Below are 72,089 nucleotides of genomic sequence, written 5' to 3'. Positions count from 1 at the left end.
GCAAATGGTGTCTATCGCTGAACATTTATTCATCGGAGATCGAAGCAATTAACATCTGCTGACACAGGAGGTTTCCTGCAGCGGAAAATGAAGAGACGCCACATGATGGAACATTGGGCGGAGGCTTCTTATTCGTCTTCGCCATTATATGAAGGTTGTTTCCCATTTTTGTTCTCATTCCCACTTGATTTCGGGTGCAAATGTAGTCTTTTTCAATTTGTAACATGAGGACACGTGATCAAAGTGGTTTGTCGTTATTAGATTTGTCAAAAAATCTACAGCCCACTTCCATACTCTCTTACTTGCTCATATCCTGCTTCGCACAGTAATCTTAGTTTACTTCGCGTGCCCCCTATACTTATTTTCCAAAATGGCTTTTTGTTCAGCTTCATAATCATTTCTGGATGGCGCAATGGGTGTCAACGCCCTGAAATCTGTTGTTGAGGCTATGTCTTTACCCTTTAAAGACCCACAAGCAGGCCATCATGGCGGCGTTTTTTTTTTCTTTCTCTGAAAAGGTGTATAGGCAATGGACACAGCAAGAAGGGTTTGCATACATGTACCACGTATCTTTTCCCGGTCATTGTCATTTTTCCAGTACGCTCTTTCTGAAACAAGAAAACCTATTACAAAAAAACAAGTTGTCGCGCAGAAACGACACGTGAGCCTGTTTGAAATACTTATAGCCAAAGTCAGTGAGTGACTGCCTGTGAAAACTTGCAATTTGTGTTGCCATTCAGCGTACTCATCTTATAAAGACATGCCCAAAATGTCGGCTCATGCTGGTCTTCACACAGTACCTCACTGCCGCTTTTTTTTTGACAGATTCATTGCCATTGTTACGTGGAACCTTGCACGAAAACAAAAACTTGCCCATAGATACACTAGAAGCAAATTCTACGCTAGCGTCTGTGAGAGCTGCAATACACGCCGCTTCTGCCAGCATGGCAATGATGGGTAGTTTACGCATCTGTCTAATCTCCGTTCTTCTGGCTCCATTTAGCTTTGCGTGGCCTGGAACTTGTTCAACCGTAAATGTTCAACAGTTACGCTGTCCCCGTAAAGTTTATGACAGAGAACGTCGAGAAGTTGTCAAATGAAAAATAATAAAGATTTCTGGGTCCAAGTAAGGACCGAACAAAGGCCTCTCTCATGACAATCAGATGTTCTACCACAAAGCTAAGCGCCTGCTTGGGAACATACTTAAGGTATCTTCCTCTGCTCGGAAATTCTGTGAGAATTTACTAGCCATTCAACAGAATGAAGCCACATGCAAAAGTTTCACTGACACAAGCTGCTTAGTAATTTAGCAGTTACATTGTTGTAACCCGTAATTCAGTGTACTCAATTACCATCATACAATCAAAAGTATGCGCTAAGCGTTATGAAGTATGCACTAGGCACACAATAATGCAATCATGTTAAGCTCTCAACTGTGAAGCTTATGAGTCTTCGGATTTATTTCTCGTACACAGAGAAGTTATACCACATCAGATTAGCTAAACCATGAAGCCTCGCCCCGAGACGAGGCTTGGTAAACGTAAAGCAAGAAAAACAAACCACAGCATGTCCACCGACTTGTAATGATGGGTGGGGCAGAGAGCCTGTGCATCCATCTGTTTGGCTGTCACACTAGAAAGCGCATCCTAAACGGATGGATGGATATGGCTGTACCCTTTAGATCGGGCGGTGGCTAGCGCCACCAAGCCGGAATACTTAATGAACCAAAAACTAGATTTATTTTTTTTAAGTGAGTTTGAGGATTCGTACTTTGTAGTGAGAGTTTAATTTTCACTCGTGCCATGACTTTAGCCACCAATCAGATAACCTCCTTCTAGTTAAGTCTACCCGCTTAAAGTCTATTTTGCCCTTCCGGTCCCTAAACCCTAGTGCTTAACCCAAACGCAGAGGGCGCGCCCGCGCCATCTAGTGGCGGAATCTTGTACTAGTAATTTGATCTCCATCTAGTGAACACATCGCGTTCTAGTAGTGGCTACGATAGACACCACAGTGGTCACGGAGGAAGCAAAGCTAGGAGAGGCCTGACGTCACTCGTTGTGAAGCCGCGATGAAGCCGGAAGTCAGCCATATTGACCGGCCAAATTCTCCTCTCTTGTTTACATCCGAAAGTAAAGCAGAAGGCGCGACTCTCTCTCTGGCTCGAAAAGCACGTGGGCTGCGCAGCGCGTGTGTCGGGACGATCCGAAACTAAGGGAACGGGGCTCATCACTCTGAGCTAGCGGGACACCTTCGGCGAATTCATTTCGTCCGAGTAATAACAGGGAGTAACGGCTCGCCGACAACGAAGCAACTACAAGAGAACGCGCGCTAGATGCACTGACAATGGCGAGTGTTTTCACGTCATTAATTCAGCAACTGTACAGACACACGATTGGTCGTGCGCCTTCTACGGTTACATTCCGCCACGCGGCCGACGCAGCGTCCGGCCACTGTGTCCGTGTTCCACGTGAAAATCACCGGCGTCAGCATTCCGCGACCATAGTAACTTTGAGCACGGTGCAATTGGCACTTAAACGCGGTTGCTGTTACGTTGAGACTACATGCAATGCTGGTGGAGAGTGTACGAAGCGGAACAGAAAAGGTGTTTTAATACGCACATGCAAGTTGTTACTGCACACACACACACAAAACTACGTATGTGCGCATGGTCCTCATGACGTCTTGCTGGGCTCAACAGCGTCGTCTGTTGTCGCAAGCAGGAGTAGTGCTCAACCGTCACTGACCTGCAAGGCGTTCGTCGTCGTTCAGGTTCGTCATGGTGCCCAACGCGATTTCGCTGAACACTAACTGCTTCATCCGCGTCATCCGCCGCACGACACATGAATATGCACTCGTTCTACGCACTGTTGAAACTCCGTGATGGACAAAGAGTTTGTAAACGTTGCTAAGAGTACAGTAACTGCGAGGAGAACACTGCGTAACCAATAACTGGCGCAGAGTACGGATATTGTCCACCACTGCTCAGAACGAAACCTGAAGAGGCACACACGCCGCCGCCAGCCGTGGCCGCTCACTGCTAGACCAGCTCCACTGCGCAACACGTAACCATAGCAACGCCGCCATTGTGCCCAGTGAATATGGGCGCCGTGATGTCAATTCCGCCACACTTTGCACGCCGCGCGCCGGCTGCGCATGCCCTCTTCTACCTTTCCTTCCTCCGTGACAGTGGTAGACAAGCTTGTGCCTTAAAGAGCTTCGTCCTTAAAAAACAAGCCATTGTTGAAGTCACCTATTACGTCACCTCGCCATGACGTAATAGACATTAGGGCTCTCTCGAGGCCTACATAATTATTGGATGGTGAAAATGAAGCTTATTTATCCTCTTCTTTGAATAGACACTGCCGAGATTAAAGAAATCTTGTGGGGCTGTAGTTCGGATCAGTCGTTCTCAGCCATGGATGTGTCGGGGACCCCTTATCGACTGGTGAAAGTGATGGGGGACACCTTGCAGCAGAGAAGTGGAAGGAGGGTAGGTAGGTAAATTAACACACCTGGAGCGTAAACAGGTACCTTCTATGCTTTCAAAAACATAAATGAAATGTGCCACATCACTTCATTTTCGGCAGTTCAGTACGTGATTCAGTCGGCGTTAAACAAAGTTTAAGCACGAGTTTAAAAAAAAAAAGCGGGTGAGGATTTCACGTAAGCTCTATAGTCAGCGGACCCTCAACAGAATTACCGGTCAGGAAAAACCACAAAAAAACTCTTCTAATTGAAAAATTCACTGTAAGCCCTCCATTTGTCTTTCGCAAAGACCCTATAGTTGTAAAATTAACGAGAATAAAGCGCTCAAGAACAATGTATCACTCAAAAGCAGGGGTCGACAACTTTCGCAGCCAGAGGTCCACTTCGCATAAAAGCCGATTTAGCGGAGGCGGGACGGAAAAGCGGGCGGTGTTGGAGGTGCGGTCGCCTCTAAGGACGAAAAAAGTATTGTCAGCAGTCCACGGACTCGGCATAAAAGTTATGTTGATTTTCTCACGCATTTAACAAGATTGCAATGTACAAACATAGGTTAAACGTGCAAACCTCATTTCTGATGAAACATTTGTTTGGGGCAGTGATGAGGCGGGTGTGGTGCAGGTGTCCTGGCGCGGTGGGGGGGGGGGGGGGGAGGTGAATATATACCGCATTTATACACATTCTGCGGCACCTTTTTTTTTTCTTGGGGGGGGGGGGTTGGGGGTGTCATCTCAGCAAGTACTCGCGTTATAGTCAGGGGCGCGTTGGAATTGGGTAAATACAGTAATACCATAGGCTGTGACCCCTGCTATATGGTGTTTCATTGATTAGCCACTGTTTCAAGCTCACTCTACGCCGGTGGCCAAAGAGCGTGCTCCACGTTATAATTGCGAAGCATACTTCTTAGCGAGCTTCGGCCACTATGAGCGTATCTATCTATCTATCTATATATCTATCTATCTATCTGTCTATCTATCTATCTATCTATCTATCTATCTATCTATCTATCTATCTATCTATTTAGCCGCGTACGGTTGGGTGCTCTCTTGGTCACCCCCATAAGTTGGCGTTACACGTTAGGGGGCTACCAATTTTTACTTCGGCGAACTCTTCTTGACATGCTGTTCAGACTAGGAAAAGCGCCATTGTGATGTTTTCATCAGCTTTCCTATTTTTATTCACTATCATTTGAAAGAGATAGTGAAGAATGTTTCGCCCACCGTGATTTCCAGCCAAAACGAAAGATTGAGTGCCGCATTCACTGGACGTATACAAAGCCTTCTTTTCAGGCCTACGCTATACAGGAAAATGAAGAGAGCAGACTGCTGCGCCGTGTGCTATTGCGGGGATGACTAAAGTTCCTAGATATTTCCCTGTTGTTTCTTAAGTATCCACAGCCATTCAAGCTCCATTGTCGAATCTCATTAGATTTCGCTCGTTTTCAGCAGCCGTGTTCTTCTTAACGATTGGCCAGCACCCGATGAAACTAGATCGCTCACTAACGAGAGTGCTCTGACCGGAGGAGAAAGGCACGTCACGTCTGCTGAAAGATGTGTGGATAATGTGCTTAGACATGCGTGGCGTTGTTTCTTTTTCAATTTGAAAAAAAAAAAAAACAGTGGCACATGCAATTCACTTCTCAAAGAGGGCCGGGGAAAAGGCCGTCGCTGGTACATAGGAAAAAAGAAAAAAAAATCTAGAGGCTTTAGGGTGACATTTGGCCGAATTCCAGGGTTCTGCACAGAAGCATCCCCGAAAGAAATGTTTCCAGAAATTACGCGCCCTTCATAAATGTACACAAAAATTGTCCCCATTCGCGTTCTCAAAAAAGAAAACGTCTTCTTAAAAAAGCCTTGCAACAGTTTTTGAGCATAGTCAGAAAACGCTGCCTATCGGTAGTAGAGGCTCCCGACAACACGCGATCCAAATATTATACCACAGACCGCGGCCTGGAATTCACAATAAATTATCAAAATCAGCTAAAAATTGCTTTGTCTTTTCTCGACAAATGGCGGAATATGGCGAAAAATCATAAGTGAATTACCCATTTATGAGCCATTGCCTGATTTGAACATGGCGCGCTCGCTCATTAGAGAGATCACCGCGGGAGGCCGTGACTTGTTCACGCGTTCGCGCGTGATCACTCGGACACTGCGGCGCATTTGAAAAAAAAAAGAAAAAAAAGTGCTCAAGGCCACGAGGCGCGTGTGAAGTTTTTCTGTGGTCTTGCCGTCCCTCCCTGCTTAGCCTCCAGCGCTTTCGTCGGGACGAGAGAAGACAGAATGCAGTTGCAGCATGCGACAAACCATTGTAACTCTACTCGCACTGAACGGATACTTAAATTTTTTTCGGTGTTGAATTCATGAGGCAATAAATTTTTTCATGAATTCATTCCGTTGTTAATTGAAAAACCGTTTCAGGGCCCCTTTAACACGGGGCACCACCTCACGTAGCACCTCCAAGTCACTAATTCTTTATATCTGAATTAAAAAAAAAGATGTTCGCAAAGAAAGTGGTTTACTGAAAGGTTCTAGACGAAGCGCCACAATGAAATACCAACTTTCCCTACTAATCTGTACAAGTGTAAATTCAGATGCAATATCACATACAATGCGCATGTCAAATACATGTCATCCAGCTATGCACACGCCTGAAAAAGACACAAAGGGGGCGGAAGTTCCGCGCCCATACATTCCATCTGAAGGCAGCAGCTTGGTCACTCCAGCACTCTGCAGTTAGGTGGACGCTTTCGGGAGCTCAGTCGATGCTTGCCGTGCGGTCAAGTGAACGGTACTTGTTTGCGGAACTGAGATAATGCATGAAATCGAGTAAAGGAGGCAAAATCTGTGCCTGGGTGGTCATGTAAAAACAAAAATGTACTGCCTCGGGTATCTGCTGGCATTGTGCTAAACGTAAAGAATGCAAAGCCCTTTTGAGTACGGAGATGTTCTCAAGCCACGGACTGCCACTTAAACATTCACCCCAAGCATCCTGCAGGTAATTTGATTATTATCGTAAGAGCGAGGCAGAAAATTGAAGAGACTGCACTTGTCTCGAGAGAAAAAATCCGCTACTATTGTCACAGTTGCTGTCAGAAACTGCAATAGCGAAAAAAAAAAGAAATGCCGCATAGGCAGCGAGCAGATCTAGCCTCAAGCGCTGCACTTGCCAGAAGCGGAGCAGGAGCACCCACCGAGTCCAGTCAGCCTCGGGGACCTTGTTAATTCTGCACCTCGAACTATCACTGTGGGCGACCGTCCAGAGCGCTTCCTGTGCTGCCGTACTGACCCAAAAACACTAAAAAAGACTACTTCTATTTGCCAGCGCAACGTCATTAAAGTTATTATCAGAGAGCAGCACTTGGTTTATGGACAGAAGCTTCTACCTCGCTGAAGGCTGTTGGACACACGATCTTATTTTAACTTCTTTCGTTTTCCAGCGCACTTTGAAAGTTCGCGAAGTGTCGAATAAAGGCAGCATGTTTATTCCTCTCGCAGCTAAATTTCACCTGGCGACCTTTGCATCTAGGCAGCCATGCCAAAGGGTCCGTTTTTTCCGGGGACGTTCTTTTCTGCACCCGTTTTGAATTACGGTAATTTAATAGATCGGCATTTGGTTTCCGGCATTTTTAATGCCACCCAGGCACCACAGTACTCATTATAAGGTTCTCGGAACCCGTGTTTCTGTTTCGGGCAACAATCCAAAATACTGTAAAAGTGTGTCAGTACTTCTTGAAATCATGTCTGGAGAACAGGGATATATCAGTGAGGACGTTTCAATCTAGCAAGCACGTGTAATGGATGTGATGTACCATACCATAATATTAGGCCGGGTTTCACGTCACAAAATCATCATATGATTATGAGAGATGCCGTGGCGGAAAGCTCCGGAAATTCGGATCATCTTGTGTTCTTCGACGTACACTGGCATCGCACAGTACACGGGCCTCTACCATTTCACCTCCATCGAAATTTGACTGAAACGACCGGAATCGAATTGACCGAGGCGGACGAGCGTGGGTGTTCTGTGTTCAGTTTGTGTTTTCTAGGGTGTGAGCACCTGCTCTGTGGCTCAGATCTGCTGACAGGTTATCACGGAACGCTCGATTGTGCATAATGCTCTGGAATAAACAGGACGTCTTTTTGTCGAGAAACCTGTTTTGTGCACTGGAAGGCAAACAAAAGCCTCCCCCCCCCCACCCGTTTCGAGGGTGCGTGTTGGCAGGGCCCGCACAATAGGCACTTGTATCTGTATTGACCGAGCTACGCTACCATGTGCGGACGCTGCATGGAATGTGGAGATGTGCGCCCAGCTGCACCTTTGGGCCTGAGCATACATTAGGCTTTGAGTTTTAGGGAGAACTACGAAAGGAAAAAAACACGCCTGGGAAAAAAAAGGAATGATAACAGTATCCGTGGCAAAAAAAATCCTAGAGAGAAATGACAAAGATAGTGCGAAAAATAAGCGCAGAACGCCTTGAGTGCCAATAAACTAACCCTGAACTGACATTTTTTAAATATATAGCAAGAGTAATTTATTTGACGTGGACAGGGCATTAGGCCGACTTAAAAAAAAGAACAAGAGTTTTTTTTTTCTCCAGCACGTCATCGAGCCATTATGAAGGAATGTTTGCTGGTGATGGCATCGATAGATCCTCTGCAAATAATAAACCTCAAAAGTGGTGCACACTTCTACCGCTAAAGAGGAAGTGCTTCCTTTCTGTACCCTTCCGTGTAAAACCACGAGGGAAGCAGCTGTGCAGTGCTGTCTATGGAAGTCCGGGAAAGAGGGGGAGTGCGCAGGAAATCTTCAGTAGTTTTTCCCCTTTGAATTAGCACGATGCCTTTCAAACACGTTTAACGGCCGGCCAGCCATGGAGACGACTAAGCGAGCATTCCTTCATCGCATTACAATTTACAGCATTCTGACATGCGCCCGGTTATCTATTGTAACCGGATTAGGAAGCGCGTTTCGTCTTGGAGATCAATTCGTTGCGGTTAGCACCTTGTGCCTTGGATAGCCACTGCAGCTTCACCTTTCATAGTTCCCCTCGCTCTGCAGAGAAAAGAACCTTTCTCTCTTTAGCGTCTTGTCCCACTCATCGAAGAAGGGAAAAAGACACCAGATATACCGCAGTCTGCTGAAGCCCTACGTCAGTTAATCTTGTGCGTGAACTCACATTCGTCGTTGGCAACGGCGTCCGAGGTGTCAACCCTGAAAGCCCCGAACAAACCTGCGACGACGCGACGTGGTATTTGACAGAGGTTTTCTTTGCCGGTGTGTCACCGCTTCCCGAACATGAACCGTGGTCCAAGACGAGACTTCAACTGGGACTATATGGATCAGCTCTTCCCTCCCCTTCTGAGGTGAGGTTTTTCATTTATTGCAATCGCCCATGCTATGTCAGTTCACGAACTGTAACAGGTTTTCAAAGTAATAACGTCGGCCGGCGGTTAATTATCGATCTTATTGGCAACGCATTTCAACTATTCTAAGGTAAATGGTGCTTTTCAGATTTCTTCCAGAAAGAGGTAATGAACGTGTTATTTTCTCGATGGCCACTTCTATTGGCGCTGTTATTGCCACGCTGCTCACTCAGACACTGCCACGTACGTTAACTCTTGCTACGAGTTTTTTTTTTTTTGTAACGATGGTGCGAGCCATGAGGGCTGGCCTCTTCAGGTTGGCACACCCAGAAACAAGGTGCCGAAATTAACTGTAACGTTTGATGTTTAACTTGTGAAAACCACGATATAATTACGACAGACACGGTGGCTGGACTCTATCAATTTGCACATTCTGGCGTTCTTTAACGTGCACTGTAATCGCACTGGCTTCTGAATATTCTCCTCCATTAAAATGCGACCGCCGCGGCGGCGATCGAACCCGCGACCTTCAAGTAGCGGCCAAGCACCATTATCACTGCTCCATAATGGCTGACGAGTAACTGCGCCGCACAATGGTTCACGGCGTGAGTTCCTCGACTCGCATCTTCGTGAAATGTCGGCCTAACGCAGTCCTTGCGCAAGGTCCGTGTATCAAAACTCGATGCTGCATCTTATCGTTCTGTAGGTTTTCGTCTCTTGCTTTTGAACGCGCATGTACTATAGAGTTTACCCTTGAAAAAAAAACTAGACAATTTCTCTGGTTTTACATGACAAAAATGGGATTACATCGTGCGGCCCGCCGTACGGGGGCTTCGGATTCAAGTCGGCGACGGCCTCACTCTGGTGGCACGAACAGACAGTTTTTGATACCTTTACAACTGATGGGTCAGCTGTTGTCCTTGTTCTACATAGTTAACTTATATTGGCCTCGAGGACATGCCGTGGCGCTTCCTACGTGATGACGGCTCTCATAGAATACCGGGTTGATTTGTCCGCTAGAACTGTGCATTTCCTGCGCTTTTGCTGTGGGCACCATGCGTGCTTCTCTGTGTTTTGAAGCTCAGTGCCTCAAACAACGTTAAGACCTGATATTACGGGCGAGCAAATTATGAATCAGTGCTCCCGGTGCCTCTCCCTTGTCTAACTTGTATCGTAAAATGGCACCCTTAACCACTGCAACCCTGGGGGATGGTCTAAGTGGTGTCGCCAAAGCAAAGCTGCATGCCGTATTCCACAACTACGAATACTATCTGTGACGCCAAAAGGATTGCAGCGCTGGCCTCTCAAGGGAGGCCCTCGCGACCAATATAAGCTTGATCTTAAAGCATTATCTCTGTACATTTGAAATATGTCTAATAAAAAAACTCAGCCATAGCTATTTTGGGATGGACAGGTTAGAATAGGTGCTAGTTACACGGTTTACGCTGACTGTGCCTCAGCTGTGACCATTTTCTTCAAAATCTGCCGCATTTACAACTGTTTTTCTGACAGCACATTACACATATTTGATTTTTGCTAAACGTAGCAACTAGGACTTTTACTTATTGTAGCTCATCTTTCAGAAAACAGCCAACTTCAGCTATTTTATTTGTATACTGTGCTCTTACTAATCCAACGAGCCAGTTCAGTTTCGGAGACCATATAGAAGATGACCCCTTCGGAGTGCTTCATTTCATCAATTCTATGCGTCGTGCTGATTTTATATGGTGGTTGCAATTGGCCGATGTCCTGAATAATGGATCCACAGTGGTCCATTTTTGTGGAAAACTGCTCAAATTCTGGGGCTGGCTTTGCACAGTGTCGAGCTACAGCGTCCGATATATTTTCTCATCGTAACGATTTTTTAATAAAGCGAGACAAAGTGCGATACGAAGCTCGCAAATGGTGTTGACTTATCGTGCTCCAAACACTAAAGAAACTACTGTAGTCTTCAAACTGCGTGGATATGTCAGCATGCATAACTCGATATAGAATAGTTGCGGTGTGCTGATATAACTTACACATCACCCACCAATTCTGCAGGACCATAGAGAATTTTACATTACAAACTAACAAAACTAATGCGGTGAGGGGGAGAGCTCTTATTCTCCCAGAAGGTGGCGGGGAAAAAATTACCTTAAAGTTACTGTATGTGCTACGTTTAGGTAGCGTATCGACTATTTTATAGACGGGATTCAGTTCCCCTTTAGAGAGTGGTTGAGTTTTGTGTGTTGCAACAACTAAACAAAGAGTGTTACGGCCGGCACACGCGCTTGAAAATTGTTGCATTGCGGCGTACCATACTTCACGAATTTTTTCGTTGACTTAACAGTCCAACACGGCGGCACCCAGAGGTCTTGCTCAAAACAGTTTATACAGTACATTTACTACAGCAATATAGTGAGCGCCCTTATGCGTAGAGTGGCCCAGATTTCATGTGTGCGCTTTAAAAACACGTTTGAATGTCTTTCCTTAGTAAATCTTTTCAAACCAGAACACTTGTTCCCAGAATGCTTTTCCAGTTGTACACCTCCACATTCCCGTGAGGGTAGAGGAGCGCCACAAATGCTTTTCAAAGCAGACCTGAGAAATGTCACACCTCATTTCATGTTGATCCCGCGAAACAAAGAAATAGGAAAAGCGGGATAAAGAAAAAAAAATGTTTGAAAAAAAAAAAAGCTTGCGGGCTAGCGTGTGTGAGAAGCTAAGGTTCCTGGATTTTTCCCTTTTATCTAAATACCGAAATAAAGTTTTTTCATCAATCAAACAAAATTTCATCCATCCATCTAAATACCGACAAACTGCCTTCTCTCTCCGCCCTCTCTACACACAGTGTACGTCTGCCGCCATTTTCTTCCCTACTTCGAAGATTTAGAAAGCTACGTAAATTTAAGTAAAATGGCCCCGCCTCTTTCAGAAGACGCGAAGCGCCGGTCTCCACCGGAAAGTGTCCCGCCGCTAGTCAGCGGGGGACTCTATTCACCTGATGCTGGCAAAGCATTAGCAAGAATACTGCTGCCGAAAACAAGCGTTAGCAAATGAGGTTCGTCAATGAGACTTCCATGGTTGTAAACACTTAAAAAAATGGCGAAAAACTGAGGACTTTAGGTAGCGCCACACTGCCGATGCATAGTTTGCATTCAAGTTACCATGCCCGCAATCTAGGGCATCCAGCTTGTTGAAATTCTGCATGAGCTTGAACGGTGATTTTAGATTAGCGCATGGTGATTCTTGCGTTCCTTTGGATGCTCCCGTGCCGTGGAATGAGAAAAGACTAAAATGGGAGAGCATGAAAAAAAAAACGCCTGCACCGATTGAATCCGTGTCCTCCTCTGAACCGACATGCTGTAACGAGATAAAAAAAGTCACGTTTACCGCCATTCTACGGCTCCCACCGTAAGGAAGATGTCTGTGACATTACGTTAACAATGTATACAGAGACAGGTGTCACTACACGCCGTTTCATACATTAGGTGGAACGCGATCGAAGCTAACGGGGCTTATTGCAGCATATGTTCTCGCCTAAAGAAATAGTTTAGTGAGTTCCAGAAAAGCGATACGGGAGGGGGGGGGGGGGGGGGAAGCATTTGTTACCTCATACTCTCCGCTTGCGCCGACCCTGCTCCTTCCCATACTGTTTTTTTTAGCTAAAAGCACGTTCACCGCTCCACATTCTAGTGAAGGTGTGCACGAACCAGAAAGTCGTTTGAAATCACACTAAAGCATTGGGATGCCCAGTTGTCTCTTACTCCTCGTGCAGAAAAAAAAACGAAATGATGAAAACAGAAGTGTCAATGGCGAACGAAAAAAAAAATTGCCGTCTGGCTTATGGTGAAGCCTATCTGGTGGAAAGATCTTGCATTCGCACTAGCTATTTTGCAAACGGTCCACTAGAAACAGTATACTAAGAAAGTGTTAACCTATAGCTAGCGAGCGTGTTTTTGCTGTCTGTGACTAGTTCGTACTTTTTGTTTTTTTGTGTGTGTGCCGTGCTTTCCAAAATTACTTAATATCAGCCCTATCGATGCGGCATGGCTTTGCTGACCGATTATCACATCAGAATCTAAATGTTTTAGCGATGTTTCATAATCCCTCGCCGCACACAGTCACACATGCTTCCATTGAAGAAACACATATCAGACACAGCACTCACAACCAACTGTGTAATATGCGTGACTGGCCATCTCATACGGATAGCTTGCACTTACGTCACTGAGAGTGCATGCTGAAGCATCTTCATGTGGAGATGCCACACTTTCAATGTGGCATTATTGTCATCAGAACATAACATGCGCATTATTTCATTGTTGAAACGAAGAGACGTCATCTTCACACAAACACAAGGCATTTCTAATCCAAGCTGCTTTTGTGGAGTCTTAGTTCCTTTCATAAGCCGCATCCATGACCTCACGTGCAAGCCATCCATACGCGCGATTGTTTTGAGGAATTACCAAGATGCACCAAACTATTTTCCTTATGATGAGCCACTAAACCCAAGTTTTGATAGGTTACCACAGATCGCACCACCCTTCCTATTTTGTTAAAAAAACTTCGCCACATTCCTAGGGCAATCATGAGGAAATGCGAATGCATTTGTTTGGAGTCCCTAACGTCGTTTCGTACGTGAGAATCCAGCGTTAGAAGAATAGTGTTTTTTTTTCTTACATCATGCAGGCAATAGCACCATTCCCCTCACGGGGAGTTGTCATCTAGTGAAAAACGCAGTATGCTTTCCTGTACCGTTGCCGTCACCCATGCGCCAATAATCAGGAGAGTGCTGCCTACAGTGGTCAGGGAATGGAGAAGGGAGTCGAAAAATCTCCAGTAGTTTTTTTTTTCTTTCAGTAAACACAATGCCACTGAAACATGTTTAACGCGCTCCCATTGGAAAAGCGTGGGGACGCAAACACCAGCATTCCCTTGTAGTTAGGCTGCTGGGTACATGCTTCACAAAATTTGCTGACGCGCCCCGTTATTCATTGTAACCGGTTTCAGAAGCCCCTTTCGTCTTAGAGATCGATTCGCGTCGGTTAGCACCACGTGCCTTGGATGGTCACTGTAGATCTACCTGTCATAGTTAACCTGGCTTGGCAGAGCAAAAAACCTTGTTTTCTTCAGCGTCTTGCCCCCGTGCATCAAGGAAGGAGGAAAGATACCAGATATACCGTAGTGACCGAAGTCCAACTTCGGTCTATCTTGTCCGTAAACTCACACTCGTCGTTAGCAATGTAGTCGGAGGTGTGCACCCCGAAAGCCCTGTAAACTAACGAAGACGCGACGTGGTACATGACAGAGATCTTCTTCGCCGTTGTGTCACCGCTTTCCGAACATGAACCGTGGTCCAAGACGAGACTTCGAATGGGAGTATATAAATCAGCTCTTCCCTCCCCGTCTGAGGTGAGATTTTTCATAGATTGCCGTCACCCATGCTATATGAGTTCACAAACTGTAACAGATTTTAAAAATAAGAACAGTGGCCGGCGGGTAATTATCGACCTTTTTGGCAACACATTTGGATTCTTCCGAGGTGAAAGGTACTTTGAATTGCATATAAATTTGTTTTTGTGTTTGCCTTCCGGTTTCCTCCAGCGAGAGGTAGTACGCATGCGCAAGTTGTTTTCTCAACGGCCAGCGCAACAAAGTGTGGCCGCCGCACGTCAGCACATCTAGAAACAACGTGCCGAAATCACCGATGCTGTCTGGTGTCTAACGTTCCAAAAATACAGTATAATTATGAGAGCTGCTATGTGGTGGGTGGCTGAGGCAGTTTTGTTTCGCCGGTTTTTTTTTTTTAGTTGCATTGAAAATGCACATAGCCAAATAGTGACCATTGCAGCCACGATGAAACCGGCGATGTCCGGGTCAGCAGCCGAGAAGCATGGCCACTGCTCCACCACGGCGGACGACTAACTGCGCAGCAAAAGTGGTTGCCTGGGGAGTGTGTCAGATTGCATTTTAGTGAAGATTTTGTCCCACGAGTGAGGCTAAGCTGAGAGAGATCACAAGGCGAGACGCTTGCCGTCGTTGAGTGAGGCGCCTCGTGTTCTTTGCTACTGAAAATATTAGGTAACGCATGTCCTTGCAAAATGTGCGTGCATTTAAACTTGGTGCTCGTTATTATTGTTATAGTTTGATAGCTCTTGCCTTTGAAATAGCTCGTAGTGTCGCCTTTTGCGCTTAGGGACTTTTTGCACTCGAGGAAGGGAAGTCGGCTGAACTAAGGCAAGTTGTTGTACATGCATAGGCGAGGTTAAGGTAATATTACTCGTTACACTGGTATTTCTGTGGTTCTCACTGACGAGCTCCATACGGCACGCCGTATAGAGGGTTCGGATGAAGTTCCATGACGTGGGTTATTAACGTACGCTTAAGAAGAACTTTTAGCAAGTTATGGCACTTCGCACCACCCGTAGAAATTCGCCCCACACAGCGGATAGAGAGAGAAATGTTTCGAGCAGAACAGAGGACGACGCGGCGCTTTCGAGTGGCTGATGCAGCCCCTGCCATGCAAGCACAAAGTTTTTTCTTAGCATTTTGCACGATCGAATGGCATGTACCGGGGCAGAAACCAGGCTATTCGTTAAAATATTCTCCCATTTATCCGAAAGTAGAATGCGTGATGATTAGATGTGTGAGAATTAATAGGCAAGTCTTCACGGATTCACTACGGTTAATTTTGTGTTATTCACAGAAGCGGGAGAGAGAGAAAAAGAAAGCAGGAACTGTAATCGTGCACATAGAAAACTGAGGAACATGCGCTACATTAAACCATTTTAGTGCCATCTCTGGATTCTTAGCACCGTTCAGTTAATAGCTTTACAATATTTCGAGGTCAATTAGGTTGAGTATTGCGAGATTTAGGATTAAAGCCACCATGTGTTTACAATCACGCGCGTCATCCTTAATCAAATAAACATCTATGTTTCTCTAAACAAACTGCAACATTTAGAAAACCACCGACACCGGTGCATGGTACGTTTCACAACATTAATGCTTAATAAAAGTTATTTAAACCTTGGCATTTCTTTCACGTGGTTGCAATTATTTCATTCAGAAATTCCTCCAATTACCGAGAGATCTTGCTCTCTCATATAACAGGTTGAATCAATTTGTTTTGTTGAGTGACAACGCATCATGTAAGGCAGCATAGATGACGCATTTCTACAGCTTCACCTTCTGTAAACTGCTCATGCCACCTTTTAAGACACCAAGTGCGTGAGGTGGGTCACATTATTGCCACCGCTGCTCAACTGGTAGAGAGAACTATGTCAGCCGCAAATGGTGTCTATCGCTGAACATTTATTCATGTTAGATCGATGCAATTAACATCTGCTGACACAAGAGGTTCACTGCAGCGGAAAATGAAGAGACGCCACATGATGGAACATTGGGCGGAGGCTTCTTATTCGTCTTCGCCATTATATGAAGGTTGTTTCCTATTTTTGTTCTCATTCCCACTTGATTTCGGGTGCAAATGTAGTCTTTTTCAATTTGTAACATGAGGACACGTGATCAAAGTGGTTTGTCGTTATTAGATTTGTCAAAAAATCTACAGCCCACTTCCATACTCTCTTACTTGCTCATATCCTGCTTCGCACAGTAATGTTAGTTTACTTCGCGTGCCCCCTATACTTATTTTCCAAAATGGCTTTTTGTGCAGCTTCATAATCATTTCTGGATGGCGCAATGGGTGTCAACGCCCTGAAATCTGTTGTTGAGGCCATGTCTTTACCCTTTAAAGACCCACAAGCAGGCCATCATGGCGGCGTTTTTTTTTCTTTCTCTGAAAAGGTGTATAGGCAATGGACACAGCAAGAAGGGTTTGCATACATGTACCACGTCTCTTTTCCCGGTCATTGTCATTTTTTCAGTACGCTCTTTCTGAAACAAGAACACCTATTACAAAAAACAAGTTGTCGCGCAGAAACGACACGTGAGCCTGTTTGAAATACTTATAGCCAAAGTCAGTGAGTGACTGCTTGTGAAAACTTGCAATTTGTGTTGCCATTCAGCGTACTCATCTTATAAAGACATGCCCAAAATGTCGGCTCATGCTGGTCTTCACACAGTACCTCACTGCCGCTTTTTTTTTGACAGATTCATTGCCATTGTTACGTGGAACCTTGCCCGAAAACAAAAACTTGCCCATAGATACACTAGAAGCAAATTCTACGCTAGCGTCTGTGAGAGCTGCAATACACGCCGCTTCTGCCAGCATGGCAATGATGGGTAGTTTACGCATCTGTCTAATCTCCGTTCTTCTGGCTCCATTTAGCTTTGCGTGGCCTGGAACTTGTTCAACCGTAAATGTTCAACAGTTACGCTGTCCCCGTAAAGTTTATGACAGAGAACGTCGAGAAGTTGTCAAATGAAAAATAATAAAGATTTCTGGGTCCAAGTAAGGACCGAACAAAGGCCTCTCGCATGACAATCAGATGTTCTACCACAAAGCTAAGCGCCTGCTTGGGAACATACTTATGATATCTTCCTCTGCTCGGAAATTCTGTGAGAATTTACTAGCCATTCAACAGAATGAAGCCACATGCAAAAGTTTCACTGATACAAGCTGCTTAGTAATTTAGCAGTTACATTGTTGTAACCCGTAATTCAGTGTACTCAATTACCATCATACAATCAAAAGTATGCGCTAAGCGTTATGAAGTATGCACTAGGCACACAATGGTGCAATCATGTTAAGCTCTCAACTGTGAAGCTAATGAGTCTTCGGATTTATTTCTCGTACACAGAGAAGTTATACCACTTCAGATTAGCTAAACCATGAAGCCTCGCCCCGAGACGAGACTTGGTAAACATAAAGCAAGAAAAAAATCCACAGCATGTCCACCGACTTGTAATGATGGGTGGGGCAGAGAGCCTGTGCATCCATCTGTTTGGCTGTCACACTAGAGAACGCATCCTAAACGGATGGATGGATATGGCTGTACCCTTTAGATCGGGCGGTGGCTAGCGCCACCAAGCCGTAATACTTATTGAACCAAAAACTAGATTTATTTTTTTTTTAAAGTGAGTTTGAGGATTCGTACTTTGTAGTGAAGAGTTTAATTTTCACTCGTGCCATGACTTTAGCCACCAATCAGATAACCTCCTTCTAGTTAAGTCTACCCGCTTAAAGTCTATTTTGCCCTCCCGGTCCCTAAACCCCAGTGCCTAAACCCAAACGCAGAGGGCGCGCCCGCGCCATCTAGTGGCGGAATCTTGTACTAGTAATTTGATCTCCATCTAGTGAACACATCGCGTACTACTAGTGGCTACGATAGATACCACAGTGGTCACGGAGGAAGCAAAGCTAGGAGAGGCCTGACGTCACTCGTTGTGAAGCCGCGATGAAGCCGGAAGTCAGCCATATTGACCGGCCAAATTCTCCTCTCTTGTTTACATCCGAATGCAAAGCAGAAGGCGCGACTCTCTCTCTGGCTCGAAAAGCACGTGGGCTGCGCAGCGCGTGTGTCGTGACGATCCGAAACTAAGGGAACGGGGCTCATCACTCTGAGCCAGCGGGACACCTTCGGCGAATTCATTTCGTCCGAGTAATAACAGGGAGTAACGGCTCGCCGACAACGAAGCAACAACAAGAGAACGCGCGCTAAATGCACTGACAATGGCGAGTGTTTTCACGTCATTAATTCAGCAACTGTACAGACACACGATCGGTCGTGCGCCTTCTACGGTTATATTCCGCAACGCGGCCGACGCAGCGTCCGGCCACTGTGTCCGTGTTCCACGTGAAACTCACCGGCGTCAGCATTCCGCGACCATGGTAACTTTGAGCACGGTGCAAGTGGCACTTGAACGCGGTTGCTGTTACGTTGAGACTACATGCAATGCTGGTGGAGAGTGTACGAAGCGGAACAGAAAAGGTGTTTTAATACGCACATGCAAGTTGTTACTGCACACACACACACAAAACTACGTATGTGCGCATGGTCCTCATGACGTCTTGCTGGGCTCAACAGCGTCGTCCGTTGTCGCAAGCAGGAGTAGTGCTCAACCGTTACTGACCTGCAAGGCGTTCGTCGTCGTTCAGGTTCGTCATGGTGCCCAACGCGATTTCGCTGAACACTAACTGCTTCATCCGCGTCATCCGCCGCACGACACATGAATATGCACTCGTTCTACGCACTGTTGAAACTCCGTGATGGACAAAGAGTTTGTAAACGTTGCTAAGAGTACAGTAACTGCGAGGAGAACACTGCGTAACCAATAACTGGCGCAGAGTACGGATATTGTCCACCACTGCTCAGAACGAAACCTGAAGAGGCACACATGCCGCCGCCAGCCGTGGCCGCTCACTGCTAGACCAGCTCCACTGCGCAACACGTAACCATAGCAACGCCGCCATTGTGCCCAGTGAATATGGGCGCCGTGATGTCAATTCCGCCACACTTTGCACGCCACGCGCCGGCTGGGCATGCCCTCTTCTACCTTTCCTTCCTCCGTGACAGTGGTAGACAAGCTTGTGCCTTAAAGAGCTTCGGCCTTAAAAAACAAGCCATTGTTGAAGTCACCTATTACGTCACCTCGCCATGACGTAATAGACATTAGGGCTCTCTCGAGGCCTACATAATTATTGGATGGTGAAAATGAAGCTTATTTATCCTCTTCTTTGAATAGACACTGCCGAGATTAAAGAAATATTGTGGGGCTGTAGTTCGGATCAGTCGTTCTCAGCCATGGATGTGTCGGGGACCCCTTATCGACTGGTGAAAGTGATGGGGGACACCTTGCAGCAGAGAAGTGGAAGGAGGGTAGGTAGGTAAATTAACACACCTGGAGCGTAAACAGGTACCTTATATGCTTTCAAAAACATAAATCAAATGTGCCACATCACTTCATTTTGGGCAGTTCAGTACGTGATTCAGTCGGCGTTAAACAAAGTTTAAGCACGACTTTAAAAAAAAAAAAAGCGGGTGACGATTTCACGTAACCTCTATAGTCAGCGGACCCTCAACAGAATTACCGGTCAGGAAAAACCACAAAAAAAACTCTTCTAATTGAAAAATTCACTGTAAGCCCTCCATTTGTCTTTTGCAAAGATCCTATAGTTGTAAAATTAACGAGAATAAAGCGCTCAAGAACAATGTATCACTCCAAAGCAGGGGTCGACAACTTTCGCAGCCAGAGGTCCACTTCGCATAAAAGCCGATTCGCGGAGGCTGGACGGAAAAGCGGGCGGTGTTGGAGGTGCGGTCGCCTCTATGGATAAAAAAGTATTGTCAGCAGTCCACAGACTCGGAATAAAAGCTATGTTTATTTTCTCCCGCATTTCACAAGATTGCAATGTACAAACATAGGTTAAACGTGCAAACCTCATTTCTGATGAAACATTTGTTTGGGGCAGTGATGAGGCGGGTGTGGTGCAGGTGTCCAGGCGCGGTGGGGGGGGGGAGGTGAATATATACCGCATTTATACACATTCTGCGGCACCTTTTTTTTTTGGGGGGGGGTTGGGGGGGTCATCTCAGCAAGGACTCGCGTTATAGTCAGGGGCGCGTTGGAATTGGGTAAATACAGTGTAGCGGCGAGAGAAGGAGAGACGTGAGACGGCGTCGAAGGCGGCCGATGGGGCCGTGCCGATCTCGCCACTTTATTGCAGGCCTGAAGCGGAGCCACGTCGGCTACCAGCGTCCGCCACGCCAGGCGTGTCAGCTCGTTCTAATTCTCGCGCAGCTCGAGCTTGCGCCAGCTGCGCGAGAGACGCGACGCGGTGATGGAAAAAATGATGATGGTGATGATGGCACTACAAAGCTCCCCCCCCTAGCGCTTTGCGCGATGTGAAGGCACATGAAAAAAAGAAAGAGGGCGACAAATGCTATGTACATGAACGGCAGTCCATAAAGTGTTCCTTTGGCAAGTCCAGTTTGTCAACGTGTAGTGACCATCGGGAACCAGTGGGTCTCTGGTGGCGACACTGAGAGTTGCGCAGTGGACGAAGAAGTAAGCGCTCGATGGAAAGAAATCCGTAATGACGGATGGCTCGGTCCCAGAGGTCTTCAATCGTGGAAAGCACCTCTGGAATTTCGAGGTCTCGCGCCACTTGTGATGCGTTTCTGTAGGCGAAAGAGAGGCCGTACTCAGTGACGCTGTGAAGCGACGCGTGACTGAGAACGTGCTCAACTGGTGCACTAAAGCGCGGGCTGTAAAGCGTGTCAAACGGGCCCGTGTCGTAGAGGCCGTCGTAGAAGGTGTAGTCACACACGCCGTCCGCAGGCAGCGGCTGCGACTCGTTCGTCGCCGTGCCGAATACGCGGACCACGGTAAATGGCGTCATGGGAGGCTGTGCAGGAAAGACGGGTTCAGTTGTCGCCTCAGTCACTGTCGAGGTATTCGACGCTGGTGGACTGGTGGCAGTGCTTGTTCCCATGCTTTCAGTTGGCTCCACAGTGGTTGTAGTTAGGTCGGTTGACTTGACAGACGTCATAGACAGTTCAGTTGGCTGGTCAGACGTCGTAGGCAGCTCAGTTGGCTCAACAGATGTCGTAGACAGTTGAGTTGGCTACACAGATGTCGTAGATAGTTCAGTTGGCTCGACAGATGGTGTAGGCAGTTCGTACGCGGGACACGCGTCGCTAGTGGCCAGACGAGAGGAAGTCGGGAGGTCAATAACGGGTGAAAAGTCACCTGTGCCAGGCTCCGAGGCGGGCGGCAAGGTGGCCGTCATGGAGTCTGGTGGGGCCACGGTTGGTAGCACACGTTGCGACACAGTGACAACCCCAAAGTCGCGGGCCCCTGGAAGCGGTTGGTACGTGAGGCCATTGCGGGCGAGCATTGAGGGCAGGCTCTGGCTCCGCGAAGGCACGGCGCTGGGGCCCGTCGTAGACCACGAAACAGAGACAGGGACAGGGTCGGGGAGCGGGGACGCCGAGTGTGGTCGGCTGCTGGCCGGGTAGGTGCGAGTGGAATGTGGCGAGGCACCCGGCAGGCCATTGCTGGCACCAGTGGCAGGTGGCGGAGCGGTAGAGGGCACCGTCGAGGAGCTGACCAGCAGCTGCGGCGAGGAGGAGGCCGAGACGTCCGGGTCACCAATGTAGCGGCGAGAGAAGGAGAGACGTGAGACGGCGTCGAAGGCGGCCGATGGGGCCGTGCCGATCTCGCCACTTTATTGCAGGCCTGAAGCGGAGCCACGTCGGCTACCAGCGTCCGCCACGCCAGGCGTGTCAGCTCGTTCTAATTCTCGCGCAGCTCGAGCTTGCGCCAGCTGCGCGAGAGACGCGGCGCGGTGATGGAAAAATGATGATGGTGATGATGGCACTACAACAGTAATACCATAGGCTGTGACCCCTGCTATATGGTGTTTCATTGATTAGTGACTGTTTCAAGCTCACTCTACGCCGGTGGCCAAAGAGCGTGCTCCATGTTATAATTGCGAAGCATACTTCTTAGCGAGCTTCGGCCACTATGAGCGTATCTATCTATCTATCTATCTATCTATCTATCTATCTATCTATCTATCTATCTATCTATCTATCTATCTATCTATCTATCTATCTATCTATCTATCTATCTATCTATCTATCTATCTGTCTATCTATCTATCTATCTATCTATCTATCTATCTATCTATTTAGCCGCTTACGGTTGGGTGCTCTCTTGGTCATCCCCATAAGTTGGCGTTACACGTTAGGGGGCTACCAATTTTTATTTCGGCGAACTCTTCTTGACATGCTGTTCAGACTAGGAAAAGCGCCATTGTGATGTTTTCATCAGCTTTCCTATTTATATTCACTATCATTTGAAAGAGATAGTGAAGAATGTTTCGCCCACCGTGATTTCCAGCCAAAACGAAAGATTGAGTGCCGCATTCACTGGACGTATACAAAGCCTTCTTTTCAGGCCTACGCTATACAGGAGAATGAAGAGAGCACACTGCTGCGCGGTGTGCTATTGCGGGGATGACTAAAGTTCCCAGATATTTCCCTGTTGTTTCTTAAGTATCCACAGCCATTCAAGCTCCATTGTCGAATCTCATTAGGTTTCGCTCGTTTTCAGCAGCCGTGTTCTTCTTAACGATTGGCCAGCACCCGATGAAACTAGATCGCTCACTAACGAGAGTGCTCTGACCGGAGGAGAAAGACACGTCACGTCTGCTGAAAGATGTGTGGATAATGTGCTTAGACATGCGTGGCGTTGTTTCTTTTTCAATTTGAAAAAAAAAACAGTGGCACATGTCATTCACTTCTCAAAGAGGGCCGGAGAAAAGGCCGTCGCTGGTACCTAGGTAAAAAGAAAAAAAAAATTAGAGGCTTTACGGTGACGTTTGACTGAATTCCAGGGTTCTGCACAGAAGCATCCCCGAAAGAAATGTTTCCAGAAATTGCGTGCCCTTCATAAATGTACACAAAAAAGGTCCCCATTCGCGTTCTCAAAAAGAAAACGTCTTCTTAAAAAAGCCTTGCAACAGTTTTTGAGCATGGTCAGAAAACGCTGCCTATCGGTAGTAGAGGCTCCCGACAACACGCGATCCAAATATTATACCACAGACCGCGGCCTGGAATTCACAATAAATTATCAAAATCAGCTAAAAATTGCTTTGTCTTTTCTCAACAAATGGCGGAATATGGCGAAAAATCATAAGTGAATTACCCATTTATGAGCCATTGCCTGATTTGAACATGGCGCGCTCGCTCATTACAGAGATCACCGCGGGAGGCCGTGACTTGTTCACGCGTTCGCGCGTGATCACTCGGACACAGCGGCGCATTTGAAAAAAAAAAAAGTGCTCAAGACCACGAGGCGCGTGTGACGTTTTTCTGTGGTCTTGCCGTCCCTCCCTGCTTAGCCTCCAGCGCTTTCGTCGGGACGAGAGAAGACAGAATGCAGTTGCAGCATGCGACAAACCATTGTAACTCTACTCGCACTGGACGGATACTTAAATTTTTTTTCGGTGTTGAATTCATGAGGCAATAAATTTTTCCAGTGAATTCATTCCGTTGTTACTTGAAAAACCGTTTCAGGGCCCCTTTAACAAGGGGCACCACCTCACGTTGCGCCTTCAAGTCACTAATTCTTTATATCTGAATTAAAAAAATATGTTCGCAAAGAAAGTGGTTTACTGAAAGGTTCTAGACGAAGCGCCACAATGAAATACCAACTTTTCTTACTAATCTGTACAAGTGTAAATTCAGATGCAATATCACATACAATGCGCATGTCAAATACATGTCATCCAGCTATGCACACGCCTGAAAAAGACACAAAGGGGGCGGAAGTTCTGCGCCCATACATTCCATCTGAAGGCAGCAGCTTGGTCACTCCAGCACTCTGCAGTTAGGTGGACGCTTTCGGGAGCTCAATCGATGCTTGCCGTGTGGTTGAGTGAACGGTACTTGTTTGCGGAACTGAGATAATGCATGAAATCGAGTAAAGGAGGCAAAATCTGTGCCTGGGTGGTCATGTAAAAACAAAAACGTACTGCCTCGGGTATCTGCTGGCATTGTGCTAAACGTAAAGAATGCAAAGCCCTTTTGAGTACGGAGATGTTCTCAAGCCACGGACTGCCACTTAAACATTCACCTCAAGCATCCTGCAGGTAATTTGATTATTATCGTAAGAGCGAGGCAGAAAATTGAAGAGACTGCACTTGTCTCGAGAGAAAAAATCCGCTACTATTGTCACAGTTGCTGTCAGAAACTGCAATAGCGAAAAAAAAAAAGAAATGCCGCATAGGCAGCGAGCACAGCCTCAAGCGCTGCACTTGCCAGAAGCGGAGCAGGAGCACCCACCGAGTCCAGTCAGCCTCGGGGACCTTGTTAATTCTGCACCTCGAACTATCGCTGTGGGCGACCGTCAAGAGCGCTTCCTGTGCTGCCGTACTGACCCCAAAACACTAAAGAAGACTACTTGTATTTGCCAGCGCAACGTGATTAAAGTTATTATCAGAGAGCAGCACTTGGTTTATGGACAGAAGCTTCTACCTCGCTGAAGGCTGTTGGACACACGATCTTATTTTAACTTCTTTCGTTTTCCAGCGCACTTTGAAAGTTCGCGAAGTGTCGAATAAAGGCAGCATGTTTATTCCTCTCGCCGTTAAATTTCACCTGGCGACCTTTGCATCTAGGCAGCCATTCCAAAGGGTCCGTTTTTTCCGGGGACGTTCTTTTCTGCACCCGTTTTGAATTACGGTGATTTAATAGATCGGCATTTGGTTTCCGGCATTTTTAATGCCACCCAGGCACTACAGTACTCATTATAAGGTTCTCGGAACGCGTGTTTCTGTTTCGGGCAACAATCCAAAATACTGTAAAAGTGTGTCAGTACCTCTTGAAATCATGTCTGGAGAACAGGGATATATCAGTGAGGATGTTTCAATCTAGCAAGCACGTGTAATGGATGTAATGTACCATACCATAATATTAGGCCGGGTTTCACGTCACAAAATCACTATAAGATTATGAGAGATGCCGTGGCGGAAAGCTCCGGAAATTCGGATCATCTTGTGTTCTTCGACGTACACTGACAATGCACAGTACACGTGCCTCTACCATTTCACCTCCATCGAAATTTGACTGAAACGACCGGAATCGAATTGACCGAGGCGGACGAGCGTGGGTGTTCTGTGTTCAGTTTGTGTTTTCTAGGGTGTGAGCACCTGCACTGTGGCTAGATCTGCTGACAGTTTATCACGGAACGCTAGACTGTGCTTATTGCTCTGGAAGAAACGGGACGTCTTTTTGTCGAGAAACCTGTTTTGTGCACTGCAAGGCAAACAAAAGCCTCCCCCCCCCACCCGTTTCGAGGGTGCGTGTTGGCAGGGCCCGCACAATAGGCACTTGTATCTGTATTGACCGAGCTACGCTACCATGTGCGGATGCTGCATGGAATGTGGAGATGTGCGCCCAGCTGCACCTTTGGGCCTGAGCATACATCAGGCCTTGAGTTTTAGGGAGAACTACGAAAGGAAAAAAACACGCCTGGGAAAAAAAAAAGGAATGATAACAGTATCCGTGGCAAAAAAAATCCTAGAGAGAAATGACAAAGTTAGTGCGAAAAATAAGCGCAGAACGCCTTGAGTGCCAATAAACTAACCCTGAACTTACATTTTTAAAATATATAGCAAGAGTAATTTATTTGACGTGGAAAGGGCATTAGGCCGACTTAAAAAAAAGAACAGAAGTTTTTTTTTTCTCCAGCACGTCATCGAGTCGTTATGAAGAAACGTTTGCTGGTGATGGCATCGATAGATCCTCTGCAAATAATAAACCTCAAAAGTGGTGCACACTTCTACCGCTAAAGAGGAAGTGCTTCCTTTCTGTACCCTTCCGTGTAAAACCACGAGGGAAGCAGCTGTGCAGTGCTGTCTATGGAAGTCCGGAAAAGAGGGGGAGTGCGCAGGAAATCTTCAGTAGTTTTTCCCCTTTGAATTAGCACGATGCCTTTCAAACACGTTTAATGGCCGGCCAGCCATGGAGACGACTAAGCGAGCATTCCTTCAACGCATTACAATTTACAGAATTCTGACATGCGCCCGGTTATCTATTGTAACCGGATTAGGAAGCCTGTTTCGTCTTGGAGATCAATTCGTTGTGGTTAGCACCTCGTGCCTTGGATAGCCACTGCAGATTCACCTTTCATAGTTCCCCTCGCTCTGCGGAGAAAAGAACCTTTCTCTCTTTAGCGTCTTGTCCCACTCATCGAAGAAGGGAAAAAGACACCAGATATACCGCAGTGTGCTGAAGCCCTACGTCAGTTAATCTTGTGCGTGAACTCACATTCGTCGTTGGCAACGGCGTCGGGGGTGTCAACCCTGAAAGCCCCGAACAAACCTGCGACGACGCGACGTGGTATTTGACAGAGGTTTTCTTTGCCGGTGTGTCACCGCTTCCCGAACATGAACCGTGGTCCAAGACGAGACTTCAACTGGGACTATATGGATCAGCTCTTCCCTCCCCTTCTGAGGTGAGGTTTTTCATTTATTGCAATCGCCCATGCTATGTCAGTTCACGAACTGTAACAGGTTTTCAAAGTAATAACGTCGGCCGGCGGTTAATTATCGATCTTATTGGCAACGCATTTCAACTATTCTAAGGTAAATGGTGCTTTTCAGATTTCTTCCAGAAAGAGGTAATGAACGTGTTATTTTCTCGATGGCCACTTCTATTGGCGCTGTTATTGCCACGCTGCTCACTCAGACACTGCCACGTACGTTAACTCTTGCTACGAGTTTTTTTTTTTTTTTTTGTAACGATGGTGCGAGCCATGAGGGCTGGCCTCTTCAGGTTGGCACACCCAGAAACAAGGTGCCGAAATTAACTGTAACGTTTGATGTTTAACTAGTGAAAACCACGATATAATTACGACAGACACGGTGGCTGGACTCTATCAATTTGCACATTCTGGCGTTCTTTAACGTGCACTGTAATCGCACTGGCTTCTGAATATTCTCCTCCATTAAAATGCGACCGCCGCGGCGGCGATCGAACCCGCGACCTTCAAGTAGCGGCCAAGCACCATTATCACTGCTCCATAATGGCTGACGAGTAACTGCGCCGCACAATCGTTCACGGCGTGAGTTCCTCGACTCGCATCTTCGTGAAATGTCGGCCTAACGCAGTCCTTGCGCAAGGTCCGTGTATCAAAACTCGATGCTGCATCTTATCGTTCTGTAGGTTTTCGTCTCTTGCTTTTGGACGCGCATGTACTATAGAGTTTACCCTTGAAAAAAAAAACTAGACAATTTCTCTTGTTTTACATGACATAAATGGGATTACATCGTGCGGCCCGCCGTACGGGGGCTTCGGATTCAAGTCGGCGACGGCCTCACTCTGGTGGCACGAACAGACAGTTTTTGATACCTTTACAACTGATGGGTCAGCTGTTGTCCTTGTTCTACATAGTTAACTTATATTGGCCTCGAGGACATGCCGTGGCGCTTCCTACGTGATGACGGCTCTCATAGAATACCGGGTTGAATTTGTCCGCTAGAACTGTGCATTTCCTGCGCTTTTGCTGTGGGCACCATGCGTGCTTCTCTGTGTTTTGAAGCTCAGTGCCTCAAACAACGTTAAGACCTGATATTACGGGCGAGCAAATTATGAATCAGTGCTCCCGGTGCCTCTCCCTTGTCTAACTTGTATCGTAAAATGGCACCCTGAACCACTGCAACCATGGGGGATGGTCTAAGTGGTGTCGCCAAAGCAAAGCTGCATGCCGTATTCCACAACTACGAATACTATCTGTGACGCCAAAAGGATTGCAGCGCTGGCCTCTCAGGGGAGGCCCTCGCGACCAATATAAGCTTGATCTTAAAGCATTATCTCTGTACATTTGAAATATGTCTAATAAAAAAACTCAGCCATTGCTATTTTGGGATGGACAGGTTAGAATAGGTGCTAGTTACACGGTTTACGCTGACTGTGCCTCAGCTGTGACCATTTTCTTCAAAATCTGCCGCATTTACAACTGTTTTTCTGACAGCACATTACACATATTTGATTTTTGCTAAACGTAGCAACTAGGACTTTTACTTATTGTAGCTCATCTTTCAGAAAACAGCCAACTTCAGCTATTTTATTTGTATACTGTGCTCTTACTAATCCAACGAGCCAGTTCAGTTTCGGAGACCATATAGAAGATGACCCCTTCGGAGTGCTTCATTTCATCAATTCTATGCGTCGTGCTGATTTTATATGGTGGTTGCAATTGGCCGATGTCCTGAATAATGGATCCACAGTGGTCCATTTTTGTGGAAAACTGCTCAAATTCTGGGGCTGGCTTTGCACATTGTCGAGCTACAGCGTCCGATATATTTTCTCATCGTAACAATTTTTTAATAAAGCGAGACAAAGTGAGATACGAAGCTCGCAAATGGTGTTGACTTATCGTGCTCCAAACACTAAAGAAACTACTGTAGCCTTCAAACTGCGTGGATATGTCAGCATGCATAACTCGATATAGAATAGTTGCGGTGTGCTGATATAACTTACACATCACCCACAAATTCTGCAGGACCATAGAGAATTTTACATTACAAACTAACAAAACTAATGCGGTGAGGGGGAGAGCTCTTATTCTCCCAGAAGGTGGCGGGGAAAAAATTACCTTAAAGTTACTGTATGTGCTACGTTTAGGTAGCGTATCGACTATTTCATAGACGGGATTCAGTTCCCCTTTAGAGAGTGGTTGAGTTTTGTGTGTTGCAACAACTAAACAGAGTGTTACGGCCGGCACACGCGCTTGAAAATTGTTGCATTGCGGCGTACCATACTTCACGAATTTTTTCGTTGACTTAACAGTCCAACACGGCGGCACCCAGAGGTCTTACTCAAAACAGTCTATACAGTACATTTATTACAGCAATATAGTGAGCGCCCTTATGCGTAGAGTGGCCCAGATTTCATGTGTGCGCTTTAAAAACACGTTTGAATGTCTTTCCTTAGTAAATCTTTTCAAACCAGAACACTTGTTCCCAGAATGCTTTTCCAGTTGTACACCTCCACATTCCCGTGAGGGTAGAGGAGCGCCACAAATGCTTTTCAAAGCAGACCTGAGAAATGTCACACTTCACTTCATGTTGATCCCGCGAAACAAAGAAATAGGAAAAGCGGGATAAAGAAAAAAAATGTTTGAAAAAAAAAGCTTGCGGGCTAGCGTGTGTGAGAAGCTAAGGTTCCTAGATTTTTCCCTTTTATCTAAATGCCGAAATAAAGGTTTTTCATCAATCAAACAAAAGCTTTTCATCCATCCATCTAAATACCGACAAACTGCCTTCTCTCTCCGCCCTCTCTACACACAGTGTACGTCTGCCGCCATTTTCTTCCCTACTTCGAAGATTTAGAAAGCTACGTATATTTAAGTAAAATGGCCCCGCCTCTTTCAGAAGACGCGAAGCGCCGTTCTCCACCGGAAAGTGTCCCGCCGCTAGTCAGCGGGGGACTCGATTCACCTGATGCTGGCAAAGCATTAGCAAGAACACTGCTGCCGAAAACAAGCGTTAGCAAATGAGGTTCGTCAATGAGACTTCCATGGTTGTAAACACTTAAAAAAAAATGGGGAAAAACTGAGGACTTTAGGTAGCGCCACACTGCCGATGCATAGTTTGCATTCAATTTACCATGCCCGCAATCTAGGGCATCCAGCTTGTTGAAATTCTGCGTGAGCTTGAACGGTGATTTTAGATTAGCGCATGGTGATTCTTGGGCTCCTTTGGATGCTCCCGTGCCGTGGAATGAGAAAAGACTAAAATGGGAGAGCATGAAAAAAAAAAAAAAAACTGCTGCACCGATTGAATCCGTGTCCTCCTCTGAACCGACATGCTGTAACGAGATAAAAAAAGTCACGTTTACCGCCATTCTACGGCTCCCACCGTAAGGAAGATGTCTGTGACATTACGTTAACAATGTATACAGAGACAGGTGTCAATACACGCCGTTTCATACATTAGGTGGAACGCGATCGAAGCTAACGGGGCTTATTGCAGCATATGTTCTCGCCTAAAGAAATAGTTTAGCGAGTTCCAGAAAAGCGATACGGGAGGGGGGGGGGGGGGGCATTCGTTACCTCATACTCTCCGCTTGCGCCGACCCTGCTCCTTCCCATACTGTTTTTTTAGCTAAAAGCACGTTCACCGCTCCACATTCTAGTGAAGGTGTGGACGAACCAGAAAGTCGTTTGAAATCACACTAAAGCATTGGGATGCCCAGTTGTCTCTTCGTAATCGTTCAGAAAAAAAAGAAATGATGAAAACAGAAGTGTCAATGGCGAACGAAAAAGATTGCCGTCTAGCTTATGGTCAAGCCTATCTGGTGGAAAGATCTTGCATTCGCACTAGCTATTCTGCAAACGGTCCACTAGAAACAGTATACTAAGAAAGTGTGAACCTATAGCTAGCGAGCGTGTTTTTGCTGTCTGTGTCTAGTTCGTACTTCCTTTTTCATTTTTTTGTGTGCGGTGCTTTCCAAAATTACCTAATATCAGCCCTACCAATGCGGCACAGGTTTGCTGACCGATTATCACATCAGAATCTAAATATTTTAGCGATGTTTCATAATCCCTCGCCGCACACAGTCACACATGCTTCCATTGAAGAAACACATATCAGACACAGCACTCACAACCAACTGTGTAATATGCGTGACTGGCCATCTCATACGGATAGCTTGCACTTACGTCACTGAGAGTGCATGCTGAAGCATCTTCATGTGGAGATGCCACACTTTCAATGTGACATTATTGTCATCAGAACATAACATGCGCATTATTTCATTGTTGAAACGAAGAGACGTCATCTTCACACAGACACAACGCATTTCTAATCCAAGCTGCTTTTGTGGAGTCTTAGTTCCTTTCATCAGCCGCATCCATGACCTCACGTGCAAGCCATCCATACGCGCGATTGTTTTGAGAAATTACCAAGATGCACCAAACTACTTTCTTTATGATGAGCCACTAAACCCAAGTTTTAATAGGTTACCACGGATCGCACCACCGTTCCTGTTTTGTTAAAAAAACTTCGCCACATTCCTAGGGCAATCATGAGGAAATGCGAATGCATTTGTGTGAAGTCCCTAACGGCGTTTTCTACGTGAGAATCCAGCGTTAGAAAAATAGTGTCTTTTTTTCTAACATCATGCAGGCAATAGCGCCATTCCCCTCACGAGGAGTTGTCATCTAGTGAAAAACGCAGTATGCTTTCCTGGACCGTTGCCGTCACCCATGCGCCAATAATCAGGAGAGTGCTGCCTACAGTGGTCAGGAAATGGGGAAGGGGGTTCAAAAAATCTCCTGTACTTTTTTTTCTTTCAGTAAACACAATGCCACTGAAACATGTTTAACGCGCTCCCATTGGAAAAGCGTTTGGACGAAAACACCAGCATTCCCTCATAGTTCAACTGCTGGGTACATGCTTCACAAAATTTGCTGACGCGCCCCGTTATTCATTGTAACCGCTTTCAGAAGCCCGTTTCGTCTTAGAGAACAATTCGTTGCTGTTAGCACCACGTGCCTTGGATGGTCAATGTAGATTCACCTGTCATAGTTAACCTGGCGTGGCAGAGAAAAGTACCTTGTTTTCTTCAACGTCTTGCCCCCGCGCATCAAGGAAGGAGGAAAGATACCAGATATACCGTAGTGTCCCGAAGTCCTACTTCGGTCTATCTTGTCCGTAAACTCACACTCGTCGTTAGCAATGTAGTCGGTGGTGTGCACCCCGAAAGCCCTGTAAACTAACGAAGACGCGACGTGGTACATGACAGAGATCTTCTTCGCCATTGTGTCACGCTTTCCGAACATGAACCGTGGTCCAAGACGAGACTTCGACTGGGACTATATAAATCAGCTCTTCCCTCCCCGTCTGAGGTGAGATTTGACATAGATTGCCGTCACCCATGCTATATGAGTTCACAAACTGTAACAGATTTTAAAAATAAGAACAGTGGCCGGCGGGTAATTATCGACCTTTTTGGCAAAGCATTTGGATTCTTCCGAGGTGAAAGGTACTTTGAATTGCATATAAATTTGTTTTTGTGTTTGCCTTCCGGTTTCCTCCAGCAAGAGGTAGTACGCATGCGCAAGTTGTTTTCTCAACGACCAGGGCAACAAAGTGTGGCCGCCGCACGTCAGCACAACTAGAAACAACGTGCCGAAATTACAAATACTGTTTGGTGTCTAACGTTCCAAAAATACAGTATAATTATGAGAGCTGCTATGTGGTGGGTGGCTGAGGCAGTTTTGTTTCGCCGGTTTTTTTTTTTTTTTTTTTTGAGGTGCATTGAAAATGCACATAGCCAAAATGTGTCCATTGCAGCCACGATGAAACCGGCGACGTCCGGGTCAGCAGCCGAGAAGCATGGCCACTGCTCCACCACGGTGGACGACTAACTGCGCAGCAAAATTGGTTATCTGGGGAGCTCGTCAGATTGCATTTTAGTGAAGATTTTGTCCCACGAGTGAGGCTAAGCTGAGAGAGATCACAAGGCGAGACGCTTGCCGTCGTTGAGTGAGGCGCCTCGCGTTCTTTTGCTACTGAAAATATTAGCTAACGCATGTCCTTGCTAACTTGCGAGCTTTGAGAATCAGTGCTCATTATTATTGTTATAGTTTGATGGCTCCTATTTTTGAAATAGCTCGTAGTGTCGCCTTCAGCGTTTAGGGACGTTTTGCAGTCGAGAAAGAGAAGTGACGCATTTCTACCGCTTCACCTTCTGTAAACTGCTCATGCCACCTTTTAAGAGACCAAGTACGTAAGCTGGGTCACATTAATGCCACCGCTTCTCAACTGGTAGAGAGAACTATATCAGCCGCAAATGGTGTCTATAGCTGAACAGTTATTCATGGGAGATCGAAGCAATGAACATCTGCTGACACAAGAGGTTCACTGCAGCGGAAAATGAAGAGACACCACATGCTCGAACGTTGGGCGGAGGCTTCTTATTTGTCTTCGCCATTATATTAAGGTTGTTTCACATTGTTGTTCTCATTACCACTTGTTTTTGTGCGAAAATGTAGTCTTTTTCAATGTGGAACACGAGGACACGTGATCAAAGTGGTTTGTCGTTATTAGATTTGTCAAAAAATCTACAGCCCACTTCCATACTCTCTTACTTGCTCATATCCTCCTTCGCACAGTAATGTTAGTTTACTTCGCGTGCCCTGTATACATATTTTCAAAAATGGCTTTTTGTGCAGCTTCATAATCATTTCTGAATGGCGCAATAGGTGTCAACGCCCTGAAATCTGTTGTTGAGGCTATGTCTTTAGTCTTTAAAGACCCACAAGCAGGTCATCATGGCGGCGTTTTTTTTTTCTTTCTTTGAAAAGGTGTATGGGCAATGGACACAGCAAGAAGGGTTTGCATACATGTACCACGTCTCTTTTCCCGGTCATTGTCATTTTTCCAGTACGCTCTTTCTGAAACATGAAAACCTATTATAAAAAAAAAGTTGTCGCGCAGAAACGACACATGAGCCTGTATGAAATACTTATAGCCAAAGTCAGTGAGTGACTGCCCGTGAAAACTTGCAATTTGTGTTGCCATTCGGCGTACTCATCTTATAAAGACATGCCCAAAATGTCGGCTCATGCTGGTCTTCATACAGTACCTCACTGCCGCTTTTTTTTTGACAGTTTCATTGTCATTGTTACGTGGAACCTTGCGTGAAAACAAAAACTTGCCCATAGATACACTAGAAGCAACTTCTACGCTAGCGTCTGTGAGAGCTGCAATACACGCCGCTTCTGCCAGCATGGCAATGATGGGTAGTTTACGCATCTGTCTAATCTCCGTTCTTCTGGCTCCGTTTAGCTTTGCGTGGCCTGGAACTTGTTCAACCGTAAATGTTCAACAGTTACGCTGTCCACGTAAAGTTTATGACAGAGAACGTCGAGAGGTTGTCAAATAAAAAATAATAAAGATTTCTGGGTCCAAGTAAGGACCGAACAAAGGCCTCTCACATGACAATCAGATGTTCTACCACAAAGCTAAGCGCCTGCTTGGGAACATACTTAAGGTATCTTCGTCTGCTCGGAAATTCTGTGAGAAATTACTAGCCATTGAACAGAATGAAGCCACATGCAAAATTTCACTGACACAGGCTGCTTAGTACTTTAGCAGTTACATTGTTGTAACACGTAATTCAGTGTACTCAATTACCATCATACAATCAAGAGTGTGCGCTAAACGGTATGAAGTATGCACTAGGCACACAATGGTGCAATCATGTTAAGCTCTCAATTCTGAAGCTTCCGAGTCTTCGGATTTATTTCTCGTACACAGACAAGTTATACCACTCCATATCAGCTAAACCATGAAGACTCGCCCCGAGACGAGGCTTGGTAAACGTAAAGCAAGCAAAAAAAAACCACAGCATGTCCACCGACTTATAATGATGGGTGGGGCAGAGCACCTGTGCATCCATCTGTTTGGCTGTCACACTAGAGTACGCATCCTAAACGGATGGATGGATGGATACGGCTGTACCCTTCAGATCGGGCGGTGGCTAGCGCCACCAAGCCGTAATACTTAATGAACCAAAAACTAGATTTATTTTTTTTTCTTTAAAAAGTGAGTTTGAGGATTCGTACTTTGGAGTGAAGAGTTTAATTTTCACTCGTGCCTTGACTTTAGCCACCAATCAGATAACCTCCTTCTAGTTAAGTCTACCCGCTTAAAGTCAATTTTGCCCTCCCGGTCCCTAAACCCCAGTGCCTAAACCCAAACGCAGAGGACGCGCCCGCGCCATCTAGTGGTGGAATCAAGTACTAGTAATTTGATCTCCATCTAGTGAACACTTCGCGTACTAGTAGTGGCTACGATAGACACCACAGTGGTCACGGAGGAAGCAAAGGTAGGAGAGGCTCTGACGTCACTCATTGTGAAGCCGCGATGAAGCCGCAAGTCAGCCATATTGACCGGGCAAATTCTCCTCTCTCGTTTACATCCGAATGTAAAGCAGAAGGCGCGACTCTCTCTCCGGCTCGAAAAGCACGTGGGCTGCGCAGCGTGTGTGTCGTCACGATCCGAAACTAAGGGAACGGGGCTTATCACTCTGAGCCAGCGGGACACCTTCGGCGAATTCATTTCGTCCGAGTAATAACAGGGAGTAACGGCTCGCCGACAACGAAGCAACTACAAGAGAACGCGCGCTAGATGCACTGACAATGGCGAGTGTTTTCACGTCATTATTTCAGCAACTGTACAGACAACACGTTCGAACGTGCGCCTTCTACGGTTACATTCCGCCACGCGGCCGACGCAGCGTCCGGCCACTGTGTCCGTGTTCCACGTGAAACTCACCGGCGTCAGCATTCCGCGACCATGGTAACTTTGAGAACGGTGCAAGTGGCACTTGAACGCGGTTGCTGTTACGTTGAGACTACATGCAATGCTGGTGGAGAGTGTACGAAGCGGAACAGAAAAGGTGTTTTAATACGCACATGCAAGTTTTTGCTGCCCACACACAACACAGGACTATGTATGTGCACATGATCCTCATGACGTCTTGCTGGGCTCAACAGCGTCGTTCGTTGTGACAAGCAGGAGCACTGCCCAACCGTCACTGACCTGCAAGGCGTTCGTCGTCGTTCAGCTTCGTCATGGTGCCCAACGCAATTTTGCTGAACACTAACTGCTTCATATGCATCATCCGCCGCACGACACATGAATATTCACTCGTTCTACGCACTGTTGAAACTCCGTGATGGACAAAGGGATTTGTAAACATTGCTAAGAGTACAGTAACTGCCAGGAGAACACTGCGTAACCAATAACGCGGCGCAGAGTACGGATGTTGTCCACCACTGCTCATAACGAGACCTGGGGATGCACCCATTCCGCCGCCAGCCGTGCCCGCTCACTGCTAGACCAGCTCCACTGTGCAACACGCAATAATGGCAACGCCGCCATTGTGCCCAGTGAATATGGCCGCCGTGATGTCAATTCCGCCACACTTTGCACGCCGCGCGCCGGCTGGGCATGCCCTCTTCTACCTTTCCTTCCTCCGTGACAGTGGTAGACAAGCTTGTGCCTTAAAGAGCTTCGTCCTTAAAAAACAAGCCAGTGTTGAAGTCACCTATTACGTCACCTCGCCATGACGTAATAGACTTTACGGCCTCTCTGGAGGCCTACATAATTATTGAATGGTGAAAATGAACCTCATTTATGCTCTTATTTGAATAGACACGGCCGAGATTAAAGAAATCTTGTGGGGCTGTAGTTTGGACCAGTGTCGGGGACCCCTTATGGACTTGTGAAAGTGATGGGGGACACCTTGCAGCAGAGAAGTGGAAGGGGGGTAGGTAGGTAAATTAACACACCTGGAGCGTGAAACAGGTACCTTCTATGCTTTCAAAAACATAAAACAAATTGTGTCACATCACTTCATTTAGGGCAGTTCAGTACGTGATGCAGTCGGCGTTAAACAAAGTTTAGGCACGACTTTTGAAAAAAAAAAAAAGCGGGTGAGGATTTCACGTAACCCCTATAGTCAGCGGACCCTCAACAGAGTTACCGATCAGGAAAAACCACAAAAAAACTCTTCTAATTGAAAAATTCACTCTAAGCCTTCCATTTGTCTTTCGCAAAGATCATATAGTTGTAAAATTAACGAGAATAAAGCGCTCAAGAACAATGTATCACTCAAAAGCAGGGGTCGACAACTTTCGCAGCCAGAGGTCCACTTCGCATAAAAGCCGATTCAGCGGAGGCTGGACGGAAAAGCGGGCGGTGCTGGAGGTGCGGTCAATCTAAGAAGAAAAAAAAAGTATTGTCAGCACTCCACAGACTCGGAATAAAAGTTATGTTTATTTTCTCACGCATTTCATAAGATTGCAATGTACAAACATAGGTTAAACGTGCAAACCTCATTTCTGATGAAACATTTTTTTGCGGCAATGATGAGGCGGGTGTGGTGCAGGTGTCCTGGCGCGGTGGGGGGAGTGCATATTGTTACGGGAGAATAACTTTACTTTATAAAACGAGGAATAAACTCGGTGGTGGACAAGATGGCGCCCAGTTGGCTCACAGATCTGACAACATCGTCCTCCTCTTTGTCTTCTTCGTCGTTCTCATCCTACCGTTACATGATTTCCCCGGCGGCTGGAGCACCGACCCGGTGCTAATCAGGAGGCACTGGAGTAATACGGTTTGAGTCGCGTAACATGCACTACGTCAGTGTGAGGGTGAAGGATGGCGGGGTCCGTAGGGGTGATTTCGTATGTGACGTCAGTTACTTGGCGTAAGATACGGTAGGGACCTGAATAGCGTGGGAGTAACTTCTCCGAAAGTCCAACGCGGCGCGAGGGGAACCATAACAGAACGAGATCTCCGGGTGTGAAGTGGACGTCACGATGGCGGGCGTCGTATACGCTCTTCTGATTGTCCTGGGAGTCCAGTAAGCGTCGTCGAGCAACTTGGCGTGCCGCTTGGGCCTTCATTATTGCATCACGAGCGTACTGAGACTTGTCATTTAGTCCGGCCGGCAGGAGGGTGTCGAAAGGTAGCGCAGGGTCACGGCCGAACAACAGAAAAAAAGGAGAGAACCCAGCGGTGTCGTGTCTGGAAGAATTGTACGCGAATGTTACAAACGGTAACGTAGTGTCCCAGTCGCGGTGATCGGCGGAGACATACATGGAGAGCATGTCGGTGAGAGTGCGATTGAGGCGCTCCGTTAGACCATTTGTTTGTGGATGGTAAGCAGTCGAGAGCTTGTGTTTAGTGGCGCAGGAGCGGAGGAGGTCATCAACCACTTTGGAAAGGAAGTAGCTGCCTCGGTCGGTAAGGAGTTGTCGAGGGGCGCCATGATGTAAGATGACGTCCTCCAAAAGGAAATCGGCCACGTCAGTTGCACAGCTGGTTGGAAGGGCCCGTGTGATCGCGTATCGGGTAGCATAATCGGTTGCTACTGCAATCCACCGATTACCCGCAGCTGACGTAGGAAAAGGGCCAAGCAGGTCCACGCCAACACGGTAGAATGGGTCTTGTGGGATGTGCAGTGGCTGAAGACGTCCGGCCGGAGGGGCATTTGGTTTTTTCCGTCGTTGACAAGGGTCGCAGGCTGCAATATAACGGCAGACGTCGCGGTACATGCCAGGCCAGAAGAAGCGCCGGCGAACTCTGTCGTAGGTCCGTGACACGCCGAGGTGACCCGCTGTAGGTGCATCATGAAGCTGGGCGAGAACAGTGTGACGCAATTGAATGGGAACGACGAGTAGTCTTTCGGGGCCGTCAGGACGCATATTGCAACGGTACAATACACCATCATGTATTTCAAACATTCGAAGGGAAGGGTCGGGCCTCACCGATGTGAGCCTTCGGATAATACCGTCCAAGAAAGTATCTCGTCGCTGCTCGATTCCAATGTCATGAAACGCGGATAGAGAGAAAACGTCGATAGGAAGGGTGGTTTTAGAGGAGTGGCCGTCTGGAGGGTCGACAGGATACCGGGACAAGCAGTCCGCATCTTGATGCAGGCGGCCGGTTTTATACAGGACTGAGTAATCAAATTCTTGAAGGCGCAGCGCCCAACGGCCAAGACGGCCTGAAGGGTCTTTAAGGGACGAAAGCCAGCACAAGGCGTGGTGATCTGTGATTACTGTGAATGGCCGGCCGTACAAATAGGGACGAAATTTACCGACTGCCCAAACAAGTGCCAAACATTCCCGTTCGGTTATTGAATATTTTCTTTCAGCAGGCGAAAGAAGGCGGCTGGCATAAGCAACAACACGGTCTCGTCCTTGTTGTTTCTGGGCGAGGACTGCACCGATGCCATAGCCACTTGCGTCTGTACGAACTTCTGTTGGAGATGAAATATCAAAGTGGGCGAGGATAGGCGGAGACGTAAGCAGACACACTAGATTTTGAAACGCATCTGCTTGCTCAGGGCCCCAGATGAAGCCAGCGTCTTTTTTGAGAAGTTGAGTGAGAGGGCGTGCTACGTCGGCGAAGTTTTTAACAAAGCGGCGGAAGTAAGAACAGAGGCCAACGAAACTGCGAACGTCTTTGGTACAGGTTGGTACAGGGAAATCTCTTACTGCGCGTATTTTATCTTGATCAGGGCGAACCCCCACGGAATCAACGAGGTGTCCGAGGACAGAAATTTCACGACGGCCGAAGTGGCACTTTGCCGAATTGAGTTGCAGGCCCGCCTTACGAAAGACAGATAAGATTTTCGATAGCCTTTCAAGGTGCGTCGCAAAAGAAGGCGAAAAAACGATAACGTCGTCCAGGTAGCACAGGCAGATGGACCACTTGAAGCCGTGCAACAGAGCGTCCATCATACGTTCGAATGTGGCGGGCGCATTACATAAACCGAATGGCATCACTTTAAACTCGTAAAGGCCGTCGGGAGTGATAAACGCCGTCTTCTCACGGTCCATGTCATCAACGGCAATCTGCCAGTACCCAGAGCGGAGGTCAATGGAGGAAAAATATTTTGCGCCGTGAAGGCAATCCAGGGCATCGTCTATGCGTGGTAACGGGTAGACGTCCTTCTTCGTTATTTTGTTTAAATGGCGATAATCGACGCAAAATCTCCAGCTGTTGTCCTTCTTCTTTACAAGTACAACAGGGGACGCCCAGGGACTGCATGAAGGCTCGATGATATTCCGAGAAAGCATTTTGTCGACCTCCTGTTGGATGATGCGCCGCTCTGCATGGGAAACACGGTAGGGTCTCCGATGGATGGGACTCGTATCGCCTGTATCAATCCGGTGCTTAACAACGGACGTCTGGCCGAGTGGGCGGTCGCCAAGGTCGAAGATGTCCCAAAAAGATGCAAGCAGGGAACGCAGGTCGTTAGCTTGTTCTTTCGGCAAGTCGGGGGCAATCATCTTGGTTAACACACTTTGGTCTGATGGAGGAGTAGACGAAGTTTTTTCGGCACTCGGGATGCTGTCATAACTTAGAGTGCAAATATGGCACTCTGCCGCCGGCACGATCTCGGCTAGAGATATACCACGAGGGAGGACTTGTGTACATAGTGAAAAATTCACTAAGGGTAGGCAGGATGCATTGGCCGTAATAGTGATGACGGTGTGAGGAAACGCAACGTTGTGCGAAAGCAGGACGTCAACATTGGGGGACACAATATAAACACCGTCTGGGACAGGTGGAACAGGGGAGACGCCTATGTAAGCTACTGTTCGTTGAGGGAGACGCAGGTGTTCTGTAGAACAAAGCCGACTTGGAGGGCAACTTGGAGGATCAACAACATTAGGTAGAGCGAGTTGCACTATACCGGCAGAGCAGTCTATCAAGGCCGAATGTTCAGACAAAAAGTCTTGGCCCAAAATTATGTCATTAGGGCAGTGTTCTAAAACATAAAACAGAACTGATGTGTGGTGTCCGGCGACGCTGACGCGAGCTGAGCACACACCAATTACGGCGACTTTTCCACCATCGGCCGTTCGGACCACAGGAGTTGGGCCAGGAGTAAGGACTTTCTTCAGCCGTGCTCTAAGGTCAGCGTTCATGATAGACACGTGTGCGCCAGTGTCAATGAGGGCTGTAGTAGGTACACCGTCGACGTCAACATTGATAAGGTTCTGATGTGCGGGCAAGGTCAGTAGAGGATTTTGGGATCGGGTCGGTATTGCAGCATCACCTCCAAGAGCTGCTCCCGTCAGTTTTCCGGAGGTGAACGCCGGAACGAGCTTGGGGACGGCGATCGGCGAGATGGGGGCGAGCGGGAGAAACGGCGTTGTGGCGAAGGGGAGCGGCTGGATCGGGGGCGCGAGGAATTCTCAGGCGTTAGCGGCTCTGTTTTCGGTGATGAGCGTGAATTCCAGACAGGTGGGCGATGGGGCGGAGGGTGAGGCCACGGAGCAGAGCTGGACCAAGCACGGCAGTGACGCGAAATGTGGCCTATACGACCGCAATTGAAGCATATCGGCCGGTCGTCTGGGGTGCGCCATACCGCCGGGTCGCGATAATGTGGGCTGGCAGAAAAACGTCGGTTGGGCGGAACAGTCACGGGTGGATTTGGTGTGGCGTAGTCTGGACGATGAATGGAGCAGACGTTTAAGCCGGCGTTGGCCAGTTCTTGCCTCACGACGGTCTGTATGAGAGAGACGGTGGCGTGATAGCTTTCGGAGTTGGGGGAGGCTGACACGAGTGGAGCTGCGGCTTCTATTTCCCGACGGACAATACGGACAACGTCACCGGGACTTTCCGTAGAAGGCAGGCGAGGGTCTTCGCATGTGGATGTTGCAGCCGTGTTTGGAAGCCGGGCAAACTGGTGGAGAACACGGCGGCTCTTCGCTTCTTCAAAGCGCCGGCATTCAGAAATAATGTCGTGGACCGTAGATGAATTCTTGAACACAAGAAGGTGAAAGGCGTCATCTGCTATGCCCTTAATAATATGGCCAACCTTATCGGCTTCGGACATCTGCGAGTCTACCTTGCGGCACAAAGCGAGCACGTCCTGAATGTACGTGAGGTATGATTCGGTGCACGTCTGAACTCGACGTGCGAGCTCGTTTTGGGCGGCGCGTTGACTTCCCACAGGCCTGCCAAATAGCTCCCGGAGCTTTTGCTTGCATAACTCCCAGCTAGTCAGTTCTTCCTCGTGCGTCTCGTACCAGACCTTTGCGGTACCTCTGAGATAAAAAATCACGTTGGCCAGCATGAGCGTTGGATCCCATCGCATACGTACACCCACTCGTTCGTATGACTTCAGCCAGGCTTCTACGTCAATGCCATCAGTGCCAGAAAAGGTACCTGGATCTCTCGGGGGCTCCAAGATGAGGGTTGACGGTCCAGTTGGAGAAAGCACGGACGTAGTTGGAGAAGGCACGGTAGTCGGGGAAGGGTCGGCATTGTTGACTGCAGTCGCCATGGGGGAGACCACTAGGCGCCCGCTACGAAGCTCCGTTTTGCGTGAAGTGAGTACCCCGCACCTCCCACCAATGATGTTACGGGAGAATAACTTTACTTTATAAAACGAGGAATAAACTCGGTGGTGGACAAGATGGCGCCCAGTTGGCTCACAGATCTGACAACATCGTCCTCCTCTTTGTCTTCTTCGTCGTTCTCATCCTACCGTTACAATATGCCGCTTTTATCCACATTCTGCGGCACCTTCTTTTTTTTTTGGGGGGGGGGGGGGTCATCTCAGCAAGGATTCGCGTTATAGTCAGGGGCGCATTGGAATTGAGTAAATACAGTAATTTCTTAGGCTGTGATCCCTGCTATATGGTGTTTCATTGATTAGCGACTGTTTCAAGCTCACTCTCCGCCGGTGGCCAAAGAGCGTGCTCCACGTTATAATTGCGAAGCATATTTCTTAGCGAACTTCGGCAACTATGAGCGTATCTATCTATCTATCTATCTATCTATCTATCTATCTATCTATCTATCTATCTATCGATTTAGCCGCTTACGGTTGGGTGCTCTTGTGGTCACCCCCATAAGTTGGCGTGAACTAAAATTAGCATGGGAGGGCAAGATGTTTAGACAAATATGACGCGCTGGCCGAGACATGAATAATTTCAAAATCTCGTTGCGTCCGTCGTCAAACACTTCCCGCCAGACAGCGGCACATACCCACGCGCGGCAGGTGCCACTAGTATGCGTGTATGTGCCGCATGTGTTTGACACTTAGTATCATCCCAGGAACGATGAGAACCAGACTCGGTCAATTTTAACGCGCGAGCATTAAGTAATACACGTCATAGGGAACGTCAAGCCAACAAAAACATGGAATAAATGTCAAGGTTCCAGCTGGTGTCGAACCCTAGCATTTAGCGCGGTAATGAAGCATTCTACCCCAAAGCTACGGCAGGTGTCCGAACTGCTTTTCAAATACACGCTAGTCTTCGTGAAACGTCAAGAAGGTTGCGCTGCTGCCTACCTAATTTTATAAGCATTACGTATGTACTCCTTTGATACAGCCATCATGTCGGGTTAAGGCCAATTGTGATTACTTGCTATGCGCTGAAGTTGATTTATGTAGAAGTGTCCAGGGTCCAATCCTCGCGAGCCTCAGTGCTTCATATCAGCTTCTGGTGTTGCTATTACTTATGTTCCAGTAGGCATCGTTGCACAAGTGCAAACTACTGGTTTCATAAACATCTGCAACTCTTTGACATATGTCTGTGCATTCAACAGTTATACATATATTTAGCGTCATTTCATGACACTTCGCTAAAAAATTGCAACATGGTCACATTCCTTCCGTATATTTCGCATAACGTCGATTTTCAGGTACGTTGGATCTGCCGAATTTTTTTTCGGGGGGGGGAGGGGTAGCTTTTTTGATATTCCTGCTTCACGAATGTGCAGAATGAAGTAATAAATCGTTATGATGAACTTTGCATAGTTTTGTTTGCCCCGCAACTTTGTGCTTGTAGAGTTCGTGGATTAAATTTTTAAATAATGGCTATGAAGCAGCAGAAAGGGGGGTAGTAATAAGGTTGTTTTGAATGGCATTGCAACATTCCAACTTCTGGGATAATTTATCCATTGTGGCGACAAATTATGTGTAGACCTAAACGATTTCCTCAGTAGTGCAGTGGGTATTTAACGTTTTTTGTGATATTTCGCTACGACTTTCCCTATGTTCTTACTTTCCCTAAGTTCCTACTGTTAATACTGTAAAGAAGAGGAAGTACTCCGGCGCAGAGGCAGCAGCATCGAGTGTGCAGCAGTGGCTCGGACTCGGAAATTGCGGCTGGTGCATCGCCTTCCAAGCCTTCCAAGCATCAACGTTACTGCTTAATAAATCTCCTTTGTAATTGGTGGAGCCGTGCCAGGTACCGTCCCTTAAACCTTCCCGCTACCATCCAGGAACGCCGTTCTCGACGGCTACCTTCTGCTATGCCAGACGCCGATCAGCAGACGCTTCCAACTCTTCCGGCCACCTGTCCAGGCAGTGTGCCTCAGCGGGAGCCTTTAATCTTCAGTGGAACAGATGACAACGACGTTGAAGATTGGCTCTCGACTTTCGAACGGGTGAGCGCTTTAAACAGATGGACGTACGCGGACAAGTTGACACGCGTGTCGTTCTACCTCGCGGGTGTAGCCAGCCTTTGGCTTAGAAACCACGAGGCAGACGTCCGAACGTGGCCGCAATTTAAAACGTCGATTGTATCAGTCTTCGATCGACCTGCCGTCCGAAAACTTTGTGCCGAGCAACGTTTACGTACACGCACACAAGAAACGGGTGAGACCTTCACAAGTTACATAGAAGACGTTGTCGATTTGTGCAGACGCGTGAACGCCGAAATGACGGAAGCTGAAAAATGTAAGCACATCCTCAAAGGGATTGACGACGATGCTTTCCAAAGGCTCTTTGCGAAAAGCCTGACCACTGTTAACGACCTAATTAGCCTCTGCCAAAGCTACGATGAATTGCGGAAGCAGTGAGCTCTCACAAGACGTCCTCCAGCGCACGATTTGGCATCGCTGTCTAGTGTGATTAGTGGTCATGACCAAGCGTCACTAATAGCCGAAATAAAAGCATTTGTCCGCGAAGAAGTTGCACGACAGCTTTCCTTGGTGCCTTTCACACCAGAAGCTACCACAACTTTACCATCGTCTCTACGTGACGTCATTCAAGGAGAGGTCGCCGAGGCTTTACCAGCTGCTCGCGAGCCTAATCTTGTGGCTGCTCCTCTCACCTATGCCACGGCTGCAGCCATGCCAACTCGCAAGGCGCCTGCGCCTCCATTCCAGCCTCGCGCGAGCTATCCCCCAGCTCCAGTTCACTGGACCAGCACTAACACCACCAACCCGTGGCACACCCTCGACAATCCCCCGATATGTTATGCTTGTCGATACCCCGGACACGTCGCAAGGTATTGCCGCCGCCGGACGCATATCACCAATGAAAACCGCCGTGAGCATTTCTTCCCGCTTGACTCCAACGCGCGATACGGTTCCTCCACTCCAATGCCAGCCCGCTACCAGGACGACCACCGCCCTCGGTCGGGACGTCTTCCCTCGCCCTCTCCACGCCGCCGCTCGCCTTCTCCTATGCGTCGACGGCCCGCGCCTAACGAGGAGGAAAACTAGACGACGCAGTTCCTGAAACAAAAACTGCGTAAGTTACGGTTTGCAAAAGTCCTCATTTGTCACCTACCAAATGTTATTGATGTGTTCGTCGAAAATATCCCTACTGTCGCTCTTGTAGATACCGGTGCAGCTGTTTCTGTTATAGACGCTGGATTTTGCCGCTCAATTCGTAAGGTTACGACGCCTTTCTCCGGATTATCGCTTCGCACAGCCAGTGCTCAACCTGTTCAACCGACCGCAGTATGTACAGCCCGCGTGACAATTCAGGACGTTCTTTATACGATATAGTTCGTGGTTCTTTCATCGTGCTCCCATAATATTATTTTGGGATGGGACTTTTTGTCGCGTCATGACGCCGTAATCGACTGTGCTAGGGCTGAGGTTGAATTTTGCTCACTGGATGACCAAGCGTCCGTCGACACCCAGTCGACCGCTAAACTTGTCGTTAGCGATGACACCTACATCCCTCCATGCTCTTTTGCGTTCGTGCCAGTTTCATGCAGCGCCATATCCGACGGCACGGTCTTCTTCACACCATCTCCAATATTCGTCGCCCGAAGAGCCCTCCCTCTGCCTTTTGCTGCTCTCGATCTTGTAGAAGGCTCAACCACAACGCCAATTTATAATCATGAGTCGTCGTCTTCATACCTACTTTGTCACGAGTGCCTTGGCCACGTCGAGACAATCAGTTCTTCCAGAATTATATCCGTCCCCGATGAGGTGCCTTCTACCTCCGTCTGTGAACTGGCTGTCGTCTCAGCGCCTTACTCAACGTCGGCAAACATATTTCAACCATTCATCGCTGCAGATTTGGCATCTTCGCAGCGTTCACAACTCCTCACCATTCTTGAGAGCTACCGCGATTCTTTCGACGTTGAACAAACATTTCTCGTCCGTGCCTTAGCAGTAGAACACCACATTGACACTGGGTCCCACTCACCGCTGCGACAACGACCATATCGCGTGTCCGCTACAGAACGCCGCGTCATTGCTCACCAAGTAGACGACATGCTTCGCAGAGGCGTCATTCGACCTTCACAGAGCCCGTGGGCGTCTCCGGTGGTTCTCGTCAAAAAGAAAGACGGTTCAATTCGTTTCTGTGTCGATTTCCGGCGATTGAACAAGATCACGCTGAAGGATGTCTATCCACTACCGCGCATTGACGATGCTTTGGGCAGTTTGCAGGGTGCCGAGTTCTTTTCCTCGTTAGACTTGCGGTCAGGCTACTGGCAGGTGCCTATGGCGGAGGCCGATCGCCCCAAAACCGCTTTTGTCACGCCAGACGGCTTATATGAATTCACCCTCATGCCCTTCGGACTTTGCAATGCACCTGCAACGTTCGAACAAATGATGGACAACATCCTGCGTGGACTAAAATGGAAGATATCCTTGTGTTACCTCGATGATATCGTGGTCTTCGCCCCTAACTTTGACGCACACTTACGTCGCCTTCAGCACGTCCTTACTTGCTTAACTAACGCCGGTTTGCAATGAAACCTCAAAAAATGTCAATTTGCCATGCATCAACTGAACATTTTGGGCCACGTTGTTTCGAAGGAAGGCATCCTCCCGGATCCCGAGAAATTGCGAGCTGTTACGGCGTTTCCTAAACCTGCCACCATCAAAGAACTTTGAAGTTTCATCGGCTTTTGTTCGTATTTATGGCGATTCGTCCGAAACTTCGCGTCTATTATATCACTTCTCACGCAACTTCTCAGCAGCTGTAAAGACCTCTTATCGTGGTCCCCTGCCTGCGACAAGGCTTTCACCACCTTGCGACGGCTTCTCACGACGCCACCCATTCTACGCCATTTCGATCCTGAAGCTCCAACTGAAATCCACACCGACGCCAGTGGTGTAGGCCTGGGTGCTGTGCTCGCTCAGCGTAAACCAGAGCATCAGGAATACGTCGTGGCATACGCTAGTCGCACACTTACCAAGACTGAGAGCAACTACAGCGTCACAGAAAAGGAGTGCTTGGCCATTGTGTGGGCCCTTGGAAAGTTTCGCCCATATCTATATGGTCGTTCTTTTGACGTCGTGACCGACCGCCACGCGCTTTGCTGGCTTTCGACGTTAAAAGACACATCTGGCCGCCTCGCTCGCTGGGCGTTGAAAATTCAAGATTACGACATACGCGTGGTTTATCGGTCAGGACGGAAGCATGCTGACGCCGACGCCCTTTCCCGTTCCCCCCTGTCCCAGAATGCCACAGCTGACTCCGCTTGCGATTCCACATTGTCATCGCTTGATTTGACACCATTGCTATCGAACAACGCAATGACCCGTGGACTGTGTCTCTCCGCAATCATCTCTCCGACACTTCTGAACTCCCAAAGACGCGAACGCTTCGGCGCCAAGTTCCACACTTCTCGATACGTGACACGCTTCTCTATCGACGCAACTACGCACCAGAGGGCCGCAAGTGGCTGCTCGTCTTTCCACGAACCCTGAGGTCGCAGATTTGTTCCTCTTTCCACGCTGACCCACAATGTGGCCACGCAGGAGTCTTCAAGACCTACGAAAGGCTTCGACATCGCCACTACTGGCGTGGTATGTATACCTTCGTCCGCAACTTCGTCCGCTCTTGTGCCGAATGTCAGCGCCAAAAATCTCCACCACATGCCTCCACCGGTGAACTGCAGCCTTTACCATGCCCTTCCCGACCCTTCGAACGGGTTGGAATAGATATTTATGGGCCACTTTCATTGACTCCGACTGGCAACAGGTGGATAATAGTTGCTATCGACCACCTAACGCGCTATTCTGAGACCGCTGCTCTTCAAACGGCTACAGCACAGGAGGTTGCCGAATTCCTACTGCGTCATTTTGTGTTGCGTCATGGAGGCCCCCAAGAGCTCCTCAGTGACCGCGGCCGCGCCTTCTTGTCCGAGGTCATTGAAAAATTGCTCGCTGAGTGTGCTATTGTACATCGCACATGTACCGCTTACCACCCTCAAACCAATGGGGCTACCGAGCGCTTTAATCGTACTCTCGGTGACATGCTATCTATGTATGTGACGCCTGACCACTCTAACTGGGACTTAGTCCATCCATTCACTACATACGCCTTTAATATGGCAACGCAAGCCACAACAGGCTTCTCCCCTTTTTACCTCCTCTACGGCCGTCACCCCTTCCACACCATTGACACCATTTTGCCCTATCGACCGGACACGTCCGAGTGCCTACCGATCTTGGAAGCCGCCAGACACGCAGAAGAATGCCGCCAGTTAGCTCGTCGCTTTACCTGCGATGACCAAAACAGGCAAAAAGCAATTCATGATGCCCATACCTCATTTCCCGTTTTTCTTCAAGGTGCTCTTGTATGGCTGTCAGTGCCGCATTGCACACCTGGGCTCTCTTCCAAACTTCTGCCAAAGTACGATGGGCCATATCGTATTCTCGAACAAACTTCGCCAGTAAAGTACCTCATTGAGCCTCTTACGCCACCATCAGATTTGCGACGTCACAACCGCGAGGTTGTACACGTCCAGAGGCTCAAGCAGTACCACAGTTCAACGCCGCCTGCACAGGACTAAGTCGCAGGATGGCTCCTTTTTTTCTCCGTGGGGCCATTGTAAAGAAGAGGAAGTACTCCGGCGCAGAGGCAGCAGCATCGAGTGTGCAGCAGTGGCTCGGGCTCGGAAATTGCGGCTGGTGCATCGCCTTCCAAGCCTTCCAAGCATAAACCTTTCTGCCTAATAAATCTCCTTTATAATACTACAGTAATCTACAAGCAGTCTTGAACAGTGCACGCCTATTCATCGTGTGCGCCCGGCCGCGGTGGTCTAGTGGCTAAGGTACTCGGCTGCTGATCTGAAGTCGTGGGATCGAATCCTGGCTTCGGCGGCTTCATTTCCGATGGAGGCGGAAATGTTGTAGGCCCATGTGCTCAGATTTGGGTGCATGCTAAACAACTCCAGGTGGTCAAAATTTTCGGAGCCCTCCACTACGGCGTCTCTCACAATCATACGGTGGTTTTGGGACGTTAAACGCCACATATCAATCAATAAATTGTTCATCGTGTGTGAGCGTGCACCACGTTCAATTCACGTATGTGCTGGGGAAAGCATAAATGAGCCCTTACCGCATTTTAAAAGTGCAAGTCGAAGCAGTTAGGTGGCGAATGTCTTAGAAAAAAATTAAATGATGGAACTCGAAAGGCAAACATGCGACTCTGCATGCGGTGCCTGCATTTGTGTGCACGACGTTTTACCTGTAGAGCAACTACAAAATACAATATGGAGTAAGGATCCGGTTATGAGACTATTTTCATGTTCTAGTGGCACGAGCTGACATGCGGTCAGACGTATCGGTGTCGATGCCACGTTGAAGAATGTCGTAGACACTATACTGTGTGGTGCTCATGCCACTGCATTCATAGGTCTTGCTTTGGGCGATACGCGCGCCGTGTTCGAGGTAATTGAAATCAGCTTCTTGCTAGCCTGTACAAATAGTCTTCTATCGTTTCTTCTATTTTATTAGTCCATGCATTTTCGAATCTTATGAGGTACTTCAATCTTAAACGGTGCTGAATAAGCCAATACAAAGATGAATGTGGTCACCGAAGCTATCAGATTTCTTGAATGAATGGTCTATTTCATTTCAACTCATTGTCGGAAGTAAGAAAGAATATCGTAGCAGTGCAAAGGATGTTGGCTCGGCCGCTTTTGTTCTAAAATCATGTGAGTATTGCGTGAGATGCTAGCAGCTCATCTGAGAAATTCGTGCGATCGGGCCTCCACATAGTGACGTGTTTCCGGAAACGATTGAGTCTGGCTTTAGGCTGAAAGCACGTAATGGCTCACAATCGCGGCTTCCGACCATCCTTCTGTCTGTGCTCTGGAATGACGCCAGTCACGGCCTTTTTCTTTAGAAGCGCAATGGAAAAATCCTAACGAATGTTCCTGCCAATTTTCGCACATGCACGAATACATGCTTATTCACTCCCTGTCTCACTCCCTCACTCACTCACTCACCTGTCACTCGCATATACTTGAACCACGACATGGCACCGTGTTCATGTGTCCGGCAGACGGTGCTTGGTGTGGTCCCCAGAATTCGTCGATGAAAAGCGCATGGATTTCTATGTTAGCGGTTTTTCATTGTTGACTCAGATCAGCTGGTTTGAGGACACCGCCTACGCTGACAGTTGTAAAGCTAATCGTACGCCTTTTTGATTCCAAGGCTGATTTTGGTGCTTGGAAATTAGGGCGCCTAGCGACAGATATGGTTTCTCATTGCGGAAAGCGGTGACGGCACACTACTTTTGCAGCTTCCGTCACGCTTTGCACGGGTTTTCAATCAACACAATTTATACAGCCCATCTCTATATCTGCGTCGTGATGCCGATGGTGTTGCAAAGGAATTATTTTGAAGGTTACAGAACACATTCTTTGCATACCTGATATTTTTGTAAACTCCGATGACCTGATCGTCAATGTAAGCTTCTGTAATGCGTGCGTTGTCTTCTGTCTGCTCCCTCCGAAAGGGTTCTTGGGGAGAAACAAGTGGTGTATATGTGACGTGACCCAAAGTAATATGGCACTTGACTGCTTATTGACACTTGGTAGCCACTGGTTTTCAAGTTGAGCTTCTTTTCTTATTAATAACGCGGCGGCCACCGCTGCTTCGTGATCTGATAGCGCCACTGACAGGCACAGTAAGGCTGAGTGTTTCAGAACAGCGTCTCCAACAGTGTTATATTCTTTCTCTTTGCGCAGCGAGGAGTATGGTGCCTTTCAACAGCCGAATCGGGAAGGTGCGGGCCGCGAGGAAGGAGATTCGGGAAGACATCCCCTCTTCAAGGCCCCTGTCAAGGTAGGTTACGTATAAAACGACCAAACATGGTTGTGGTCGGTACCACTGTACGAATTAACGGTGACTGTGAGAGGAGACTTTCAAAGAGTGCACTAGCATAATTTTATTCGGGAGACAGTCTTCCTAGCAATCCGTAGGTCCTAGAAGTCCTGGGTTCATCAAGAGTTGGGAATCAAATTCTGAAGATGCATGACTTTTCGTTGTGCTTACTGAGAAGGTTTAGCTTTAGCTGCTGCATTGTCAAAAAAATATTAAAATCAATAATACTAAACAACGGGGAAAGTGTGTTGAAACCAAAAAAGGCAGCGATGCCACAAATCTACGCCACATTAGTAAAACACGGTACACATTTGATAGGATCATGAAAACGACAAGGCAGTACCGTTTTACGATGTGTTGGGCTGGCTGAACTCCTGAAAGATTGACATGGCCAGCATCAGTAAAGCTTTCGAGTTGAAGGGGGATGTTGCGTGTGACATCACAACAAAATGGTAGCTTGCATTTAGTCCCTTTTGGGAAGACATGATAAAAGAGTCTGCAACCAGTTTTTGATAATTCATCTTCAAGAAAACTAGCTGAATAAAAATGTATGGTTTGGAAAATATCACTAGGGAAGAAAAAATATCGTGTATAGAAGTTTATATTAAAAAAACCAAAAAAAAGTGCTATGAGGAAAAGCTGAGGCTGGATATGATGAGGGCTCCTCAGACAAGCTAAGCCAAGACTACCTTGTCGAAGGCCGGTTAGCTTATGACTAGGTTTTTTTCACTTGTTACCATTAGGCACATAAAATATTTACAAGGCTGATAAAACAACAGGGTATGGCAGTTTTTTTAACATTGCTCTTCACAGTGACACATCTTTTTAGTTTTATTTCCCATAGTTATGGTAGCATTTGTTGCACATGTTTGGCGCAGCAGCAGTTGTATGAGCGATGTTTTAGTGGCTTCTACTCGTAATTGCTGTAGTATATTGTGCTTGGGGGCTGGTAAGCGACCACCCTGAGACGTCTTCCTTCAAAAGCTACCAATGATACTCGTGTAAGCAGTAGGCAGAAAGATGGAACACGAATACAAAATAAGTGTTCTAGCTATATATTTATTATCGGTTTACCTAAAATGAGCAACTTTAGTTTCGTTTTCTAGGCAACGAGTTAGCCAGGTACGAAGTAGTTTAGGTTACTTGCTCAAGTCATCACACGAACATGTGACGCACGTCATGCTGAGTAGAGTCTGCTCTTGCACACACGTTTCACAGAAGTATGAGCGAAACACAACACGACGGCAGTTGCTACCACTAGCGATCACCGGTGATACTTTGCCAGTATGTTCGTGACTGAGCTCCGGAGGTCACTTACGTCACTACATATTTGGTATGGCGTCAGTACACCTTTCGCTGCCATTTTTATGGAACTACATCAGTGTCGGGCGTCCTAGCGATGAGTCTTGTTCGGAAGAATGAGCACACCCCGTGGCAGAGGTGTAGTGGGTAAGTTACTCGGCTGCCGACGTGCTGGTCGCGGGATCGGATCCCGGCTGCGGCGGCTGCCGTTCCAATGGAGTTGAAAATGCTATAGGCCTGTGTGATCAGATTTGGGTGCACGTTAAAGAACTCTAGGTGGTCAAAATTTGCGGAGCTCTCCACTACAGTGCCTCTCATAATCACAAAATGGTTTTGGAACATTAAACCACACATATCCATCCATCAAGAATGAGCACTCAATTACACTTTGAAAGGGAAGAAAAAAGCCTATTCTTAGCGTTTGCCGTGTCCGACATTTTGTATGGGGGCTCTTTCATCGCAAGTAAATCTACAAGGGGCTTGCTATAGCCTCAAATTTGTATGGCATAACCCCTTATTTCGGTTTGTGCTTGCAGGTGGCCCCAGACCGGGAAGACGATGTATCCCGACGCCTCAAGGAAACGCTGGGTGAAGTCGACAAGGTGCTGTGGATCTTCTCGAACTACCACGACCACGTGTATGGCATCGCGGGTACCAAGGCAGCCCCGCCGACTCCGACCCCACCTTCTATTAGCGAACCCGCCAATGGTAGTAGCAACACATCTTCCGTGCAAAATGACCCCGCCACAGGTGGGTTTAGCTTGCCACTTTTCAAAACTTGCCTGCAAAAGGGGACAGGGCTAGAAGAGGGGCAGCATCTTGCTGTCATATTGTACTTTTTAATGAATCCAGCATTCTGCAAACGAATATATAAATGAAGCTAACTCATGAAAGATGCATTATTTCTTGTACCTGAGGTTTGCTGGCCACAGTTTGATGCTGTGCGAACGAGGGAATTCTCCACAGGGCACCCACCCGAACCTCAAGTGTGAACCCGCAAGAAATGCTGGTTGGATGGAATGTAGAAGTTTAGCTAAGATTTCTCGGAACCATCGTCAAATTTAACCTTAGGATTATTGGCCCCAGCAGACGTTCATCGCATTGATCTTCTTGGGGGGGGGGGCAGAATTTAAACTTGAAATTAATTTTACGAAGACTCTGTTTGACCGGTAGTATGGTCAGCGTCGTGTAGCAGCGCTATTGAAGAATACCAGGAAAGTACTTCACCTAATAGTCGCAGCCGTTTGTTATCATTAACCATCCCATCCTAACTTGCGGCCTTGGTGACCAACAACCTCTTGACATGTTTCTGTTGAACCTCACAATGCAATTTAGCAAAATATGATATGCAAATTTAGAACACAGCTCTAAACACTCCGACGAGTTTCCTCGAAGAATTCGACGTGTGAATGAAATCTGCATGAGTTTTCTCACATTTAAATGAATCTTCAGGCTGTGTGACCTTGCCGATTGATGTAGCGTCATGTGGGCCTTTTCGTTCTAGCATTGCAGACTCGCATGAGGAATATGAGTGTACAATGACTTTGTGCGAAAAATCTACCAAAGCATGTTGCTGTATGATTAAAAGGCATGTTGAATTTTTGTGACAAACGGTGGTAGGGCCGTTCGTGACTTTTGAATATTTAGGTTCGTTTTCTTTCTCGAGAAACCTTCTTGTGTTTCATTATCTTTAGTGAAATGTATGTACTATAAATCAAAGAGAAGAAAATTTTCTGAGCTATACTGGTAGTAAATGTGAAGTCGACTTTTCATCGATCTTGTAAGTTGTGTTTGTGCAACTTAATCCTTTGTGTCTCAGGAAGCATGGTGTCATTCGGATACAAGACCATGATGTTCCTTTATTTATTGCTCTAAAGATTTGGAGACCTTCTTAATAGTTTTATGCCTTGCTAACGCTTCCAGGGTGCCAAGAAGATCCAATACCAAATCCCAAGCCAACGTGTTTGCCAGCTTTGCGTGCGGCTTCGAGCACAGCGTCCACCACGAACCCCCTCTTGGAACCATCAAGCCAAGAACTTCTGAATGGTCTTGACGTTCGACATCCCAGTTCTCATGCACCCTCCAAAGATGTCAACAATGAGAACAGTTCCGTCTCAGCACAGAAGCAGTCGTCTGTCGATTCTTCATTCCTAGCAATGCACACAGATACCAAGGACCCAGAAGCAGAAAGCACCAATTTTTTTTTGGCGCCAAAGAGCCAAGGACTTCCAAATGGTCTTGTCGCTCGGCAAACCGCTGCCTATGCACCCTCCGAAGATGTAAACGAAGACAACAGTTCAATCTCAGCACAGAAGCAGTATTTTTCCGATTCTTTGTCACTGACGGTGCACAGAGAAACCAAGGACGTTGGTGAAACAGATTTCACCAAGTTTTCTTTGGTGCCAAAGAGCCAAGGACATACGAGTGGTCGTGTCGCTCGACCATCTACTTCCCGTGCACCTTCCAATGATGCGAACAAAGAAAACATTACCGGCTCAGCGCAACACGAGTCGTCTTCCAGTTCTTCATCACTGACGGTGCATGAGAAAACCAAGAGCCCAAAAGCAGGCGTGCCCATGCTTTCAGTGGTGCCAAAGAGCCAAGGACTTCGGAGTGGTCTTGTCGTTCGACCACGTACTGCCCGTGCACCCTTCAAAGATGTAAGCAAAGAGAACAGTTCCGTCTCAACACAGAAGCAGTTGTCTGCCAATTATTCATCAGTGTGGAAGGACACAGAAACCAAGGACTCAGAAGCAGACAGGACCAGGTTTTCTTCAGTGCCAAAGGGCCAAGGACTTCCGAGTGGTCTTGTCGTTCGCCCACCTACTGCCCGTGCACCCTTCAAAGATGTAAGCAAAAAGAACAGTTCCGTCTCAGCACAGAAGCAGTCGTCTGCCGATTCTTCGTCATGGGTGGTGCACACAGAAACCAACGACCCAAATGCAGACAGGACCAAAATTTCTTTGGGGCCAGAGAGTCGAGGATTTTCGAGTATACTTGTCACTCAACCACCCACTGCCGGTGCACTCTTCATGAATGCGAACAAAGAAAACCATTCCACCTCAATACAGCACGAGTCGTCGACCAGCAGTTCATCCCCTACGGTACACTCAGAACGCAAAAGCCCGGAACCAGGCAGCACAGAACGTTCTTCGATGTCAACAAGTTCTGCATCGTTTGGACAGAGTGGAGTAAGGTAAGGTTTTATTGTGAAGTTTCTAAAAGCGATCCTTTCTGCTCAGGTGTGTCTCCAGTGCTACTCGCTATCTCGTCTCCTCTTTTTCCATTCATTTACACTTCCAATTAAGTAACTCTCGAGAAAAGCAATATTCGTTTGATTCACTGTGTTATTGCTGCTTGTGGACCTTTGCATTAACGACGTTAGCTAGGGGAGGAGGCTTGCTAAAAAAACAGAGGAATTATTTATCTTCCGCTAATTTCTGCCCCAGAACCATATTGTATTGTGCTCGCACTTAGACTCAATGTCAGCAGCATATTTTTTCTTCAGATACTGAACTGCCGCTCTTCAAGTTTCATTTCCGAAGGGTTCGCTTACACGAGGAGGCAAGTTTTGCCAGTGACTATATATGCTGACGGATGTCGTCAAAAGCTCTTTGCACATCAGGGATTCTCACAGAATGCAGTGCGCTCTCTCTGGGTTGACCGGGCTGCACGTCAGCTGACATGCTTTGCTGGAGTGCAAATTGAGAACTTATCGGCAACGACGCAGGAAGTGGAACACAGGCCAAGCTCTGTCGTTAACGTCTTCTTAGCCTTATTACGCCGTTTATTCTGTTCCTCTTCTTGTATCTTCGACGCGCTTATTGCATTATAACTGGAGCGTATCGAGAAATTTCTTGATGCACCATAATCTTATGTAGCTTTCAGTCTGCACTGTGCACTCACTAACTCATTCACAATAATCAACATTGGCTTTTGTTAACGTTTGCTGCGAAACACGAGGACGAAGAAATGCTGTCGACCAGAGGAGCGCTCAACATAAAACTGCATTTTACGGCTCAAACCATGCTGCATTTAGAGTCAAACCTGCCATGTCAGAATGCCATCTAAAGTTTCAAAAAAAGACATAAGTGTGGCTAAAGTTTCAAAACTATGAGTGTGGCACTCGGACACTTAAGCAGAAGGCAAAGAAGCAGAAACGGATTATGACAATGTGTACAGCAGCTGCAAAAATTCAATGAGCCGAACTTCATGAATCTTAAGAAGAGAAACTGGCGAACAAGCCACAACACACTCGGTCACCGCAATAACTATTCATGTTGGTAAATCAACGAAAAAATTACCAAGAAATATAATGGTAAAAGGATGCAAATAATGAAACCACTGAGGTATTGCAGCTTCGCGTCAGTTAGCAAAATAGATGGCTTGCAAGTGCCACTGTTTCCCGCGGTTATGATTATTTTATTGATTTATTCAATACTGCAGACTCAATGTCCCAGCAAGGTGGTTACCACAGATACAAATAAAATAAAAAAACTGAAATAAATGAATTAGCAATAGCAAAACTGAAGCAATAAAGGGCGAAGAAGATTGTCTGGTAAGGCGAGTCATTCATCGCAAGTATTAAGGCAGTTACATTTACAAATGCTTCGAATATTTGAAGTTCTGTCTTCTACCCTGTCTATTTGAAATTTTGGAGTTTTGTAAAACGGGAAAATATCCACATTGATCGCTGTGGTTTGTCGGGAAGCTTACCACTGCGTTTCGCACATCTAAATCTTGTTTCGATCCCCGTTGCCTCAGCTAGCGATCTATTTCGCTCACTGACACTGAGGACTTACACCGGAAGGAATTTATTTAACGCCTTCTTTTACTGTGTTTATTCTTGGTCACTTGTTTATTGATTGACTCATATGAATTATTTTTGCAATGTCACTGCCTGCTTTGCATTGTTGGCTAGTTTTGCTTGTTGAGTTTCATGAAAGTTGGCCTATTGAAGCTTAGCAGTTATTGTCATATTTGTCAGCATCCGTTGTGTTAACCAGTGGTGCAAATCGTCAATGTTTTAACCAGTCGCTCGTACCTGATAAACAATGTCGCAACATTCGTATGTGTCCGGCGGTACGGCCAGTGCGTTGTCTCTCGCATACTTTCGATATAACGTAAGGCAGCTTGCCAGTGTAGGGTTATTCCCTGCTGCGACTTTGTGGTAGGAATTCGTCTAAGATTTCGTTGTGAAGCTCCTGGCATTACTTTTGTCTTCGAACACTGACATTGGTGCTGAGCAGTCGGGGCGTCCAGCGAGCAAGTGGTATCTCTTTGCCTGAAAAGGTAATGGCGAACTCTTGGAGCGCCTTTTGTACTGATTCAAGCGTGTTTTGCATTACCGTGGTTTGAGGCGTACGTTTTTATACAGGTTTGTGACGGAATGCCGACGGTGTTGACAAGTAACACTTTTCAAGGTTATCGAACACGATCTTTTCCACCTGCTGTTTTTTTGTAAAACCTCATGGCCATCGAAATATGTAAGCTTTTATATTGTGCGCGCTTTTATGCACATTCTTGCTGAAAGGGTTCTTAGAGAGAAAAAGATGGTGACATGGCCCAAAATATTGTGACACTTAAGTCTTGACTGAAACTTGGTAGTCACTGGTTTTCACAATTAACAGCATGTGGACAAAAACTGCGGAGTCCCCGACTGCTTTGGGATCTTATAGCATCATTGACATGCAAACCCGAAGGCTCAGCATATCAGAGCAGTGTCCCTAACAGTACTATCTTCTTGCTCTTCGCGTAGCGCCGAGCGTGCAGCCCTTCGAGAGCAGGCGCGAAAGGCTCGGGCCCTTCGCGTGCGTGGTCTGGGTGGAGGAGATCCAGGAGAATGTCCCCCCCTCATGAGCCCCGTCAAGGTATGATACACTCCGGACAACTAAACACAAGTGGAAGGGGTGTGTGTGGCGTTACTGTTGTGGACATTACGCATTGTCTTGCTGTGTTTCTCTTATTTTCTCATTGCTTTGACGCGATACTGTGCGTTGAGCTCAGGTAATTCATCGCTAGAAATAAACGAGCGATAATTTCATCGGCAATGACGCGACTGCGTTTTTTGACCTCTACATCAGAGCACCATCTTGGCCATCCAGCAAATCGAAATCGTTTCCATGTGCAAGAACGACCTTTATCACCTAAATTATATGAACAACTATGAAGGCAGGTAAAAGCTCGAGACAATGGTAGCAAACTGCGCCGCAGAGGACAAACATCTCAGAACGGCGTACTGAGTGCACTAGGCATTGGAAAGGTAGAGGAGAAGTAGCATGTGAAACGTCACGAAGTTCTGAGAGAGCACTTTAATGGACATTGTTAACGTTGCTGCAGTTATAAAATATCGAGATTGTTTGTACACACGGGAACTGTTCCTTCCCAAACGGCGTGACTTGAGACAGCACAGCTGAGAGTTGATTACATCTTGCCAGTTCAATAATTAGCGTACCAAGTTTACTTAATTTAATTTCAACGTGTTCTCAATAAACCCAGCCATGTATATTAGCGCCAGATATACAAGAGAACACCACGATAAGAAAAGAAGTTTAAACAACGTGCAATTTTCTACAACTCGTGTATGACTTCCAGCAGCACTTCTGCCGTAATATTGATGGTGAGCGCACCCAGTATTGCATAGAGAAAATCAACGCAGAAGGATCATTACTTAACGCCGTATGCGAAGAATGGCACACGGCCACGGTTGTACAGGAGCGGCTGGAACTAAGCAGCAGCGGCGGGGCGCCACCCGCTCGAAAGCAAACTGCAAGCTCGTGGCGCGTTACAGGGGCGTCACTGTCGCAAGCGAAGGGAAAAAAAGTACGCACCGAAGAAGAGGCGGGAAGGGAGAGAGCAGATGGCAGTACTATTACGAAGTATAGGGGCTTCAGACTTTAGTGCTGAATATTTTTAGTGAAACGTTACGAAGTGACTCTAAATATATGGAAAAAGGTAAACACACAAACATGATTGTTGAACAGTTGCATGTACTTTATGCACCCAGTTTTTTTTACATTTGAGTTAGGATGGCAAGAAAAACAATAGTATTATCAAAAGCTGAAGTGGTAAACCAAAATGTAGCTTCAGTGAGTCTGAAGATGGTAACCCTGCTCCTACGTAGACAAACAGCAGTGGTCAGTACTTAAGTATGATGGTCGCTGCCATGACGTTACTGCTGTATCATGTGTATTTTAGAAAAGTAAGATGGGTGGCAGTGGAAAGAGAATTGACGTTTCATCAATCTTATGCCTGCACGGGGTGTTTTTTCGAAACAGTTCCGAGACCTGGCGTGGTTTTGTGGGAGAATACATACTGCCAGGTACAATACTTGAATCACAATACTGCTGGCACCGTAAAATAAATTCTTTGCAATCCTCGAGCCTGCGGTGCCAACGCCGGCTTCTCTTAATGCTATCGCACTGAATTTACCAATGTGGGTACTCGCTGTTCCCCGCTAGGTATATACTGTCATAAACCGGTGGCATGGATGGATGGCTGGATGGCTGGATGAATGGATGGATGGATGGATGGATGGATGGATGGATGGATGGATGGATGGATGGATGGATGGATGGATGGATGGATGGATGGATGGATGGATGGATGGATGGATGGATGGACGGATGGATGGATGGATGGACGGATGGATATGGCTGTACTCTATAGATCGGGCGGTGGCGAGCGCCACCAAGCCGTCATTCAACGCAGATGAATCAGATGAAGCACATAGCCGCATACAGTGCTCCGTGGTAGCGAATATGTCCCAAACATGTCAGGAGCAAAGGGTTTGACATTTTATGCGACCAGATTTTCAAATTGTTTAGGTCATGTCCAGAAAGTGAGAATCGCTAAGGCCTTATAAGTTCCCATACCTATTTCGGTCTACCCGAAGTCATTAGGTGATCATTGTGAGCACTAAGACGTTGGCATCTAGATAGATAGATAGATAACTAAATAAATATTTGAAAAGATAGATAGATAGATAGATAGATAGATAGATAGATAGATAGATAGATAGATAGATAGATAGATAGATAGATAGATAGATAGATAGATAGTAACTTTGCAGCAGAAGATGTCCGCACGGTGCCCACCTCACTATAGTTATGGGGTGCCGTTACGACATTTTTCGCGGCCCTTCATATGGAGCTACGTGAATGCTGGATGCGCTAAAGTAATTGGCCTCGATTAGTGAATTTAGAATTGACGTGCACTTCAGAAGTGACTATTTTAAACGTTTCCCGTGTCCCACTATTCGTGTGTTGTCTTTGTGTACAGAAAAATTCACACGAGGCTTGTCATACCTAGAAATTTGATGGCACCATCCGTTTCGTTGTTTTATGCTTACAGGTGCTTCTTGAGCACCCCTCGTCTACCATTCATTCATCACTGATGGTGCACAAGGAAACCAGGGACGCAGAAGCAGGCAGCACCAAGTTTTCTTCGGTACCAAAGAGCCAAGGGCTTCCGAGTGGTCTTGCCGTTCGACCACCTATTGCCCGTGCACCTTCCAAAGATGCGAACAAAGAAAGCATTTCCGGCTCAGCACAGCACCACTCTTCTACCAATTATTCATCACTGATGGTGCACAAGGAAACCATGAGCACAGAAGCGGGCACGACCAAGTTTTCATCAGTGCCAAAGAGCCAAGGATTTCCGAGTGGTCTTGTCGTTCGACCACCCACTGCCCGTGCACCTTGCGAAGATGTGAACAAAGAAAACAGTTCCGTCTCAGCACAGAAGCAGTTGTCTGCCGATTATTCTTCAGTGGGGAAGCACACAGAAACCCAGGACTCAGAAGCAGACACGACCTGGTTTTCTTCAGTGCCAAAGGACCAAGGACTACCGAGTGGTCTTGTCGTTCGACCACCTACTGGCCGTGCACCCTTCAAAGATGTGAGCAAAGAGAACAGTTCCGTCTTAGCACAGAAGCAGTCATCTGCCAATTGTTCGTCACCGATGGTGCACAAGGAAACAAACAACCCAAAAGCAGACAGGACGAAAATTTCTTTGGTTCCAAGGAGCCAAGGAGTTTCGAGTATACTTGTCCCTCCAGCACCCACTGCCGGTGCACCCTTCATGAATGCGAACAAAGAAAACCATTCCGCCTCAGCACACCACGAGTCGTACACCAGCAAATCATCACATACGGTGCACTCAGAACGACAAAGCCCGGAACCAGGGAGCACAGAATGTTCTTCGATGTCCACTAGCTCTGCATCGTTTGGACAGAGTGGAGTAAGGTAAGGTTTTATTGTGAAGTTTCTAAAAACGATCCTTTCTGCTCCGGTGTATCTCCAGTGCCAATCGCTGTCTCGTCTGTTTTTTTTCCATTCATTTACACTTCCAGTTAACTAACTCTTGAGAAAAGCAATATTCGCTTGATGCACATAGTGTTTGCTGCTTGTGAACCCTTGCACTAACGACGTTAGCTAGGGGAGTAGGCTTGCTAAAAAGAAACAGGGGAATTATTTATCTTCCGCTGATTTCTGCCCTAGAACCATATTGTATTGCGCTCGTAGTTAGACTCAGAATGTCAGCAGCATATTTTTTTTTCAGCCACTGAACTGCCGGTCTTTTAGTTTCATTTCCTAAGGGTTCGCTTAGACGAGGAGGCAAGTTTGGTCAGTGACTTTATATGCTGACGGATGTCGTCAAAGCTCTGTGCACATCAGGGATTCTCACAGAATGCAGTGCGCTCTCTCTGGGTTGACCGGGCTGCACGACGGCTGTCATGCTTTACCTGAGTGCAAATTGAGAACTTATCGGCAATGGCTCAGAAAGCTCTGTCGTTAACGTCTTCGTGGCCTTATCATGCCGTTTCATTTGTTCCTCTTCTTGTGTCATCGACGCGCTGCTGGAGCGTAACTGGAGCATATCGAGAAATTTCTTGATGCACCATAATCATATGTAGCTCTCAGTATCTGCACTGTGCACTCACTCACTCATTCACAATATTCAACATTGGCTTTCGTTAACGTTAGCTGGGAAACACAGCGAAACACGAGGACGAAGAAATGCAGTCGACCAGAGGAGCGCTCAACTTAAAACTGAATTTGACGGCTTAAACCATGCTGAATTTAGAGTCAAACCTGCCAAGTCAGAATGCCATCTAAAGTTTCAAAGAATGACATGACGTGTATTTCGAAACTATAAGTGTGGCACTCGGACACTTAAGCAGAAGGCAAAGAAGCGGAAACGGTTTAAGACAATGTGTACAGCAGCAGCAAAAATTCAATGAGCCAAACTTCATGAATCTTAAGAAGCGAAACTGGCGAACAAGCCACAACACACTGGGTCACCGCAATAACAATTCTTGTTGTAAATCAACAAAAAATTACCTAGAATAATATAGGTAAAAAGATGCAAATAATGAAACCACTGAGGTATTGCAGCTTCGCGTCAGTTAGCAAAATAGATGGCTTGCAAGTGCCACTGTTTCCCGCGGTTATTATTACTTTATTTATTTATTCAATACTGCAGACTCAAGTTCCCAGCAAAGTGTTTAATACAGATACACATAAAATAAAAAAAACAGATTCAAATGAATCAGCAATAGCAAAACTGAAGCAATAAAGGGCGAAGAAGGTTGTCTGGTAAGGCGAGTCATTCATCGCAAGTATTAAGGCAGTTACATTTACAAATGCTTCGAATACATGAAGTTCTGTCTTCTACAATGTCTACTTGAAAATTTCGAGTTTTGTAAAACGGGAAAATATCCACATTGTTCGCTGTGGTTTGTCGGGAAGCTTGCCACTGCGTTTCGCACATCTAAATTGTCTTTCAATCCCCGTTGCGTCAGCTAGCGATCTATTTCGCTCACTGACACTGAGGACTTACACCGAAAGGAATTTATTTAACACCTTCTTTTACTGTGTTTATTCTTGGTCACTTGTTCATTGACCCACTTATATGAATGATTTTCGCAACGTCACTGCCTGCTTTGCCTTGTTGGCTGGTTTCGTTTGTTGAGTTTCATGAAGGTTGGCCTATTGAAGCGTAGCTGTTATTGTCATATTTTCAGCATCCGTTGTGTTAACCAGTGGTGTAACCTGTCAATGTTTTAACCAGTCGCTCGTACCTGATAAACAATGTCGCAACGTTCGTATGTGTCCTGTGGGACGGCCAACGCGTTGTCCCTTGCATACATTCGATGTAAAGTGAGGCAGCTTGCCAGCGTAAGGTTATTCCCTGCTGTGACAAGGTGGTAGGATGTCGTCTGAGATTTTGTTGTAAGGCTACAGGCATTACATTTGCCTTCGAACACTAACATTGGTGCTGAGCAGTCGGGGCGTAAGCGAGCAAGTGGTATCTCTTTGCCCGAAAAGGTAATGGCGTACTCTTGGAGTGCCTTTCGTACTGATTCAAGTGTGTTTTGCATTAGCGTGATTTGAGGCGCGCATTTTTTATAGGTTTTTGTCGTGATGCCGACGGTGTTGATGAGTAAAACTTTTTAAGGTTATCGAACACATTCTTTTTCCGTCTGCTGTTTTTTTAACCTCATGGCCATCAAAATATGTAAGCTTTTGTACTGTGTGCACTCATATGCACGTTCTCGCTGAAAGGGTTCTTTGAGAGAAAAAAATGCCGACGTGGCCGAAAATATTGTGACACTTAAGTTTTTACTGAAACTTGGTAGTCACTCGTTTTCACGTTAAACCGCATGTGGGCAAAAACTGCGGAGTCCACGACTGCTTTGGGATCTGATAGCATCATTGACATGCAAAACCGAAGGCTCAGCATATCAGAGCAGTGTCCGTAACAGTACTATCTTCTTGCTCTTCACGTAGCGCCGAGCGTGCAGCCCTTCGAGAGCAGGCGCGAAAGGCTCGGGCCCTTCGCGTGCGTGGTCTGGGTGGAGGAGATCCAGGAGAATGTCCCCCCCTCTTGAGCCCCGTCAAGGTATGATACACTCCAATCAACTAAGCACAAGTGGAAGGCAGGGGGGGGGGCGTTACTGTTGTGGACATTACGCATTGTCTTGCTGTGTTTCTCTTAATTTCTCATTGCTTTGACGCGATACTGTGCGTGGAGCGCAGATAATTCATCGCTAGAAATAAACCAGCAATAATTTCATCAAAATTGACGCGACTGCGTTTTTTGACCTCTACATCAGAGCACCATCTTGGCCATCCAGCAAATCGAAATAGTTTCCATGTGCAAGAACGACCTATATCACCTAACTTATCTGCAACACCTATGATGCATGTAAAAGCTCAAGACAATGGTAGCAAACTGCGCCGCAGAGGACAAACATCTCAGAACGGCGTACTGAGTGCACTAGTAATTGGACAGGCAGAGGAGAGGTAGCAAGTGAAACGTCAAGAAGTTCTGAGAGAGCAGTTTAATGAACACTGTTGACGGCGCTGCAGTTATAAAATATCGAGATAGTTTCTACACATGGGAACAATTCCTTCCCAAACAGCGTGGCTTAAAACAGCACAGCTGAGATTTAAATATTTCTTGCCGGTTCAATTATCAGCGTACCAAGTTTACTTAACTTAATTTCAACCTGTTCTCAATAAACCCAGCCACGAATATTAGCGCCAGATATACAAGAGAACACCACGATGCGAAAAGAAGTATAAACAACGTGAAATTCGCTAGAACTCGTGTATGACTTCCAGCAGCACTTCTGCCGTAATATTGATGGTGAGCGCACCCAGTATTGCTGAGAAAATCAACGCAGAAGGATCATTACTTAAAGCCGTATGCGAGAAATGGCACACGGCCACGGTTGTACAGGAGCGGCTGTAACTAAGCAGCAGCGGCGGCGCGCCACCCGCTCGAAAGCCAACTGCAAGCTCGTGGCGCGTTACAGGGGGTGTCACTGTCGCAAGCGAAGGAAAAAAAAATACGCACCGAAGAGAAGGCGGTGAAGAGCAGATGGCAGTACTATTACGAAGTATAGGGGCTCAGATTTTAGTGCTGAATATTTTTAGCGAAACGTTACGAAGTGACTCTAAATATATGGAAAAAGGTAAACACACAAACATGTTTGTTTAACAGTGACATGTACTTTACACACCCAGTTTTTTTATAGTGGAGTTAGGATTGCAAGAAAAACAAGGGTATTATCAAAAGCTGAAGTGGTAAGCCAAAATGTAGCGTGAGTGAGTCCGAAGATGGTAACCCTGGTCCTACGTAGACAAACAGCAGTGGTCAGTACTTAAATATGATGGTCGCTGCCACGACGTTACAGCTGTATCATGTGTATTTTAGAAAAGTTAGATGGGTGGCAGTGGAAACAGAATTGCCGTTTCATCAAACTTTTGCCTGCACGGGGTGTTTTTCCGAAACAGTTCCGAGACCTGGCGTGGTTCTGTGGGAGAATACATACTGCCACGTACAATACTTGAATTACAATCTTGCTGGCACCGTAAAATAAGTTCTTTGCAATCGTCGAGCCTGCGGTGCCAACGCCGGCTTCTCTTAATGCTATCGCACTGAATTCACCAATGTGTGTACTCGGTGATTCTCGCTAGGCATATACTGCCATAAACCGGTGGCATGGATGGGTGGATGGATGGATGTATATGGCTGTACCCTATAGATCGGGCGGTGGCCAGCGCCACCAAGCCTACATTCAACGCAGATGAATCAGATGAAGCACATAGCCGCATACAGCACCCCGTGGTGGCGAATATGTCCCAAACATGTCAGGAGCAAAGGGTTTGACATTGTATACGACCACATTTTCAAATTGTTCATGTCATGTCCAGAAAGTGAGAATCGCCAAGGCCTTATAAGTTCCCATACCTATTTTGGTCTACCCGAAGTCATTAGGTGATCATGTGAGCACTAAGACGTTGGCATCTAGATAGATAGATAACTAAATAAATATTTAAAAAGATAGATAGATAGATAGATAGATAGATAGATAGATAGATAGATAGATAGATAGATAGATAGATAGATAGATAGATAGATAGATAGATAGATAGATAGATAGTAACTTCGCTGCAGAAGATGTCCGCACGGTGCCCACCTCACTATAGTTACGGGGTGCCGTTACGACATTTTTCGCGGCCCTTCATATGGAGCTACGTGAATGCTGGATGCGCTAAAATAATGTTCCTCGATTGGTGAGTTTAGTATTGACGTGCACTTCAGAAGTGACTACTTTAAACGTTTGCCGTGTCCCGCAGTTCGTGTGTTGTCCTTACATACAGAAAAATTCACCAGAGGCTTGTCATACCGGTAAATTCGATGGCACCACCCGTTTCGTGGTTTTGTGCTTACAGGTGCTTCCTGGTCAGGAAGACAAGCTGGCGCGACGTGTCCAGGACGCCTTGGGTGACGTCAACGTGGCGCTGTGGCTCTTTGCAAACCACCGCGACCACCTGTATGGCCTCGCGGGCAACAAAGTGGCCCAGCAGTCTCGGGCCCCGCCTCCCGTTGGCAAACACGTCAATAGCAGAAGCAGCACTTCCTCGATGAGGAATGACAACGCCATGGGTGGGTGTTGCTTGCAACTTTTTAAAATTTTCACCTAAAATAGGACAGCGCGCTCCTAATTATGCGCAGTGTAATTAAGGAAAGACAGTTATATGACTTTTTGTTATTAAGGTTATTCTTAGAAAGTTGAAGAGCTATATTGTACAAACTCATGGTTTATTTTCTTTTGATTGTCAAAAGCATATTTGGCTCAATTAATGGCGAAGTCGTCTCTACCACTGTATGCATTCGTTAAAGGCCACTCGTGAATTTCTTTGGCTTAATTCATAAAATTTTTAGATATTGTGTGTTTAACAGCAGAGAAATAAATATTATTGCGAAATTACTACATTTCTCGTAATATTCATAAAAGCATAGTTAATAGCCTTGTACAATGAACTATTGCTCCTATTAGTGACGTGGACTGATATCTTATAACACTGCACCAGTCGTCATAACTGATTAAAGCTCGAAATTTGAGACAAGGGGAGGAAGTAGGCAGTAGTTAGGAGTGCCCAGATGTCTGTATCCTTATTTTTTGGGCATTGGTTTATTTTTGCGCAGATCCTGGAGGGACAATGAGTAGCAGTAGCAATAGGAGCAGCTCGCTGTCTAAGCAGCAACACCATAGTAATCGCGCGAGCAGCAGCGGTTGCCATGAAAGCAGTGGTGGCAGCACGCATCCAGCTGGCCAGTCCGGCACACGCAATCAACAGCAGAGCTCTGCTTACGGCCCCAGCTCAAGCCACCTCTCACGCCACGACAGCAGTCGCCACTCTCAAAATCATCACCCGATGCAGCAGCTGCCACACCCTCCTCAATCACTTATGGACGGCCAGTACAAGCCATCGACTGCTTACTCGTCTTCCACGGCAAGCAGCAAGAACAGCAGGCACTCGGCCCAGCCTCTGCAGGGCTTATGGCTCCAACCCCACCAGTCCAGGGACATTTCCTCTAAACAAGGTAAGGACCACACCAGTCTAGCTCTTTTTGCTTGTTTTCAGAAAGGGCCGTGAACGAGCCGAGTAAATATAAAGGAACAGTTATTGCAGGTGCTGCCAAGTTGTCTGAATATATTCTACTTCGCACTTTTACCACTCATAAAGAAACTCCTAAGTGACATTTTTGGAGCTCCGCATAATTCCTAATAACTTTTAATGTTGCTAATAGTTCTTTGTCTCATCGCCATTTCCTCAAAACGTATCCGGCAAAATCATAGAGCCATAGTGGTTAGTATTGGAAGAAACTTCCCATAAGAATTCAACCACAAGTCTTGTGTTTTTTTTATTTTTTCAGCGCACAACCAGGGCGGAAACACAATAAAAAAGATTGTGTTTGGCCTGCTACTGTTTGGAGTACGCATGCAAATTATATTGGTGGAAGCTTCATATTTTTGCGACCTTTCGTTCCCATCTCCCATCTCATTCAAGTTAGGGCACTGCTGACAAACATCCTGTATATTGTATGTATTGTAATGACACTTGCTTACTATATATATATAACCCATTAGGTGAACGTGGAGGCTACCACTATTGCGGCTTGGTGGTTGAGCATTGAACGTGCTATTCGAAAGTACGAGGTTCTGATACAGCTTTTAGGAAGTAATTTTTTTGACCACCTTTCTTTCTGCACATATACATTAGCATTTGTTTTTAAACCATTCACTCTACTTTTGTAGGCATTTTTGTCTGTCAGTTATCATGACTACATTGTTTAAAAAAGAACAAAAACCAGCCCTAATGCCTCTTTTTTCAATTAAGACTATTCTTACAAACTTTTGGGCTACGTCGTTTGCACTGATGGTTAATTTTTTATTTCATTGTCAAGAGGCATATTTGGCTATTGTATTTATTAGAAAAGTTGTCGCTAGCGCTGCATGTATGTTTTATAGGCCCTCATGGTTTTTGGCATTATTCGTGAAATCTATATATATTCCATGAATAATGCCAAAGCAATGTTTAAAAGAGTGGAATGAATATTATTGTGGAATATTACTTTTTGTATCAATAGAAATAGTATTGGTAGAAGCCTTGTACAACATAACATTGTTCCTACTAGTGAATGAAACTAATACAATGTAACACTATACGAGTCGTCATCACTGCTTGAAAGCTTAAATTTCAAGAGAAAGGGAGGATCGAGGCAGCATTTAAGAGTGGCCCGATATCCTTTTTATAACGCCCTGGGCATTGATTTATCTTTGTACAGATACTGAAGAAAGAAGGAGTAGCAGTAGCAATAGGAGCAGCTCTCTGTCTACCGACCAATACTATAGTAATCATGTGAGCAGCAGTGGTCGCAGCGGGCATGCTGCTAGCCAGCCCAGCACACGCAATCAACAGCAGCGCTCCAGTTACAACCCCAGCTCAAGCCATCTTTCACGCCATGACAGCAGTCACCACTCTGGCAATCATCACACGAAGCAGCAGCTGCCGCACCACCCTCAATCGCAAACAGGCGGCCAGTACGAACCCTCGCCTACTTTCTCGTCCTCCTCGGCAGCCAGTAAGAACAGTAGGCACTCCGCCCAGCCTCTGCAGGGCTCATTGTACCAACCTCACCAGTCCAGGGGAAGCTCTTCTGAGCAAGGTGAGTGCAACATCAGCATAGCTCCTTTTGCTTATTGTACCTGAAGGGCGGTGAATGAGCCACGTGGCTATAAAAGAACACTCATTGCAGGTGCTGCCAAGTTGTCTAAAGATAATTTCTTTTGCAGTCACACGCCGCATAAAAGCTTCCTCTGTGGCACATCTGAAGCCACGCAGTACTCTTTACATCATGTTAACCATTTCTTTAAAAAGGAGATTCATTTCTTTGTCGGGCTTTGTCAGGCGTCAGTCGCGATCTGTCCTCCACCCTCTACCATAGCAGTAACTGCGGGCAAGCACGTCCTTGAATACCGGAGCCTCTGCGATGTCACGCTTTGGTGTCTGTAGCTGCCCACAGCAGCACCGGGCGAGCGCGATTTTTCTCGCCCCTAGCAAACGGAACCCCTACGTCCTTGAATTGAACGTGACTTGCCACCACCTGATTGCAGTGCGTTTGAAACGCGTTTGTGCTGCCACCGTTGGTGTATACGCAATACGCAATTTCCTCATACGCCCTATCGAGGAGGTGGTTTTTTGTGTGTAGTTGATATTTCCTTAAATAAAAATATCAAGTCAAGCTACTTATTATTGGAAAAGAATTCTGTAAACTAGAAAGCGTTATTCCCAAAACTCTAAGCGCAAACCTTCTCTGCTTTTAAATCTTTCAGAACACAGGCACAGCTGGAAGTTATTAAATATTACGTTTGGCATATAGTATGGCCAGGTAATATTAGGCGTACTATTGCTGAATATAATATTGAAAGCTATTAAATATTCTGTTTTTTTTTTTTCATCTCAAGCGAAGTTGGGGAGCTGCTGACAAACATCCTTTATATCAATGCATTTTGACTGTCCGGCCTCTCCATGCAGTTTTGAGAGATAAGATGGTGCAAGTGTTGCAGACAGCAGAGCACAATGTAACTAGTTTCCTCAAAGGATTTGAACAATGCAATCAAAATAGGTACTAACACTGAGTTCGGCAGCTTTCACTCAATATTAAGCCTCTGTGAACTTCACAAATGTTATAGGTCTGTATGTGTTTCTTCCGACTAGAATGAGAAAGTGGTTGGACAATGACTGCATGCAGGGAAGCTCAGAAAAAAATGTTGTAGTGTGAATATTGAGCCTTGAGAAATACTGTGACAAACAAAACAATTATCATTATTGTCTTGATTGCTTAGTTTTACAAGCTTCTTCAAGACGCCTTATTTTGTTTTATTTCTATTATTAAGAAAGCTGTACTATAAATCAAAGAGAAGCCAACATTCTGACTTCTATCGGTGATACACATGAACATAGCTTTTCCTCCCTCTTGTTCTTGTGTTTGTTTGAGCTTGTATGCTCTCTCAGAGAACATGGCTTTATTATGATGAAAGAGTGGTAGATTCCATTTTCGTTGCACTCTAAATTTTCAGATCTTGTTTTATTGTTTTATTCCTTGCTCCTACTTACAGGCTTGCTAGTGAATACAACGCCAAATCCCAAGAAAAGACCTTTGCCATCTTCAAGTGCGGCCTTGAGTGCAGCCTCCACCACGAATTCCCCCGTGCCTTCGTCGAGCCAAGAACCTCGGAATGATCTTGACGTTCGACCACCAGCCAAGCGTGTACGACGGTTGTGAACAACAGAAACAGTTGCCCCTCAGCACAGGACTAGTCACCTACAACTTCATCATTCATAATGTGCAAGGAAAGCAATATCCCAGAAACCTGTATCACCACCCATATGGTGGGGCATATAATCACCGCATATGACCCATGCATCTGACATAATGGCCGTGTGTGTGAGCAATTCACGGACAAAAGAAAATCAAGAAGTAAAGAAGCTCTGACAACGTATTCTTCAACGAAATTTGATTCCGTGTGCTTATACAGTATAAATACCGGGAATTCTGTTGTTGCAAGAATCCCAACCTTGATAATTGTGTTTACAAACACCGTTAGGCTTCCATTTCATTTTCTTGTTTTTCTCATGTTTTGTAAAAATCTCGCGTAATCGTCTTAACTGTCTTTTTTATGCATTCTTAGTGCTTGTCTGCGCTATGTGTGTTTTTACTTTATTACTCTTTTCATGCCTGGTATTACTACTATGTAACACGTTTGGTTTGTTTTGTTGCCTGCCGGATGCTCTGACACATGCCACTGATTGCTTTGGCAGGCCTAACCACATATTCTGTTTCATCCTTTCAGTCACTGAATGGGTCATTGACATAGCATGAACATCATTGTATAGTGCACTCAATATCCAATTTTAGCAAAAAGGCCAGTTGTTACGCTGGTTTATGCACATTAGAGCGGCTAGTTCTTTTCGACTGTGAATAAAGATGCATTTGTCATGAAGTCAATGATGATCATTTTCAGCATGATTACAATCAAATCTCAGCCGTCAAATACAGTGGAAGCTAGTTTGAAACGCCAACTTGCAGTTTCGTCTTGGTTCACGGGAAGTGGCAGTTTGCCTATTCGTTGAGCATTCTAATCTTTCTGTAGCATTGCTACGTTCAAAAGTACTAATATAAGTTAAATAAGTAAAACTTTATTAAGAGTTCAGTGTATGTCGCATTAACTATTTCAGCGTTCACAGTAACAG

Source organism: Rhipicephalus microplus, chromosome 9 (genome assembly GCF_043290135.1).
Source record: "Rhipicephalus microplus isolate Deutch F79 chromosome 9, USDA_Rmic, whole genome shotgun sequence".
NCBI lineage: Eukaryota > Metazoa > Arthropoda > Arachnida > Ixodida > Ixodidae > Rhipicephalus > Rhipicephalus microplus.
This window is presented reverse-complemented; position numbering follows the sequence as displayed.